The sequence below is a fragment of the Myotis lucifugus genome, unplaced genomic scaffold (genome assembly GCF_000147115.1).
Source record: "Myotis lucifugus unplaced genomic scaffold, Myoluc2.0 scaffold_1195, whole genome shotgun sequence".
Lineage (NCBI taxonomy): Eukaryota > Metazoa > Chordata > Mammalia > Chiroptera > Vespertilionidae > Myotis > Myotis lucifugus.
The window spans coordinates 2,304-74,392 of record NW_005872243.1 but is presented as its reverse complement, the minus strand read 5'-3'; the positions used below and the strand labels follow the sequence as shown (position 1 = coordinate 74,392).

General features: G+C 43.5%; 2 protein-coding genes across 2 annotated transcripts; one reads left to right on the top strand and one right to left on the bottom strand.

Moving 5' to 3' along the window:
- Positions 1-26,337: 26,337 nt before the first annotated feature.
- Positions 26,338-37,116, bottom strand: LOC106695390 (leucine-rich repeat-containing protein 37A-like). The gene is made up of 2 exons (XM_023748206.1): positions 37,069-37,116; positions 26,338-29,147 (listed from the first exon to the last, which is right to left on the bottom strand). The coding sequence occupies exon 2, from the start codon at positions 27,850-27,852 to the stop codon at positions 26,338-26,340; it is 1,515 nt and encodes a 504-aa protein (XP_023603974.1). The 5' UTR covers positions 27,853-29,147; positions 37,069-37,116.
- A 28,849-nt stretch (positions 37,117-65,965) lies between these two features.
- LOC111824333 (endogenous retrovirus group FC1 Env polyprotein-like) lies at positions 65,966-67,469 on the top strand. The gene is made up of 3 exons (XM_023748204.1): positions 65,966-66,017; positions 66,146-66,664; positions 67,271-67,469. The coding sequence occupies exons 1-3, from the start codon at positions 65,966-65,968 to the stop codon at positions 67,396-67,398; spliced, it is 699 nt and encodes a 232-aa protein (XP_023603972.1). The 3' UTR covers positions 67,399-67,469.
- The last annotated feature ends 4,620 nt before the right edge of the window (positions 67,470-72,089 follow it).

Below are 72,089 nucleotides of genomic sequence, written 5' to 3'. Positions count from 1 at the left end.
AATCTCCAGACCCATATTTACCTTGAGCTTCGTCTTTTTTGTAACTTCCTCCGAAAAATCTATTATGGAACAAAACAACATCGTGATTATTCATACAATGACCACTCTTTCTAAAACTTTATTCCTTCTCTTTTAAGTGAGATGGTAACTTTTTGAGGACAGACTCTGCCTAGTCCTTTTACTCTTCCATAGTCCTATCTTAGGACCTTGCATGCAGCTGGCAATGCATTTTCTTGGCTGTTTCAGATAACATTCAGCAGATAATTCCCAATAAAAACTCTTAGAAGTAGCAAAGAAAATGAAAGTATCTACCCGAAACCTACACAGCAGCTGTTTTCTGTTACTATTTATCATTGTCGAGGAGGTCCTAATCAATGTAATAGGAAAAATGAAGTACTGGGAAGAAAGAGACAAAACCTATTTGCACATGAGATGATGCACAACCTAAAAAGCCCAAAAGCATAGATTAAAATTTTTTTGGCAGTAATATGACAACTCAGTAAGAAGGCTAAATCAAGACATGCAAATTTCAATAGCTTTCCTACATACCACAAATAATTAATAAAAAATGAAATAGGGGAGAAACCAAGATGGCGGCATAGGTAAACACCGGAAATTGCTGCCTCCCACAACAACTTCAAAAATACAATGAAAAGACAAAACAGACATCATCCAGAACTACAGGAAGGCTGGGTGAGTGGAAATTCTACAACTACAAGGAGAGAGAGAAGCACACTGAGAGTCAGAGGAGCTGCGGAAGTAAAGTGCAGAGGTACGGAGGCTCTAGCGCACGGGAAGGTGCTGGTACCTGAGGACGTAGCTTTCCTTTTGAATCGGGAGAGAGTCTCCAGCTCCCAACTGCTCTGAACTCCAGTTCGGGGAAGTCTCTGGGGACCCAGGACTCATACCGGGAGAAACTGGACTGTCTGGCTGCGGACAAAACTCGGAAGTTGAGGGCGGCTTTCCCTCAGAGTTGCTTGCAGCAATTACTGGGACACTGAGATTTGGGGCTTCTTAGGGCAGGGCTGAGGATCAGCCATAGCTGCTTGCTCTGCCCTGTTGATTCCCTGATATCCAGCCGCACCCAGGATGAGGCAGAGGATTTGCATATGAATATCCTGGCCCTTTGCAATCTGAAAATTACCCAACAATTTGCAGCTGGGCCAGACAGACCCAGCACTTCCAAGAGAAGGCCCAAGGCCCCACAGCAGCTTGCATTGCTTCACAGCTGGGACTCCTCTGGGCACCTTCAAACCCCAAACAAGGAAGGGGAATCTGCAGATATCTTCATAGCTCCTGTCGGGTAACCTCAGGCAGAGGCTAAATTAGAACCACCTTAGATCCAAGAGCCAGTGTACCCAGTGGTCAGAGTGAGACCATCCAGATTACAACTCCTCAGATCCATAAGGGTCACACTCAGGGGGCAGACTCAGTGATCACCAAAGCCCCAAGGAAGCAAGTCTTGCCCCAGAAGGGTGTCTTCAGCACAGAAGTTCTCCCACTGCAGACACAGCTGATTCTCACAGCCAATTGGCCTGGAAGTCAATTCCTCCCAGTGATAACTACAACAATCAAGGCTTAACTACAACAAGACTGTGCACAAAGCCCACAAGGGGGTGCACCAAGAATGTCCACCTCAGGTAATTGGGGAGACTAAGCCACTGGGCCCTATAGGACATCTAGCACAGAAGGCCACTCTATCAACACAGGGAAGCCGCCAAAATGTGGAGACAAAGAAACATGACAGAAATGGAGGAAAGCAAACTATTGGATTTAGAGTTCAAAACCACACTTTTAAGGTTTTTCAAGAACTTTCTAGAAACCGCCGACAAATTTAGTAAGACAGAAGAGACCACCAATAAATGTAGTGAGGTCCTTAAGAAATCTAGTGAGAACATCGAGGGTATGAAAAAGGACCAACTAGAAATTAAGCATACACTCACTGAAATAAAGGATATTATGCAGAGTTCCAACAGCAGACTAGAGGATCGCAAGAATCAAGCCAATGATTTGAAATACGAAGAAGCAAAAAACACCCAATCAGAAAAGCAAAACTAAAAGAAATCCAAAATTAAGCCTCTGGGACCCCTTCAAGCATACCAACATCGGAATTATAAGGGTGCCAGAAGAAGAGAGAGAGCAAGATATTGAAAACCTATTTGAAGAAATGATGACAGAAAATGTCCCCTATCTGGTGAAAGGAATAGACTTCCAAGTCCAGGAAGTGCAGAGAACCTCAAACAAAAGGAATCCAAAGGGGACCACATCAAGACACATCATAATTAAAATACCAAGAGCAAAAGACAAAGAGAAAATCTTAAAAGCAGCAAGAGAAAAAATGTCAGTTACCTACAAGGGAGTACCCATATGACTTTCAGCTGATATCTCAACAGAAACTATGCAGGCCAGAAGAGAGTGGCAAGAAATATTCAAAGTGATGAATGCCAAGAATCTACAACCATGATTACTTTACCCAGCAAAGCTATCATTCAAAATTGAAGGTCAGATAAAGAGCTTCACAGATAAGGAAAAGCTAAAGGAGTTCATCACCACCAAACCAGTATTATATGAAATGCTGAAAGGTATCCTTTAAGAAGAGGAAGAAAAAGAAAAAGGTAAAGATACAAATTATGAACAACAAATACACATCTATCAACAAGTGAATCTAAAATCAAGTAAATAAATAATCTGATGAACAGAATGAACTGGTGATTATAATAGAATCAGGGGCATAGAAAGGGCGTGGACTAACTTCTTGTGGAGGGAAAAGGAGGGGATGTGAGAAGAAACAGGACAAAAATCATGCACCTATGGATGAGGTCAGTGGGGGTGGGGGGCAAAGGGCAGGGTTGGAACTGGGTGGAGGGGAGCTATGGGGGGAGAAAAGAGAAACAACTGTAATAATCTGAACAATGAAGATTTGAGTATTTAAAAAAATTAAAAATCCCATAAAAAATGAAAGACCATTTACAGTATCAATAAAATCTATAAAGAAACAAACTTAACAAAAAATGTTAAGACCCATTAAAACTCTTCTAAAAGACTTTAGAACGAATACACAAGTGAAGTACTATGTTCCTCCAAGGTAGTAAAGATGCCAATTCTCCTTAAATTAACCTACAAGTGCAATGTAATCCTATTCAAGTTCCAAGATGATTTTTAAACATAAACCGACCAATTGACATTTGGTAGAGAAAATATGCAATGAAATGTATGAAAAAGATCAAAAAGGAGGAGTTTAACTTCCAAAAAGGAGTTTAAAAAGGAACTGGAATTATATAGTGACAATTATATCCTCTAGCCAGTTTTGCTCAGAGGATAGAGCGTTGGCCTGAAAACTGAAGATTCCTGGGTTCCAATCTGGTCAAGGGCACATACCCGGGTGGCAGACTCCATCCCTGGCAGGGATGTGCAAGAGGCAGCTGATCAATGATTCTCTCATCATTGATGTTTCTATCTTTCTCTCCCTCTCCCCTCCTCTCTGAAATCAATCAAAATATATGTATAGTGATACTGCTACTGGTACAAAAAAAGATAACTGGGTCAACAGAATAGAGTCCACAGATTTCAGGTCAGTAAAGAAAGAATGAGATCTTCAATAAAACATTTTAAGACAATTGGATCTTCACATAGGAGAAAAACAGTCAACTACAAGAAAAGCAAATGAAACCAATGATATGTTTTTTTTTTAATTTGAGAAAAAAAACAAATATTGTAAAAAGGACTAGAAGAAAATATCAGACAACTTTCATACTGTGAGGTGACAAAGACCTCGCTAATAAAATCCACACCCCATAAACTATGAGAAGATCAACAGATAGGGTGACAGATGTCTACACACAGCCTACTCTTCATAGCCTTGCCCTCTTCCACCCTGGACTGTCTTCTTCCTGTTGATTTATGGAACTCTTTTTACATCAAATAACTTAATCCTTAGTGGCTTTCATTTAATTTCAATGTTTCAAATATTCCCCAGTGTACTTTTTTGTTGTTAATCCTCACCTAAGGATATTTTTTCCATTGTCTTTCAGAGAGAGTGGGAGGGAGGGGGCAGGAGGGAAAAAAGAGAGAGAAATAGGAATGTGACAGAGGCACATCAACTGGTTGCTTCCTGCATGGCAGGTGCCCTGCAACCCAGGTACCCGCCCTTGACCTGAATCAAACCTGTGACCCTTTGGCACTCAGACTGATGCTCTCACTATTGAGCAACAGCGGCCATGGCCTGTGTTTTTGTCTTTAAGGAGACAGAACAGGGGAGTAGGAAGCACGGACTTCGCAGTCAGGCAGAACAGGGTCCTGCTTTTGCCTTTGCCACTGGGAGCTTAAGTCCATCTCCATCTATGGGAGAAGGTGGTACTATCTTCCTCACAGGATTGTGGGGATTGAATCACTCATGTATATGGAAAAATCTTCATCCTGTGCTTGGCATCAACCAGTGCTAAGTTTGCTAATGGTGTCACAGGCAAGGTGGTCAAATCTATCAAAGGTTCTGCCTGTGGTATCAGGCTCAAAAGCTGTTTCCCACCACCAAATTATAAATATATTGCTTCTGTTTTCTTCTAGTACTTATACAGGTTCTATTTTTTTTTTTACATTTTGTAAATATGTTTGTTTAAGATGAGAATATAAACCTGCTATTATTTTCCCTCTCAAATAATTAGGTGGCTTTTCTATTCCCATTTTTCATTTTCTTCCACAGATTAGAATATTAAAATGTGACATTTCAAAAGTCTTAGGAACATATAGGGTGAAGCCACTTGGTCTTTATACATCTCTTCTCTGCTCCATGATGTGTTCACCTAGGTATTTCTCTCTTGGGGAGGCACATTTTAAAAAATGGTTTACCATATTTTTAAGTTCTCAGGGGAGGGAACTGCCTTACTATTACCTCAAAGAAAAATAGTGACACAGCTCACAAAAAAACTAGGAACAGCATGGCTGGAAGACTCTGGGAAAGCTTCATGAAGAAAAATGAACCTGAGCTGGCTTTTGAGATATTCACTGGACTTCACCAGGGAGAGCACAATAAGGGAATTTTAGATGGGCAAAAGCATTTAAAAAGTGGGAATGGGGCTGGTGTGGCTAGGTTATGGTGTGGGGTGGCTTTGGCTGGAATGGAGGACTGTCATGACTGTTGAAAGGGTAAATAAAATATATTATGTTGGATTTATGGGGTAGAGTCAAGATCATCAGCTTACTAAATCGTTCTTTTAATGTCAGCAATCTGCCTGTAGGGAAAAGTACACCATTATGTAGTTGAACAAAAGGGACACAGACAAGCTCCAGGAATAGCTGACTCCAACATGACATGCTTTAAAGAAGCCTGATGCAGGATTTAGGTTGCAAGATTTTAACTGAACCTACTAACACCATGCCTTACATACTGGAGAAGAAAGCTGCTAAGTATACCTTAAGAATTGACAAGATCACACTTTTATCATTATGCCATGTCCCATCTGCTAGGGTGACATAGCTCCATGAGGTTGGAGATTCTATATCTCTCCTCATTTTATCCAACAAAGAAAGAAATCAGGAAGAGAGTAATTGGTGAGTACATCAACTCAACCTCGTTCATTTTGAGTTGAAGAAATTTTGCTATCATATCAAATCTGGCCTATCAAACTTAAGTTTCAAAATAGTCTAGTGGCTGGTATGGCTCAGTTGATAGACCATTGGCCTGTGGACTGAAAGGTCCCAGGTTCAATTCCAGTAAGGGCACATGCCTGTGTTGCGGGCTTGCTCACAATAAGGGCCTTGCAGGAGGCAGCCCATCATTGATGTTTCTATCTCTCTCTCCCTCTCCCTTCCTCTCTGAAATCAATAAAAATATATATTTTCAAAATGGTCTAATGGCTTGTTATCTTGATTTCATGTTCAGAGATTTCTAGGAGTGGGCTTCCTTTAGACATCCCAAGAATATAATTTGTAATAAAAAAAGAATAAAGCATATCTCAGTGCTCATGACTAAAGAAGAGTATCAAGTAGGAGTAGACAGGACAGTGGCTTTGATTTTCAGGTTGTGGGTTCTGAACCTCCTCAAAGATGGACTATATATTGGAAATCTGAATTAACGGTTGTCTTACCACAAGGAGACAGAAAACTACAAAATAAAACGTTGTTACTGCAATCACAGGTGATGCAATGATGATTTCCTTCTTATATCTTGGCACTTCTTGCCTGAGCTAGAAGGAGGAGGAGGAAGAGGAAGAGGAGGGAGAGGAAGAGGGGAAGGTGGAGAGGAAGGGGAGAAGAGGAGGAGGAGGGTAAGGAGGAGGAGGAGAATGAGGGGGAGGAGAATAAGAAGAACAAGAACAAGAACACCAACAACATTAAAAAAAACCCACAAAGATATGGAAAGCATAAAAACTATTCTGTAGTCTATTCTAATGAATTGCTAGCTATTCTTAACTACTACTCTAAAACCCCACCTTTTCACATGGTTCTTAAGCAATATACCAAATCTTATAGGTTTTTAAAGAACATACCACATCTGATGTTATGTAATCTGATCATTAGCATTTTCTTGTACAATTTGTTTATTTTAGAATTTAGGTCCTCTTCTCATCTACCCTAGGAACTGTGGCACAAATCTCTAAATGAGCAAAGTGGAAGATCACTGTCTAAGCCAAAGTCACATGATCAAGACACGACTGAGAGGAGGTGCTCCTGGTCTTCCTACCTGGGTACTTTCATGGCATGTCCTAAATCAGTGATGGCTACCTTTTGAGCTCGGCGAGTCAGCATTTTGAAAAACCCTACCTTAACTCTGGTGCCATGTCACATATAGAAATTTTTTGATATTTGCAACCATAGAAAAACAAAGATTTATATTTTTGATATGTATTTTATATATTTAAATGCCATTCAACAAAGAAAAATCAACCAAAAAAATGAGTTTGTGTGTCACCTGTGACAGGTGTGTCATAGGTTCTCCATCACTGTCCTAAACTGACTAAAAGTCCAGGTCAGGTGTTTCAGGACCTGTCCTTACCTCATTAGACACCCTCTCTTCCTGCTTCTTGAGGGTTTGCATCCTCTCATCTTTCCATTGTTCCTCATCCCACTCTGAGTTGGATATCTTTACTTCCTGCTCCTCAGTGAGCAGTCTCATCAGAAGGCCTATTCCAGAAAAGAGTTTCCTCGGTTAATTTTTGAAACTTGAATGGTTAAGTTCAGGTTTAAGAGAAGGATTTCATCTGTTGTTTTTCAAATGATTCAGGGACATATCTGCATCATGTACATTTGAAAGAGGCAGTTTAATGAATGGTAATAAAGTTGATTCTATATCTTCTAGATTTCCCTCCAAGAAATGAGGCAATTGGTAATTTAGTGCACTATTAACATCACTTTTATCATTAAAGTCTAGCTGCTCACTCATAATGGATGCGGAAGTGTCCCTATTTTTGACTGAGGATGCCCTCTCTGGCTCAATGGTCAGCTCAGTGCTGGTGTCCTGCCGGGCCTGTAATGTGTGCATTAGCGGTCCTTCTATTATGAGTTCTTCATCTGTCAAAAAAGAAGAAATGGCATTTGATATTGAAAGACTCACGGAACAGCTATTTGTCAGTCCACAGCCATACATCCCAGTCCAATATATAGGGAATCAGCAAGTATCTGAGTGCCATTTGGAGAGGAGAAATATAAACCCCAACTTACATCTATGATTGTCGACAAACAAAAGGAGAAACTGTCTCTTTTTATAAAGTGGTTAATTACTTAGAGCATTCCCTAGCATGACATATGGTGACTATATTTAGGATTATTCCATTGGTCCCCAAGGGCCAACTGCCGGTTACTGGAGGAAAGCCAGGGCTGGAAGACCCACTCAGTTAGACACTCTGCAGATCTACTGTGAACTCCTCACATCCATGCACCCATCCTGTCCTGCTTCAGATGCAGAGGGGGCCTGAGCCTTCCTCTCTCCACTCTTCAGGATGCTTGTGATCTTGCTACCATCACAGATGACCACGATTAACACCCATGGCTAACAGGTCCTCATCTGGACACACCCTTCTCCACTAACCCACCGATTCCTCACTTGGGCCCTGCCTTCACATATGCCAGCCCCATAACAGACGGCTCTATACAGAAAAAACAATATGTGTACCCTCCCTCTGTGCTTAAGATTTAGGCAGGCATCTCGGATGTACATTAAGAGACTTGCCAGGTTGTGTACCACTGTGGAATGTTCAATAAATCTATGGAATAATACTTGGGGTTCTAAAATACATAAGGGAAAAATAACTTTTGTCAGATGCCTACTTTGCTATCATTTCATGTCATTTCTTATATTTTCAGCTGTACTTGGGGAACCATCCAAAGATTCCGACTGTGTGAAGGTCCAGTGTACCATTGAGCAGCTGGTACACAAGAATTTTCAGAAGAATTAAAAGCATTGCTGTTGGTGATAAGGGTGAGAGAAGGAGGTAACGTCCTGGGAAAGAGCATGGGCTTGCGGAGAGCCCCAAACTGGGAGCTGGAGACCTGGGCACGAGGTGACAGCTGTCAGCCCTTTCTGGTCTTGTTTTCACTCTCCTTAAAAGGAGATGAAAATGCCTGTTCTGCCCACTGTTGGGGCAGAAGGGAGTAATATCATTGGTCAAAACATTGTTTTGAAAAATAAGCAACACTGACTCTATATCAGTAGCACAGATCACTGATAGAAACTTGTATTTAAGCTATCTGGGCATGAAAGCACATTGGGAAGTTATCAAGTAGCTGCGAATAAACCTAACGTGTAGAAAAATACTTAAAAGCACACGACTGTTTGGTGGATAGAACACCTTGTGCTTCAGAGCAAGGTCAGAGTTGCACATCTAAAAAGAAAGAGCCCTCCCATGCCTTAGAAGGGCTGGGTAGCAGCTTCTGGTGATGGATCCAAAACTCTCAAGTTCCAAATAAAACTTACATGAAACAGCATCATTTGTACTCTTTTCATAAACTTGCAAAAACAAAATAAAAATGTATCTTTATCTGTCTACACTGCAAAGGGCAATTGAAACCTGATGCATACAAAACAGTTTACAAACTGTGACACACTAATGAACAAGTTCTCATTTGGAAGCAAAGCACCCAGCAGAGAGCACAACACATGATGTGGCCATTAATGGTAATACCCTTCCCTTCATCTGACTTTTAGCAAAGAGAAGTTCTTAAAATTTTAGAGTTGAACTCTGAGTAAATGAATAAAAATAATACAGTTAATTTATTTGCCTAAAAGTGTATTGTCATTGATTACAAATAAAAAATGAAAACAAAATAAAAATTAAAAAGTTTATCATCAGGCAATTGAGACTCACCACAAGGTGTGTCGGTCACACATTCGCTCTCACAATTCAGTTTGACTGTCTTGGCAACAGCCTCAATATTATTTTTAAATTGGCAGAGGCAGCAGGCCAAACGGTTAGGTAAGATACTATAAATGGAAACATACAGAATTATATTAGTGACAAAGGAGTTACTTGGAAAATAGTTGTTTTTTAAAGCTTAAACATGCACCGACTGTATGACATAGCCATTCCAATTTCAGGCACTTATCAAGAGAAATTGAAGTATATTTCCATAAACAGACTTGTACATAAATATTCACAATAGCTTTATTTGTAATAGTCAAAAATGGGAACAAGTCAAAGGCCATCAATGTTGAAAAATACTGATATATCCATTTTTAATGGAATACTATTCAGCAATAAAAAACACATTGATAGGCAAAACAACATAGACTAAACCTATATAATAAAAGACTAATATGCAAATCGACCAAACTGCAGAACGACCAGTTGCTATGATGTGCACTGATCACCAGGGGGTAGACGCTCAATACAGGAGCTTCCCCTTGGTGATCAGTGCACTCCCACAGAGAGAATGCCTCTCAGCCAGAAGCTGGGCTCATGGCTGGTGAGCACAGCGGTGGTGGTGGTGGTGGCGGGAGCCACTCCTGCCTCCAAGGCAATGCTAAGGATGTTCAAGTGTTAGCTTAGGCCCACTACCTATAGGGAGCTGTCACTGGGCATCCACCAAGATCTGGGCTGAGAGACACTACCCCCCCTCCCCCCATTGCACGATTTTCGTGCACTGGGCCTCTAGTCTTAAAATAATCAGCTGAATAAAGGAGGCCAGTTAGAAAAGAGTAGATACTATACGATTTCATTTATATAAAATTCTAGAAAATGCAAACTAACCTATAGTAACACAAAGCAGATCAGTGTTTGCACAGGAATTGGGGAGGGCAAGGAGGAGTGGGAAGGAAGAATTATAAAAGGGACATGATACAGCTTTTTGAGGTTATAGACAGTTTGATTTTAATGATGGCTTTGTGGTGTGCAGAAGGCAACCAATCAACTCTCTCTCTCTCTCTCTCTCTCTCTGTCTCTCTCTCTCTCTCTCTCTTTCTCCCTTTTATCCCACTCTCACCCTCACTAAAAATCAATAGGAAAAATATCTCCTGCTGAATATTAAAAATATAAAAAAAGACAAAAAAAACAAAAAAACAGTCCAGCCTGCCTGTGTAGTTTAGAGATTGAGAATTGACGTATGAACCAAGAGGTCACAGTTGGATTCCAGGTCAGGGCACAGGCCTGGATGCAGGCTCAATCCCCAGTAGGTTACATGCAGAAAGCAGCTGATCAATGATTCTCTCATCATTGAGGTTTCTCTCTCTCTCTCTCTCTCTCTCTCTCCCTCTGCCTCTCCCTCTCTAAAATAAATAAAAATATATATTTTTTAAAAACTTCTGGTCTTCAGTGATAAGTTTAATAGAAGGCACAACCTTGGAAAAGATATTTAGTAAACACATATCTTACAGAAAGGACTTTATATAAAACACTTTAACACTTAATAATAAGATAAATGTCAAATTAAAATGGATTTGAACAGACACTCCATTGAAAAATGTGTTTTCACATAGACATTCCACACATCAGCTATTAGAAAATGCAAGTTAAAATCACGCTGCAATACAGATGCATTCCTACTAGAAAGGCTAATTTAAAAAATCAAACAGAAATATAAAGATCAGGTGAAAATGTGGAGCAATTGCAACTCTCATCTACTGCTGGTGGGAAGGCGAGATGGTACAACCACGTTAGAATACAGTTAGGCAGTTTCTTTACTAGTTAGATATGCACTCAGCATATAATGCAGCAACCCCACCCTTAGGTATCTTACTCCAAAGCAATGAAAACGTATGTTCACACAAAGACCTGCATGTGAGTATTTTTAGCAACATAATTCATAATAGCCAGAAAACTAGAAACAGCTCAAATATCCATTACCCGATTACTACAGAAACAAACTAGTATATACACACAATTGGAATCTATGCAGCAATAAAAAAAGAAATGTACTACTGATAGATGCAACAACTAAGATGGATCTCAAAGGATCATGCTACATGAAAGAAGCCACACACAAAAAGCTACACTACATACAGCATGTCAAACTCACAGCCCACGGCCACATGCCTCATTTATTTGGATCGTGTTCGCTTTTGAGTTTGACACACTTGCTCTACATGATTTCATTTATAAGACACTCTGTAAAAGGCAGGACTATAACAATAAAAAATCAGACCTGTGCTTGACAGGGGCTGGAGGTGGGAGGAGGAACTCACTGCAGAGAAATATGAGGGGACCCTAGCCAGCTTGGCTCAGTGGATAGAGCATCAGCCTGTGGACTGAAGGATCCCAGGTTCGATTCCGGCCAAGGGCACATATTGGGGTTGCGGGCTCATTCCCCAGTAAGGGGAAAGAGGCAGCCAATCAATGATTCTCTCTCATCATTGATGTTTCTATCTCCTCTCCTTCTCCCTTCCTCTCTGAAATCAATAAAGAAATACATTTTTTAAAAAAAGAAGAAATATGAGGGGCCCTGTGGGGATGATAAAAGTGTTCTGGATCTCTAATGTGATGGTGCTACATTTATCAAGACTACACATTTATCAGAACTCACTAAACTGTACGCTTTAAAAGAGAGAATTATATTAAATACAAATTATACTTAAATAAACCCGACTTAAGAAAATAAAAAAGCAAACCATCAGAACCAAGTGAAAATAAATATAAGAAAAATCAACTTGCCGAAACCGGTTTGGCTCAGTGGATGGAGCGTCGGCCTGCGGACTGAAAGGTCCCAGGTTCGATTCCGGTCAAGGGCATGTACCTGAGTTGAGGGCACATCCCCATAGGGGATGTGCAGGAGGCAGCTGATCGATGTTTCTCTCTCATCGATGTTTCTAACTCTCTATCTCTCTCTCCCTTCCTCTCTGTAAAAAATCAATAAAATATATTTTTAAAAAAAGAAAAATCAACTTACAGTTTTTCTAATTCAGGAGCTGTCATGAGAATGTTATCAAGTGTTGTCAATGTCACTTGTGTTCTTCCCATGTCTCTGAAGGAGAAAGACCAAACATGCATGATATGAACCCAAAGACAAAAATTCTATTCTTAAAAAGACACTTAACAACATCTGTTGACCTAAATTCTGGCTTCTCTGTCAAGCCAGCTCCATAATTCAAGGTGCTTTAGTTTACTTTCCATACATAATCATTTTAGAGAGCTCTTCTTGAAGAAATTTAAATGTATTGCATCATCAAATTAATGTATTTTCATCATCAAACTAATGACTTTGGTGAACAGTACAAAGTGTTATTTTGTTTTTGTGTTACCATCATCCTACTTCTCATTCTCTGTTCCAACCACTATTTGATCACTTTTTTTAAAAAGCACAGAATGTACAACTTATTCCTTTTTTCTTTTTGAGATCCATGGTATTTGTCCATGCATCTACATGTTTCATGTCCGAATGTGTTTTTCAACACTGCTCCCTTCCTCTGCTGGCTGTCTTGTACATTTTTTATCACTTTTTTTGTGCCAATAAATCATTTTTGAGAATAACCCAGTTTGGGAGACCACCAAGATGGCGGCATAGGTAAACACCGGAGACTGCTGCCGCAAACAACCACTTCAAAAATACAACTAAAAGACGGAACAGACATCACACAGAACCACAGGAAGGCTGGCTGAGGAGAGGCTCTTCAACTAGAAGGAAAGACAACAGCATAGCGAGGCTCAGAGGAGGCTCAGTGTGGAAAATTTAAAGGTACGGAGGAGCGCGCGCAAAGCGGGCTGGTGGCTGAGGGTGAGGTTGTCTGTTTCAATCTGGAGGGAGCCTCAGACTCTGAGCTCCAGATCCGGGTGAGTCTCTAGGGGCCCAGACTCAAACGGGAGAAGCAGGACTGTCTGGCTACGGTCCCTCCGAGGTTTGCAGCGGTTGCTGGGACAGAGAGGCAGAGCCCCTGGGGATGGACTGAGAGCAGCCATAACTGCTCCCTCCGCCTGCCCGCCCTGTTGATCCCCTGCGACTTACCCCGCCCAAGCCCTGCGCAGAGCCATTTGCAGGATCGCCTCAGGCAAAGGCTAGATTAGCACCTCCCCAGAGGACAGAAGTTTTCCACACAGCTGATTCTCACAGCCAGTCGGCCTGGTGGTCAAATCCCTCTAGTATTAACTACAACGATCAAGGCTTAACTAGAACAAGACTGAGCACAAAGACCACAAGGGGGTGCACCAAGAAAGCATAAAAAATGCGGAGACAAAAAAACATGACAGAAATGGAGGATATAGAGCTAAAAAACGCAATTTTGAGGGCTTGCAATAAACTTGAGGAGAGCCTCACGAAAACTAATGAGACCCTCGATGCTATGATAAAGAAACTAGAAATTAAGCATACACGGACTGAAATAAAGAATATTATACCCAATAGCAGATCAGAGGAGCACAAGAATCAAGCCAAAGATTTGAAATGCGAAGAAGCAAAAAACACCCAACTGGAAAAGCAAAATGAAAAAAGAATCTGAAAATACGAAGATAGTGTAAGGAGCCTCTGGGACAGCTTCAAGCGCACTAATATCAGAATTATAGGAGTGCCAGAAGATGAGAGGCAGCAAGATATTGAAAACCTATTTGAAGAAATAATGGCAGAAAACTTCCCCCACCTGGTGAAAGAAATGGACTTACAGGTCCAAGAAGCGCAGAGAACCCAAAACAAAAGGAATCCAAAGAGGACCACACCAAGACACATCATAAATAAAATGCCAAGAGCAAAAGACAAAGAGAGAATCTTAAAAGCAGCAAGAGAAAGAGACTCAATTACCTACAAGGGAATACCCATACGACTGTCAGCTGATTTCTCAACAGAAACTTTGCAGGTCAGAAGGGAATGGCAAGAAATATTCAAAGTGATGAATACCAAGAACCTACAACCAAGAGTACTTTATCCAGCAAAGCTATCATTCAGAATTGAAGGTCAGATAAAGAGCTTCACAGATAAGGAAAAGCTAAAGGAGTTCATCACCACTAAACCAGTATTATACGAAATGCTGAAAGGTATCCTTTAAGAAGAGGAAGAAGAAAAAGGTAAAGATACAAATTGTGAACAACAAACATGCATCTATCAACAAGTGAATCTAAGAATCAAGTGAATAAATAATCTGATGTACAGAATGAACTGGTGATTATAATGAATCAGGGACATAGAAAGGGAAGGGACTATGTGATCACTCTTTTAAAAAAGCACAGAATGTACAACTTATTCCTTTTTTCTTTCTGCACCTATGGATGAGGACAGTGGGTGGGGAGTGAGGGCGGAGGGTGGGGCGGGAACTGGGAGGTCCTCTGCCGGCTGTCTTGCCCTTGTACATTTTTTATCACTTTTCTGTGCCAATAAAAAAAAAGAGAATAACCCAGTTAAAATTTAAATTATGAGTTTTTTGTCAAAATGCAAAATTGTTCTTCTTTGACAAAAGAACAGAAATCATCTCATGAGCCATGAAATTGTTGCAATACTCACAAATATTTCAATGCTGGCAAATTAAAAAGATATGGATCTTGAATAGTCATCAGAGGATTTTCATGTAGAATTCTGGAAAATGCAATAGAATTAAAATTGTCTGCATTTTTAATAACTGCTATGAAAGTTTATATTCATTTTGTTGGTTCAAAACGTGAAGGTTAAAAAAATCATTTTCGGTCTATTCTAGAGATCACCCTTAGAATCTGTAAAGCATTCTCTTTTGTTGTTGTTAATCTCACGTGAAGATATTTTTCCACTTCTTTTTTTAGAGAGAGTGAGAGAGAGAGAAAAAACAACAACAACACATCAATGTGAGAGAGACACATGGGTTGGTTGCCTCCACCACATGACCCAATGAGGGCCAGAAATAGAACCTACAACTCAGCTATGTGCCCTTGACCAGGTTGAACCCAGAATCTCTTGTTGTACGGGCCAATGCTCCAACCACTGTATAACACAGGCCAGGGCTACAAAGGATTCTTAATTGGGGAACTACCCAAGTCTCTGAATGATAAAGTGCAGAAGAGAAAGTAAAAAAGAAGAAGAAAGAAGTGGATAGCAAAGAAAAATATACTGAAGAACCTTTCAGATTGAAAACCCCATTAGTGACTATGCTGATAGGAAGCTCCTGCTCTACAGAAAATACCATTTCTTTTTTCTTTTTTTCAATATTTCAGAGAGGAAGGGAGAGAGAGAGAGATAGAAACATCAATGATGAGAGAATCATTGATATGCTGCCTCCTGCACACCGCCTACTGGGGATCAAGCCTGCAACCCAGGCATGTGCCCTTGGCCAGTATTTAAACTGGGACCCTTCAGTCCCCAGGCCAATGCTCTATCCACTGAGCAAAGCCGGCCAGGGCAAGGAAATACCATTTCCAATGTCCTCATAATTCAAGGTGCTTTTCTTTCATCTCCAGAAATTTTTTAAAATATATTTTATTGATTTGTTACAGAGAGGAAGGGAGAGGGATAGGAGCCACAAATGGGATAGATGTAACAGGAACTGGTGAAAGCCATGCTCCTATCACATACTCCCATGTGTATTCTTGCATCACAGGCTTTCTTATAGTGTATGTAATCACCTATTTACTTGTCAATTTCTTGGACTATTAGTGCCTGACATTTACTAGGAATTTAATGGATGTTTGTTTAAAAATAAATAATATTTTGATTACATATCAATCAAATAAATAAATTTCTTAATGACACAAACTTTTATTCCCAGTGCTGAAATAAATTTTCCTCTCAATTCAGTATTACCACCCCACCTCAATTCTTGAAAACAAAGAAGCCCATGCCAAAGGTCAGTTCTGGGAAAGCAGAGCATGGCATATGTCAGTTAAACAAGTCTCTTGGACTCTTTGTACCTTAGTTTCCTCATTTAAAAAAGAAAAAAAAAGAATGGCTCTTAAGCCATTCTTCTCGAGTTCAAACTGAGCTTATACCCAGCCAACCAATCACTATATGAAGTTTTTACACATAGCTTATTTCATGTGTTCATCTTCTATTTCACTTACAACTTGTGTAACAGCTGCATTCCATGCCAGGTCTGAAATGTTCCAAAGTTCACTTTGGTGATTAAATTGCAACCAAGATTTCTATTAAAAAAAGACAAGAGCAAAAGAAGAGAAAAAAATTCTTTCAGATCACTTATCCTTTAGCAGAGATTCTAATTTATATATGATAAAACAACCTCAATACTCCCTCTATACACTAAAATTCTTACTATGGGAGATATTTGCTTATGGTTTATGCTTTCATGTGTATACATGTGGTGCATTAGATACAAAAAATGCTTCTATTAAACAGATCTATATTTCTCTGAAATAAGGCTACACAACCTCAACACTATTGACATTTGGGCTAGATAATTCTTTATTATGGGGAACTGTCCTTTGCCTTGAACAATAATTCTGGCCTCTGCCACTAGATGCCAGTAGCAAATCTACAGTTCTGACAACTACAACTCTCTTTGGCTATTGCCAAGTGTCACCTGGTGCAAAATCACCCTGGTTGAGAACCACTGCTATAGAATGGTTCATACTGTTTTTAACTTTTTGAGGAAAGTCCATACTGCCTTCCACAGTGGCTACACCAGTCTGCATTCCCACCAGCAGTGGAGGAGGGTTCCTTTTTCTCCACATTCTCACCAGTACTTATCATTTGTTGATTTGTTGATGATAGCCATTCTGATTGGTCTGAAAAGTTATCTCATTATTGTTTTGATTTGCATCTCCCTATGATTAGTGACTTTGAACATGTTTTCATATGTCTCTGGACGTTCTGTATGTCCTCTTTCAAAAAGTGTCTATTTAGACCCGTTGCCCATTTTTGTTGGATTATTTATATTCCTTTTGTTAAGGTGTATGAGTTCTCTGTAAATTTTGGAGATTATACCCTTATTGGAAAAATCATTGGCAAATATGTTCTCCCATGCACTGGACTTTCTTGTTGTTTTGTTGATGGTTTCTTTTGCTGTGCAGATAGAATGGTTCATTCAGAATGTGACAGAATTCTCACACTAATCTATGCTAGAGACTAATGGGATTTTCTACATAAATTTAGTAGTTTTCTAGTAATAAAATTTTAATCTTACTTCAAAATAAATAACAAAAAGGTTTACAATAATGTTTATGAAATTCCTAAACACAATGAGGTTATATTTATAACTTACATATATTGTAAAAGAGGTAATGAATCAAATGCATTCTTTTCAATAAATTCTATCTTATTGCAGGACAAGTCCCTAGAAAAAGTAAAAGAAAAATAGTGTTTAATTACTTATTAGTATCTAATTAGTAGGAATAACTGGTAGAGGTTACAATAATATTGAATACACAGGTTTAGTCTAAACTGAAAACCTTAAGAATTGTGATTTGAACCATCCAGAACCCATTATACTGCCCTCACCAAAAGTCTCACCATCAGGATCTTCACAAATACAACATACAACTATAGATCTGGATACATTTTGAAGGTATTTATTCCTGAGAGCAGAAGAATTGATTAGAAGACCCTTTGTGGTCTCATCAAATTTAGATTATGAGCTAAAGTTTATATCTTCGTGTACATTTATAAATGTCTAACATTAAAAAAAATAGTCTCACATCTACACACCTTCCTGGTTTACTTCTGTGTTTTAGACAAATTCAATACCAGAAGAAATAAAAGATGCCTTTTCACATAACTTAAAAGAAGTGACTGCTCTAAATAATACAGAACTTTGAACTAATACAGAACGTTGAACTAATGATACTTTCTATTATACTAATAGCAATTCATTTCTTATTATACATTGTTTTAATTCCATGTATTTAATGGCTTCAGTTATACAGTGGTCGGACAACAGAACACAACATGGTGCTGGATTTTTATTTGAAAACACCACCCCTTGTCTATAATTGACTGTCTTATTTCCATTGATTCCACTTTAGTCCCTCACTTTTCTCACTTTTCTCCTCACTTTTCTGTCTTCTGACTGGTGTTTCCATCTATAATCTCCCTTTTGCTAAACCATCCTGCACACAGTCACCAGATTAACACTCCAGAAGTGGTTCTCAAATACTAGTCAGCATCACTTGGGAACTTATTAAAGATTGAAATTCTCAGTCCGACTGTGGATCGACTGAATTAGTAACTGAGGGTACAGCTTGAGTTTTAACAAGCCCTCCAAGTGACTCTGTTGTAGGCTAAAGCTTCTCCTCCAGCAATGGTGTGATAACTAGGTACTTGGCATCAAAACTCCAGAAGATCTGGCTCGAATCTCTGCCGCCGCCTACGTGTACTCTACAGCTACTCAAGGTATATTTTCCCAAGCTCCTTTTGCAAGCTTATTCTACTCAAGATGTCTGTCCATTGATCCCCAAAAGCCCTTCAAGGTCGTGTTCAAACAGCATTGCTCTACTGACATCTTTGCTGATCCAACATAAAGTCTTTTTTCCCTCTGCTGTCACCAAAACCAATTTATATATTCATTTCTTACAAAATATTAATAGAGTTATTTTTGCATCCTATCTCCTCTGAGTATAAACTCCTTAAAGTATGGACTGGGTCTTGCTCATCAGCATTGTCTACTGACATGCAAACAGGTGCAAACTGAAATATTTATCAAATAAACAAATAGCTGGGAAGTAGAGAAAAATGATTTTTAAAAGAAATGTAGTTTTATTATTTCATGGCTCCCTCTTGTGTGCCACTGCAGCACATAGTCTTCCATTTAGTACTTGTGCTCTATGGTTTGAGTTGCTATGTTTATTTTCCCTATGAGAGCATGAATTATCAGAAGGGTAGGAACGCTGACATACCTATCTTGTGCCTATAGTTCTAGGTACAGTGCTTGGCATGTTCTGTTTTAGCTTGCTTATTGATTGGCATTTTTACTGAATGGGAATACTTTATGCTAGCATGAAATAGGTAGCTTACAAAGTATTTCACAGTAGAAGTAATGAATGACCTAACCTATTGAGCAGTTATTTACTTCATTTTATTTCCTCCAAACTGTATGGAAGGTTTGAAAGCGAGATAGCAGAAGACCAATATAAAAGTTGATGTCCCTCTGAAGCTTGAAAGTTAATAATACAAATGACTATTTTTAGTGTCATGTGAGGCTCTTTATACCTACTTGTCTGAAGCCTTCCATATTTGCAGAAAGAATCCATTGCTAAATAGCATCATTCATTAGCCTAATAAGGATTAATGACATACACAGCTCTGGGTGCCATGTACAAAGAATCATAGTTGAGTTTTTATAGTAATGAACATCTCCCTATTTCTAATAAATAGGATACTAGGCAAGCATTTCTTCCTTGACAAGGAGGCTGAAGAGATTTTTATTTTGTAATTAGTGAAGTTAGGGGCATTTCTGATATATTTACTTAGTGGAGACATTTCTAATACCACTCAACCATCATTTTAAACACTTACTTTTAGTATTGGTATACCAATTCTTGCATTGAAATCCTCAACACCAGTCTGCTCTCTTCATAATATAATATGTTCTTAATAATATTTTTTACATAAGTCATCTGCTAAAACATTTAATTGTAAATGTTAATCTCATTTAGAATAAATTATCACAAAATTTTGGGTTAATAGCATTCAAATAATGTAAATGCTTTATAGTTTCTTGTCCTATAGGAGGCAATTTGAGGTTAAGCTAAATTCCTCTCCTTTGACTAAATCAACATTTTAAAACCTTTATGTAAAGGTCAGACAGTAAATATTTTAGGCTTTGCAGGCCTCAAATAGTCTGCCTTGCATATTCTTCTTTGTTTCTTTTCTTTCAAAGCCCTTTAAAAGTGTGAAAATCCTTCTTAACTTATGTGCTGTAAGATCCAAACAATCTGGGGGAGGAAGGAGGTGGCCGGGGAGAGGTAAATGTGGGGGAAAGGATACTTATGTAATACTTTAAAAAATAAAGAATTTAAATTAAAAAAATGTAATGAGCAATCATAGGCCCAATTTGATTCTTGGGCCCTAAACTAAATATAAATATAAGCAGATGGTATATAAACCTTATATAACAAGGCTCATAATGGTGTGTATCATTACTCAGACCTCATCACCACTTTTACTCCATAACTGAAGAGTTTTTCCTATCAATATTTTGTCTAGAGGGCAAAACTGAAACTGAAAATGCATAGGAGATATTAAATGCTAGAGATGAGCTACACAGACATGGAATTGTAGAATTTTATTGCTGGAAGAAATTGTAGAAATTTTTTCATTTAAAACCCTTATTTTATAGATAATATAACTAAAATCTCATAAGTAAATACAATTAACTTACAAATACTGGAGGGAAGCCAGGCCTTCAAATGAATCTTTACGTAATTCTCTCAAATTATTTGCACTGAGATTTCTGAAAAATGAAAAGGTTATATCTGGATCAAAATGCAAAATAACTACAACTATTTCCTGCACAGAAATATATATGGGGAAACCCGGGTAATGGTGCCCGCGAAATACCCTAATTTTTATTTAATTGAAGGAAGATAATCTGTTTTTTTTTCAAACCTTTCTTCTCCCGTCCTCTTTTGCAAACAATATAGCATTCTAAAATGGATTCACTTTCTTTACTCAGCTTTCTTTCTTTCCAAAGAACTTACCAATATTTGAAATGATATGTACCTAGTTAATACGTATATATGTGTGTATATATATACACAATATAGGCCTAGTGCACAAAATTCAGGCATAGGGTAGGGTCCATATACCTGGCTGGTGATCAGGGCTAATTGGGACCTTCCGGCTGCCTGGCCAGGGCCTCCCTTCCCTGGTTGCTGGCTGCTGGCCAGGGCCTTCCTTCATTTGTTTCGCACCACTCCCTGATGGTCAGCACACATCTTAGCAAGCCATCTGCCTCCCAGTCGAATTCCCATGGGGACCATATTAGGCTTTTATATATATAGGTATTCATTTTCATATTATATACTTGTAAACCCCTTGAAAAATGGAGTAATTTGTCTACTTTGTTCTTGAGCATGTAATTCTGGCACATAAAACAGTTCCTGGCACATAGCAGACGTTCCATAAATACTTTTTCCATGATTTCAGAATATGAAAAACATGGTTTTTAGTCTACTACTTTTATTTAAAACAAATCATCCATTTACTATTACTCATGAGAATAAGCACAGCTTTATAGGCAAGGAACTGTCTTTCTTTTCCTCTACATTTGTGACTATTAATCTTTGGAGACAAGAGCCCTGTGAGAATTTCATAAAACTATGGACCCTTTCCCTAGAAAACTACACTTTCTTGAATACATGCCAAAGTGTGCATATAATTTTCATTTGCTGATTACCACTTCAGGCCAGAGTCGGTGAATAGCATTGTATGGGTTGAATTCAGGGGGCCAAACCTGAATGGGAAATAAAATTACATCTCTATTTTCACAAACATCTACCAAAAATTAGCATTGCCCTAATTGTGAATGTAGGCAACAAACCATACTAGATTAACAGTATAGTACTTCATTGGGTCTCCAATAAATTCACAGATGTTTTCATATAATATATTTGTTGCAGATATCTCAAAATAACATTTATTCTCATCACTACATTGAAGTTATAATAGTTATCAGATCAACCACTATAGCTTGTGTTACTTATGAGAGGAGCAGATTTGACATGGCTGGTTTTGCTTAGTGGTTAGAGTGTTGGCCAACAAACCAAAAGGTCATGGGTTCGATTCCCAGTCAAGGGCACATACCTTGGTGGCAGGTTCAATCCCTAGCCCCAAACCAGCAGGAGGCAGTCAATCGATATCTCTTTCTCATGTCTCTCTCTCTCTCTCTCTCTCTCTCCCTCTCTCTCTCCCTCTCTCTCTCTCTATTTCTCTCTTTCTCTCTCTCTCTCTCTCTCCCCCGGATTAAAGAAAAACGTAAAAAAGAGAAGTAGTATCAATAATATTTTTATTGCTTTAATTTAAAAATATACTTTTATTAATTTTACAGAGGAAGGAAGAGGTAGAAAGAGAGAGAGAAACATCAATGATGAGAGAGAATGATTGATCAGCTTCCTCCTGCACAGCCCACTGGGGGTTGAGACTGCAACTGGGCATGTGTCCTCAATGGGAATCCCACAGTGACTTCGATGTTCATAGGCTGACACTCAACCACTGAGCCATGGTGGCTGGCCTTTCAATAATCTATTTTTTAAAAATATTTTAGTCCTAGCTGGTTTGGCTCAGTGGATAGAATGTCTGCCTATTGACCAAAGGTCCCGGGTTTAATTCTGGTCAAGGGCACATACCTTGGGTTGCAGGCTCTTCCCTAGCCCAGGCCTGTTAGGGGCTCGTGAAGGAAGCAACCAATCAATGTGTCTCTCTCACATTGATATTTCTCTCTGTCTTTACCTCTCTCTTACACTCTCTCCAGAAATCAAAGAGAAAATATCCTCAGGGGAGGATTAAAAAATGAATAATCATAGGAAAATAAAAAATGTTTTTAAATACGCATTTTAATAATAGCTTTCCTTTATTTTCATATATATTTTAACTTATACACCTTTTAAAAATATAGTCCTCAAGAATATAGGCTTCTGCAGATAACCAAGAGATATTTGGGAGGAAAAATGGTAAGAAATGGTGCAGTGGGTGGTCCACTGACTCTAAGTTAGGAACCTCTTCTTTCCAAGGTATAAATCTCAAGCTGACTTAGAAATCTTCAAACCTGCCTGGCCAGCATGGCACAATGTTTGAATGTCAACCTATGAAGCAAGAGGTCAGGGTTGATTCCCAAGTAGAGGTATATGCCCAGATTGCGGGCTCAATCCCCGGTGTGGAGTGTGCAGAAGGCAGCCAATCAATGGATTCTCTCTCATCATGGATGTTTCTATCTCTCTCTCTCTCCCTCTTCCTTTCTGGGATCAATAAAAAATAATTTTTAAGAAACAGATGTTCAATAAATAAATAAAAGTATCTGAATTCACAAGTAATCAGAAAAATTCAAACTTAGGTGGGACCGCCTTTATTTACCCATTAGATCAGCCAAAAAATGGAGACTATCTAGTGATGGAAGGATAGAAGACAATAAATACTGTAGTTGCCCACTTAGTGGTGTATCAATTGGCATAATTTCTTTAAGGAAAATTAAATGCTGTATCAATATAGTTTCATCCCAACAATTCCATTTCTAAATATCTATTCTACATAAATACCAGCCCATGGTCCCAAAGATGCATGGACAAGAATGTATGTTGTATCAAATACATGTAACAAGAAAACTGGACATAATCTAAATATCATCAATAGGGGGGTTATTAAACTATGGAATATTTTGAATTTAAATGAATTGGGTAACCCTCTCTCTAACAAGAAGGAAACATGTGTAAGATATATTATGAGGAGAAAGAATCAAGACGTAGGATGTTATCAATTATGTAAAGAAAGATATGAAAATCACATAACATACCTATTTTGCTATCTGTAAATATGTATGTAGGCAAATGCATTGAGAAGGATATGTAAGGAAATATAGTAAACATAGAGAAGCAGTTACCTTCGGGTGGGGATGAGGACACAAGCAGGGTTTTCACTATATCTGCTATCTAATTTTTATATATTAAAAAAATAATCATGTGTTGCTTATTATAATAGAAAATAAGTTTCAATTGACTGTGATTATAAAGAGGGCCTACCAAATTTAATTTTTTAAAATGAACAGAATTGCAATCAATAGACTTGATTTGGGATACAGAGTAGGAAATACCTTTTCTCAGAGCTACTGACCTCAAAATTTTGGATCAAGAAGTTCTTACAATGCAGTTAGTTTTTTTAAATTTACGTATGGAGAGAATATACTCACAGTTTCTCAACCAAATGGTATGACTTCCACGTATCTTTACCAATGTAAGAAATGGCGTTTCCTTGCAAGTTTCTGCAAAGAAACAGTTAATATCATTGAATAAGTAAGAAACAAATGAACAGAATAAGTAAAACAATCATTGCAACCTTGATATTTAAATGCAGGAAACACAAGCTTTCTAATTTCCACATCTATCAGCTTTCCAGTTTGCACAATTAATAAAGATATAATGTGAGCTCCAGTTGGTTTTGCTCAGTGGATAGAGCATCAGCTTGTGGACTCAGGGGTCCCAGGTTCAATTCTGGTCAAAGGCACATGCCTGGGTTGTGGCTCCATCCCCAGTAGGGGGCGTGAAGTAAGCAGCAGATCAATGATTCTCATCATTCATCTCATCATTGATTCTCATCATTGACCTCATCATTCTCTCTCTCCCTCTCCCCTCCTCTCTGAAATCAATAATAATGTATTTTTTTAAAAACCCACAAACAGTGAGAATGTGTCCATGAATTACAAGTGTTTAAAAGAAGCTGTTAAATTCCTGAGGTTCAGTTTCAAACACTAACTCAGTGGATGACTTTGAATCTTTAGCTTTGTCCTCATCCCTCAGCAATAACTTACCTATTCAGTTTACATATTTTTCAGGAAGGTCAGAAAAAGTCAGTTATCTGTCTGCCCCTCTGCCTAGTGGACATCTCCTCTCAAGCAGAAGCCTTCTTGTTGCTTTATGCTCACCAATGAAAGAAGCCCAAACTGAGCTCACCTCCTCAAACTGGCTCTTTCACAACTGCTGTATGCCCACCTGTCATACCACCATCATTCTCCTCATCATCCAGGACAGAAATTTTCCAGGCTCATATTTGATCTTTCTCTTTCCTGTACATCCCATCCTCACTCCAGTCAGTTACTAAAGCTTGTCAGTTCTTCCTTTATAGTGTTCCGAGGATTTTCTTTCTTCTTCTATCACAACACTCTGATTCAGAGATTCAGAGTCTTCTCACTGAACTCCTAGAGTATTCTATTTGGTCTCCCTGAGTCAAGATTTCCTTTCTAGATCACTCTACCTATGGAATCTGAAATAATCCCCCCGCCCCCCCTTTTTTTTTACTCATCTGTCTTTCTCACATGAAAATTTTCAATAGGACTCCTTTTCTCAGTGTAACTTCAAAACCCCTAGATCTGATCGTCAAGAGTTTTCATCATCATATTTTTCACTACTTCCTAAACCAATTCTTTATAACCAGACTGGTCTATTAAGTCATGATCATTCATGTAGCCATGCCTTTGCCCTACTGTATTCACTATTTTACCAAACCATAGCCTCCCTTTAAATCCCAGCTAAACTCCTGGGTTATCCATGCAGCTTTCCCTGACTTCCATACACCAATAACTAAAGATTCTGCTGTATTATAGCACCTCTGGCCTGTATTTCTTTTAGAACTTAATTATATATCACCTACTTTTTTATGTATATTCCCTTTCTTCCCCCCTACCACTGTCATGTTCCATAGACAAAGTCATACTTCTGTGGCTCACACAGTACTTAAACCTGGGCTGGAAACAAAATGGGTCATTTATATAGAAAGCCAGGGGGCAAAGATAAGTTCTAGATATGACTGAGGGATCAAATAATAATAGCGAACACAGACATATGTTAGAAAATTATACATATGTATACACACACACACACACACACACACACAAACACATTAACTCTTCTAAAACTCACAACAATCCTATGTAAAGGTAACTATATAATCTTCATTTTACAGGTGAGGAAATTGAGTCTCAACACTAATAAAGGCGTACTGGGTTCAAACCCAGTCACTCTGGTTGTAGAATCTCTACTCCTAACCACTTTGTTGTATCACCACCAATGAGTCTGGGAGAGGGCCATGTGGCTATAAAGAGAATGAAGCATAAGTGGGAGGACAGTAGAGGTTAAGGAATGAAGTGCTAGGGCTAAAAATTTGGAAAAATAATATGGGCAATTTGCAAGCAAAAGACTGGTTAAGGGGGAACAATAGTATTAAGGAGAATACAAATAAGGAATAGTTGTCAAAGATAAAAACAAAGTCATTCAACATGGTTTGGGGGAGATGAGGAAGGCCCAGGAAGACCTCAAGGAAAAGGCTGCCATGTCAGCCAGGATGCAGAGAGCAAATGAGGAAAGGCAATACTTACAAGATGGTGAAGGTGCCATTATAGGTGCTGGGCTCTGGTACTGGCACTCTGTTGAGCCTCTGCTTTGAGCCAAAACCAATACATGACAGTGTCCCATTACTGCAGGAACAGAGCTCACAGATGTTCATGGTGGCACTCTGTTCAGTCATTGGAGGAACTGTCTCTGATGACTCTGTTGGCTGAAGTTCTGGATGTTCAAGTGTCACCTCAGGGTGCTTTGCAGGAGCTGTAGTCTGCTGCAGGGCTGTAACATCAGCCTCCAAATTCGGTTCTGGAGTGATGGTGATCTCCAGGTCCAAAGGTGGAAAGGTTGGCTGATGCGCCTGAACAGTGTCTGGCGGTGGGAGTGTCACCTCAGGGTGCTTTTCAGGAGCTGTAGTCTGTTGCAGGGCTGTAGCACCAGTCTCCACCGTAGACTCTGGAGTGATGGTGAGCTCCAGGTCCACAGCTAGAAAGGTTGGCTGAGGAGCCTGAACCGGCGCTTCCTGTGGAAATGTCACCTCAGAGGACTTTGGAGGAGCTGCATTCTGCTTCAGGGCTGTAGCCGCAGCCCCCGAAGTGTGTTCAGGAGTGATGGTGAGTCCCAGGTGCACGGGTGAAATGCTTGGCCACTGAGCCTGAACCAGCACTTGGGGGGGAAATGTCACCTCAGAGGGCTTTGGCAGAGCTGCAGTCTGCTGCAGGGCTGTAGCCGCAGCCCCCGAAGTGTGATCAGGAGTGATGGTGAGTCCAAGGTCCATGGGTGGGATGGTTGGCCACTGAGCCTGAACCGGCGCTTCCTGTTGAAATGTCACCTCAGAGGGCGTTGGAGGAGCTGCAGTCTGCTGCAGGGCTGAAGCCGCAGCCCCCGAAGTGTGTTCAGGAGTGATGGTGAGTCCCAGGTCCACGGGTGAAATGCTTGGCCACTGAGCCTGAACCAGCACTTGGGGGGGAAATGTCACCTCAGAGGGCTTTGGCGGAGCTGCAGTCTGCTGCAGGGCTGTAGACGCAGCCCCCGAAGTGTGTTCAGGAGTGATGGTGAGTCCCAGGTCCACGGGTGGAAAGGTTGGCTGCTGAGCCTGATGGATGTGAGAATTTTTTATCTCTTCAAGAGGCACAGAAGGTAGAATTGATCTCTTTGAAGAGTGAACATATTCACCATAGGGTTGCTGTTTATCTTGATCTCCGTGGTGGTCCAACAAAAATTTCAACGGCTCAGAGGACACTGCAGGCTGAGTTGCAGCTTCTTGTTGGCGTGGAAGCTGAACTAAAGCCTCCTGAGGTTTTGGAGAAGGTTCCGTTTCCTCAGGGGCCTCTGCAAGTACAGCTGAGACTTCATGGTTGACAGAAGAAAGTTCAAGGTGTGCAGGATTTTGCTGATCCCAAGACCAGGGCTTGGTGGGCCCCAGGGGCATGGAGGTCAGCAGTATAGAGTCCATGGCCACCTCCGGAATCGGAGCTGCCTGGACCTGCAGCCACAACAGCTGCCATAGGAACAGGAACCGTGGGGCCCACATGTGCAGCCCGGACATGACAGGCAGAGGTCCGGGGCACAGTGAGCCACCAAGGCGAATGGGGCAAGGAGGGTGACCCAGAAGACTGGGGCACAATAGGTAATCCAAAATAATGGAGCACAATTAGCGATCCAGGAGACTGGAGCACAAGGAGCGATCCAAAATACTGGGGCACGTACACGCAACCCAGAGAAGTGGGACCAAGTCCCTGAGCTGAGCAGGAGCCCAATAATTTGCAGCCATGTCACAATTGGCAGCCCTGTCACAATTGGCAGCCTGTCCTGCATGTGCCCCTTAGCAACCAAGCACCCCTCCCCCACCTCAAGTTCTAACCTTTATTTAGGCAACCTTTATTATTCTTGGGCTGAAGTGCCTACAGAAGAGGGATCCTTTTCCCCAAAATCACCAGCGACCAAGTGGTTCCTTTCACCTGCAGAAAAGATAACTATCTCCCTCTGGGTCTCCCCTCCCACTCACAGTGAGGCAGGATTTGGACTGCACACTTGGGGGGCCCCAGAGCCCAGGCATGGTGGGATGTGGGGAGGGGGTGTAAAAGAAGGTGGGAGGAGGGGAGTATTGAAGAGCTTTCCAAGAAAGCCACAGGGCCTGGCATCTTGTTATAATGTACCCCACGAATCACAGAAGGACGCCTCAAGAAGTCGAATTAAAGAGTCACATTTATTGCAATCCGGGGCTCTGAGGGGGCATTTCGCTCTCCCAAATCTCGATTGATAAGATGGCCGCAATACCAGATTTATAGAGGCAAAAATCAGAAAGGTATTGAGTACATCCCAGGGTTTGGGATGAGGAACCTGGTTGGCAAAAAAGCAGTTTGCAGAAGCAGAATTAAGCATGTTAATTATAGTTTTGGGTCTCAGGATCACTGCCTTGACAGAAACACATTATCTAGAGCCCTCGGTTCTTGGGACCACTGAGTCACCAGGAACACATTATGTAGAGCCATCGAGGCAATTTAGAGTAAATGTGCTCTCCTGGTTTTGGGGACTAAAAGAATGTGCTTCCTAAAACCAGTAAGATCACAACCAATGGGATATTCACATTACAATCAATAAGGCATTCAATCGAATGGGATGATTTCTATAATTCAGAAAATCAAAATAACTTTTCTATTGTTAAGCCAAACAGCAGGGTTAGAGTTAAGCAACAGTTTCTACCTAAGATGGTTGCTACCATACTTTATTCCAGGAAATTCAGAAGAGCGAGTCCAGTCTGGCAATCTGAGCTCCTCTTCAAAGCTGAAATCTGAGAGTCTTCCTCCCATGGCCATACTGCTTCCTGGAAAAATAGCTGACCTACAAAATACACCAGAGTGGTGTGGAGTGGGACACACTTTACAGTTCAAAAATGTTGCCATTTTCTTGAAATTCTCAATATCCATGCTTGATTTTTTTTTTAAATTCCCACCCAAAGATATGTTTATTGATTTTAAAGAGAGACAAGGGGGTAGGGAGAGGGGGAGAAAGAGAGAAACATCCATATGAGAGAGAAATATATCGGTTGCCTACAGTACACAACTGATATCACATGGCATCCTCACATGGAGAGTAGACAGAGAGGAAGCAAGCTCTTCATGACCCTTACAAGGACACTATTCCCATTCATGAGGGCTTCACCCTCATGATCTCATCTAACCCTAATTACTTGCCAAATGAAATAATACTATTGCATTGGTCATTGGGTTTCAACATATGAATTTGGGTTGGGGTGACATAAATATTGAACCGTAACATTTCAATTTTGGACTTAACTACGTTTGTGGTTCTTGGTTACGCTAGACCTATCAAACTAATACAGACTCCAACTACCCTTCAGGAATGGTTTTGAACTTCAGTGATTAGTGGGTTGAGAAATCTTCTCAGGTCTCTTGATTAATATAAAGCTAATTGAAAATAGCATATGCATAAATAACTTCCCTTAATCTTTAGAGAATAAAAGAATTATCACCTTTTAAAAATATATTTTTTGTTGATTTAAAAAAAGTAGGGAGAGGGAGAGAGAGATAGACACATCAATGATGAGAGATAATCATTGACTGGCTGCCTCCTGCACACCCCACACTGGGGTTTGAGCCTGCAACCTGGGCATCAGCCCTGACGGGAAATCAAACCATGATCTGATCGTTCATAGGTTGATGCAGCCAGGCTATTTATTACCTTTATAAAGGAACATTTCTCAGCCAGACCCCACAATTAATTCACAGCTTGGGGCTGTCAGGATAAAATCTGTGTATTTCCAACCACCCCAGGGAGTTGATCCATAATCCACCAGAGACGAAGAACTTGAAGAGCCCCAGATAAAGTCAGTTAATTAAAAAATGAAATTATGTTCTAGGACTCTATCTACAAGGAAAAAATGATGAAAGAAAAATCAGAAACTCAAATCAAGCTCCAGATAACTGAAAATTCCAAAATTCTTTCTTGTTGGTTGGCAAAATCTACATCATAGTATAAGTATTATTGTTCTGACTAATTAATGATGTCTATGCCCATGGGAATGCTGGCTAGCCATAAAACAGCAAGAAAGAACACTCCCCTAGAGCAAGCATGTCAAACTCGTGGCTGGCGGGAATGAGGCATGTGCGGCCTGCCGGCTGCAAGTTTGACATGCTTGCACTAACAAAACCATTTAAGGCAGAGACTTAAAAAAATCAACTGAAAACAGCTAACAAATTCAAAGATCAAGTGGCTTGTTTTTCTGGGAAATAAATGAATAAGAAAACATAATTTTTGTTATTTGTTTACTCTTATACTATTTATTAAAGAACCACTGATGTTAAAGTAATAAACCAACGCATAGCCACAAATGCCATTGAAAGCCAGCTCTTGAAATTTGCTGTAATTCCAGTCCATTCAAAGAGCGCATGATTCTCTGCCACCTTATTTTATTTTTGACAAAGTCTGGTTGCATTTTCCAATGAGTTCTGGTAAGCCAGCCAACAACTCTCTGACCTCTCCTATATTTTTTGGAATTTTAAGCATAAAGCCAGCAAGGACTTGCCTGGTGTTAAGGGAACAAAGTTATTTCCGATTAAGACTCTAATTGGATAAAATTCATTAAGAAAATAATTTAGTAATGCCAACTAAATTTACAAAGACTTATATTGATCTTTAAGTTAAAGATTGAGTGTACAATGGCGAGCTAAAATGAAACATTGTTTACAGAGCGGTGCTGGGGCCGTGGTCTTCTTCCCGTGCCTGTGTGGCAGCCTTACTAACTCAGAGACTTAAAATAACCACAAAGGATGATCTGAAATTAAAACTGTTTAAAAATATATATTTTTATTGATTTCAGACAGAGAAGGAGGAGGGGAGAGAGGAACATCAAGGATGAGAGAGAACCATTGATTAGTTGCCTACAATATGGACAGGTGCCCTGACCGGGAATCAAACCCGGACCCTTCAGTCCACAAGTCAGCGCTCTATCCCAGAGCCAAACTGGCTAGGGCTGAATTTAAAACTAAAAGCAGTAGTCACGTTCTAGGCTAGAATCTTACCTGACTAAGTTCAATTTTCACCTTACTAAGCCTGTATGTTGTCTTTTTGCATCTACCATAACATTCCTTTGGAATCTCAAAATCATTTCCTTTTTCTAGACCCCTCAAAGCACAGGTACCACATTAGAAGGGAGACCACAAATGCCCTCACTGTTATTGAATTAGTTGCTGACTATTAACTATCTTGTACCCACCTATGTAAAAGAAATATGTGCCTCTCTAACAGGTTTGGCTCAGTGAATGGAGTGTCGGCCTGCGGACTGAAAGGTCCCAGGTTTGATTCTGGTCAAGGGCCTGTACCTGGGTTGCGGGCACATCCCCAGTGGGAGATATGCAGGAGGCAGTTGATCGATGTTTCTCTCTCATCGATGTTTCTAACTCTCTATCCCTCTCCCTTCCTCTCTGTAAAAAATTAATAAAATATGCCAAAACCGGTTTGGCTCAGTGAATGGAGCGTCGGCCTGCGGACTGAAAGGTCCCAGGTTTGATTCTGGTCAAGGGCCTGTACCTGGGTTGCGGGCACATCCCCAGTGGGAGATATGCAGGAGGCAGTTGATCGATGTTTCTCTCGCATCAATGTTTCTAACTCTCTATCTCTCTCCCTTCCTCTGTAAAAAATCAATTAAAAATATATATAAAAAATTAATAAAATATATTTTTAAAAAAGAAGTATGTGTCTATCATTTTACTTTTTATTCTATCACCAATGGATTTAATACATGTAAGTCTTATTTGGATTGTAATGTATCAAATAAGGTGCGAAACTGCCATTCTCTGGAGCATTTTCTCAATCCTTTGAGATTCTGCTTCCCAGCAATTGTCAGTTTGGCTCAAATAAACTCACAAAAATTCTTACAGGTTTGAATATTTCTTAGGTTGACATAACCCAAACTGATCCATTTCCTCAACATAATTTTAAAACCACACAGCTAGGCGTGCAAAGGGGAGTGTGTGTGTGTGTGTGTGTAAGAAAGAGGAGAGAGGGAGAGGGAGAGAGTGAGGGAGAGGGAGAGAGAAAAAGAGGGAACAGGGAGGGAGACAACCTCTCTAAATCCTTAAGTCCCTTTTAAAGAACAGATACATAATAAAAACCTAAAGGAAACCACATTAGAAACACAGAGAGGTTTGCAAAACAAGAGGCTTCTTTCATCCCAAAAATACCAAACCAACACAAGGGGAGAAAAAATGAATGCAATGGATCCATGTGCCAAAGTTTTGGTCCTGCCTCATGGAGACACTGCAAGCAAAGCCAAAACAAATGTGATAATTCACCTGATTCATTCCCAGGCTGTGCCTTAAACACACTATGTATTTATGTATTTGCCGGTCAACACAGAGAAAAACACTTGTTTTCATTCTCAGTAAGGAACTTTGGGAGGTAACTTGGGCAGGCACCAAGAGAACAGCATTAAAGAGGAAAATGGGAGGGCTGGGGGCAGAGAAAGAGCGAGCCAGTATGTGGCCTGCAAACTACAACAATGCAACCTCCATGAACAATGCGCCTCTGTCCTCTGGTAGATGTAGGTGTGCTGTTCTGTTGTGCTTTGTTTTTGTTGTGTGTGAGTGTCACTCGATGTGCCCTGGCATTTCCCCTCAGTCAGGGGAGGGAGGTTGGGGTTCGGGTTTGGGAGAGCTCGGGTGAGGGCAGAGGAGGTGGGCAAGAGACCGCAGCCATGGGCTGGGTGGGTACCTGTAGGCGCTGTGCCTCCTGAAGCTGCTTTCCCTGCAGTCACTGGCTGAGTCGGCTTCTTCCTCGTCCTCCCCTCCTCTTCCTCACCATCTTCCCCTCTTCTCCATCTGTGGTCAACGTACACCACACACTATTTGGATCTGTGCCACGGAGCCCCTTATGGCAGTGAGGCGCACCTATGACACAAGAACTCATTTTTCTTTGTTAAATGGCATTTAAATATATAAAATAAATATCAAAAATATAAATCTTTGTTTTACTATGGTTGAAAATATCAAAAAATTTCTATATGTGACATGGCACCAGAGTTATTTAGGGTTTAGGGTTTAGGGTTTTTCCAAATGCTGACACACCGAGCTCAAAAGGTTCGCCTAATGGCCCCAGGAGCTCAGGGTCTGGTGTGGGGGGGGGGAGAATGTAGGGGAGGAGCTGGCAGCAGCTACCTCCTGTGACTGCTGTCCCTTCCGCCCTGCACCATCTAGGTCCCCACCTCAGCCACCTCCCGGTGCTTCCATAGAAGAGGATTAGGCCAGACTTAGTCGGACCATGTGTCCCATGGCTACAGGTCCTGTGGAGAGGGAGCCTGCATGGAATGCATCACGCTTATAGGGAAGGTGAGGCAGGGACATCTATACCACCACCATGCAAGCTGTTGGATGAAAGAAATTATCTCATTGGAAAAGGCGACTATTTTTCCATTACTTGCTGGTACCTGCTGAGCTAGCGATCTGGTGAGCTACTGAAAGGGGACAGGAAATGAGTCTCCAGGACGGTCCCATTTATTTCTCCTCACCTTCTGGATCCCCACACTCACTGATCCCCATTCCCAGGCTGTGCCTTAAGCACACTATGTATTTGCTGGCTCACTGGTCAACACAGAGAAAAACACGTGCTTTCATTCTCAGTAAGGAACGTTGGGAGGTAACTTGGGCAGGCACCAAGAGAACAGCATCTGCAAACCAATTAACCACATAGGAACTGGAGGCCCTTGCACTCTGCCTAGAACCCCACCTAACCATTTCAGATAAGAATTCCAAATTGTCCCCATTGATTCTTATAGAAAATCTCATCGTCATTACACAATCCTTGTCATGTAGCGTCTGTGCCATGTTTTGCTTGTATGTGGCATTGAGAGGTTTAAATGTATCCCTTAGCCAAGGCTGCTGCTTTCTCCAAAAAACGCCCTCCTAGAAAACAGATAAATATGAATTCTGCATTTCCCTTGTTTCTCCTGCCACAAAACATGCTGGCCTGTTTCCCAGTCCCACTGCTTGACTGGGGGACGCTGTGCTATTGTCCTGTGTGTGGTTGGCACCATTCTGCATCTCATATTGTTAAGCCACCAGCATTTATCTGTGGTCATTTAGGTCAATTATTAAATCTTATTCACTCAGAATTTTTCACTCACGCAGGCATTTAACTCTCACTGACTTAATGTGATGTAGTAATGACTCTCCTCTCTTTGCAGGAGTAGAGGAACCAGTACATTCACTTGGAATCATGCGTCAAAGGATCTGTGTTGGACACAGAAGTAAGTAGGTAGGTTTGGTGCTGGGCTGAGCTGGAGGGAGCGGAGGAGCACACACATGACCCACAGTGGGGTCCACAGAGGCTGAGGCAGGACAAGTGAATGGAGCAGTGGCCCCACCAGTACGTTTCCAGAAATAAAGTCCTGAGGAGGGAAGTCGTAGGCAGTTACTGCTCACACACTCTTCTTTATCTCCAGCAACTCCTTGATAGCTGGCCAACAGTTAGGAAGGGTTTTTGTTGTGTTTTTAATAAAAATGCTTGATTATTTATTTTAGTTCTGGATTTCAGAGAGAGGAAGGAAAAGGGAGAGAGAGAGAGAGAGAGAGAGAGAGAGAGAGAGAGAGAGAGAGAGAGAGACTAGCTGCCTACCGCCTGCCCTCCTACTAGAATTGAATTTGAAACTGGGCATTTGCCCTCACCTCCTGATGCATGGGACAAAGTTCAACAAACTAAGCCACGCTGACTTGAAGTAACCACAAAGAATGGTTTGAAATTAAAACTTTTTAACTAAAAGTAGGTTATGGTAGGTAACCAGCTGGCCCCACCCCCTGGTTGAACTTCTGGTCAAGGACACAATTTGCATATTAGATTTTTATTATATAGGATATATATATATATATATATATATATATATAGAGAGAGAGAGAGAGAGAGAGAGAGAGAGAGAGAGAGAGAGGAAATATGCAAATTAGGCCAGGACACCATAACAGGTCATGACCATACACCAGGAGGTTGTGCGCACAGGTGAGGCCTGAGCTAATATGGAGACAGAGACAGGAGGGCTGGCAAGCCGTCGTGCTGGACTTGGGCCGGCCCCCTGGAGCCAGAGTGGACACAGACAAGGACGGGAGGTTGGGGGAGCTGGCTGGCAGCCTCCGCAATGGAGCACAAGCCTGAAGAGAAGACGGTGGGCCCGCATCCCGTGGAAGCAGCACGGCTCCCTTTGGCCTCCCGCAGAATTGGCGCGGGTCCCTCCCGGCTCCTGTGAGCGCTGGTGGCTTGATTCAGCCTCCTGTGGAAGCTTCGCAGCTCCCCCCCCCACCCCCACCCCCACCGGCGCCCGCAGAAGCAGCAGGTGGACTACTGCACACGATATCGCAGGATGGGCTACTAGTATCAGAATAACTTCCCCTGACAGTACATCAGGACAAATCCACTTATCACATTTCCTTATGTGCTTTTGGAATATGTTAAACCACCCCTAGAAAGTTTTTACTTCCAAAGCATATCCACATATACACATTTACCTGATGGGGGCTGGGGATGGGGGTGAGGGTGGGGGGCTTCCTCTGGCTACTACCCTTGGGCAAGCTTAGCCCCATCTTGGGCACCACCTCAGCCTGGGCAACAGCCCACTTGCCCGGGCTGTTGCCTAGGTGCCTGGAGCAGAGCAACTCTCCCCGTGGATCCAGCACATGGGCATCTACCATGTGGGGCACAGAGCTGGAGCTGGGGCTGCTTGAGTGGTCTGCCCCTGCTGGCCCCTCCGATGGGAGTGCAGGCAAGGAAAAAGGGAGTGCTGAGTGGGGAGGTGCTGGGGCCAGGCAGGAGGTGCAGGCCTGCAGAAATTTGTGCAGGTAGAAGGCCCATCGGAATTGCTGAGGTCCCTCTGGATCATCTTCAGACTTTTCTTCCTCTGGCTATTTGACCAGAACTAACAATGGGTGGAGCATGGTCAGTCAAGGGAGCTATGTCTCCAAGGAGCCTAGAAGAGATTGAGCCCATGAAGGGACCACTATAGGGCATGCAGTGAGGTTGGGATAGGATGGGGTGTGGGGGTACTATAGGTAACCCAGGCGGCTCTGTACTGTGGCATATATCTCATCAGGGCCTCCCTCTTTGTCTCCCTTTCCAGCTTGGAGGGGAAGGCAGGGGAGGCCCCAAAGGTGTCCCCCTCCTGACCCTTTGATGCCAAGAGATCTTGAGGGTATTGCAGGGGATGGGGGAGGGCGGGGGGAGGAACTTATGCAACCCATGCAGGCCAGGGCAGCAGTTAATCCACTCCATCCACAAACAGCCCTCCCTCTGACTTAAAACCTAAGCCAAAGTGCTACAGATTTTAGGAAACAACTCAGTACTAATCAGATATCCTATTTACATTTGATTCTTTCTTCTAAAGCCCTTCTATAAGAGGCAAAGGTTGAATATTTTCATGAGAGTTTATTTAAATCTTTGGTAGATAATTTTAATGGAAGGCTACATGCGATCAGTATTTGAAGCAAAATCTTAACCAAAATTTCCCTCCTCCAAGCATCCTAGCAAGAAGTCATCTCTAAAATTTTAAAGTAAAGGTTCTGTCAGGTATTGCCTAAAATGAAAAAACAAAAACAAACAAGCAAAAAGCCTGTGTTGTAAGGCAGAAAAATTCTGCTCAGACTTAGTGGTTTAACAAGGGGAGAGCTTGATGATGTATCCGAAAAGATGAGTTTTAAATGAAAGAAAAAAGGAGAGGTCCCCACTACTCCAACACATTCCAGAAACAGACCCTCCTCCAGCTTACCCAAAGGCTCCTCGGCCATGCCAACTCCGAGACTCCTGCACTCAGGATGACCCACCTGTAAAGCACAGAACTTTGGCTTTGCTTCTGAAGTGATGCAACCACAATACCTTCATTTTCCCTTTCTTCAAGGTCAGAAAGATCCTGAAGCTGTAAGTATTTGAAGTAAAGGTCCTTCCCAGAGTCTCAATGTAGACTTCAAATGTTTTGTTATTAGAAATAAAAACTAAATTCCAACAATCCCAGCTATCAGTTGAGGTGTTCTGCAGCTTCAAAATCAAGTAAGACTTGCAGATGGATTACTAGATATAAACAATTGTTTTTATAAGTACCATACAAATACTGGAGAAAATTATGGACACCATCACCCAAGTCTATGAAATTATTATTAATTCTAACTGGCAGTCCAATACTCAGATACTTCCACTTACAGGCCTCTCACATCTCCTCCCCACATCCCAGGTCTATTCTTGTCTCTAAAGTCTAGAATTTCAATGTTGAAAGGAGTCTAGTTAGTTCAGTGGTCGGCAAACTAATTAGTCAACAGAACCAAATATCAACAGTACTTCTTCAAAATAGACTCGCCCAGGCCCAAAACCGACTTTTGCGCATGGGCCACAAAGTTTCAATCGCACTGTAAATGCACACCCACACGTGGTATTTTGTGGAAGAGCCACACTCAAGGGGCCAAAGAGCCGCATGTGGCTCCTGAGCTGCAGTTTGCCAACCACGGAGTTAGCCAAAGAAAATCCACAAAGTTTACCTTGATGATTCCTTTTGAACAATCACTGAAAACAATGTAGTAAATTGCCAGTTCTTAGTTAGCACTGGGAGCTGTTTAGGGCAAGGGCCTCATGTTGAACTGCCCTATGTCTGATGCCAAGATGAACCATAGGACAAAAGACATAGACATAAGAATATCACAAATCTGGAGAAACCAAGATGCCGGCATAAACACTGGAAATTGCTGCTCCCACAACAAATTCAAAAAACAACTAAAAGACAAAAAGGACATCATCCAGAACCACAGGAAGGCTGGCTGAGTGGAAATACTACAACTTGAAAAAAAGAGAAAAGCACACTGAGACTCAGGAGGTACTGAGGTAAAGTGCAGAGGTACAGAGGCACACGGCAAGGGCTGGCGGGAGGGAGTCACAAGCCCCCGACTGCTTTGAACTCCAGTTCCAGGTGAGTCTCTGGGAACCTAGACTCATACAGGGAGAACCTGGACTGTCTGGCAGCAGGCAGAACTCAGAACTCGAGGGCGGCTTTCTCTCAGGGGTGCCTGCAGCAATTACCAGGACACTGAGACTCAGTGCTGGGGGGGCCCTTAGGGCAGGGCTGAGGATCAGCCATAGCTGCTTGCTCCACCCTGTTGATTCCCTGAGACCCCGCCCCACCCAAGCTGCTGCAGAGGCTTTTGCATATGAATGCCCGGCCCTTTGCAATCTGAAAAGTACCTAATAAACTGCAGTTGGGCGAGACAGACCCAGAACTTCCAAGAGAAAGCCCAAGGCCCCACAGCAGCTTGCATTGCTTCACATCTGGGACTCATCTGGGCACCTCCAAACTCCAATCAAGAAAGGGGAATCTGCAGATATCTTCATAGCTCCTGCTGGGTAGCCTCAGGCAGAGGCTAAATTAGCACCTCCTTAGATCCAAGAGCCAGTGTACCCAGTGGTCAGAGTGGGACCATCCAGATTACAACTCCTCAGATCCATAAGGGACACACTCAGGGGGCAGACTCAGTGAGCACCAAAGCCCCACTGAAGCAAGTCTTGCCCTAGAAGGGTGTCTTCAGCACAGAAGTTCTCCCACCGTAGACACAGCTGATTCTCACAGCCAATTGGTCTGGAGGTCAGTTCCTCCCAGTGATACCTACAACAATCAAGGCTTAACTAAAACAAGACTGTGCACAAAGCCCACAAGGGGGTGCACCAAGAGTGTCCACCTCAGGTAATTGGGGAGGCTGAGGCACTGGGCCCTATAGGACACCTAGCACACAAAGCCACTCTACCAACACAGGGAAGCATAAAAAATACGGAGACAAAGAAACAGGTCACAAATGACAGAAATGAAGGAAAGCAAACGACTGGATATAGAGTTCAAAACCACGGTTATAAGGTTTTTCAAGAATTTTCTAGAAATCACCTATAAATTTAGTGAGAGGATATGAAAAAAGACCAACAGAAATTAAGCATACACTGACTGAAATAAAGAATAATATACAGGGATCCAACAACAGACAAGAGGATCCCCAGAATCAAGTCAAAGATTTGAAATACGAAGAAGCAAAAAACACCCAACTGGAAAAGCAAAAAGAATCCAAAAATACGAAGATAGTATAAGGAGCCTCTGGGACAGCTTCAAGCGTACCAACATCCGAATTATAGGGGTGCAAGAAGAAGAGAGAGGGCAAGATATTGAAAACCTATTTGAAGACATAATGACAGAAAAATTTCCCTTCCTGGTGAAAGAAATAGATTAACAAGTCCAAGATGCACAGAGAACCCCAAACAAAAGTAATCCAACAAGGACCCACCAAGATACATCATAATTAAAATGCCAAGGGCAAAAGACAAAGAGGGAATCTTAAAAGCAGCAAGAGAAAAACAGTCAGTCACCTACAAGGGAATACCCATACGATTGTCAGCTGATTTCTCAACAGAAACTATGCAGGCCAGAAGGGAGTGGCAAGAAATATTCAAAGTGATGAATGCCAAGAACCTACAATCAAGATTACTTTATCCAGCAAAGTTATCATTCAGAATTGAAGGTCAGATAAAGAGCTTCATAGATAAGAAAAAGCTAAAGGAGTTCATCACCACCAAACCAGTATTATATGAAATGCTGAAAGGTATTCTTTAAGAAGAGGAAGAAGAAAAAGGTAAAGATAAAAATTATGAACAGAAAATACATATCTATCAATAAGTGGATCTAAAAATCAAGTGAATAAAATATCTGATGAACAGAGTAAACTGGTGAATATAATAGAACCAGGGCATAGAAAGAGAGTGGACTGACAAATCTTGGGGAGAAAAGGGTGTGGGGGTACAGGAAGGGGCGGAGGGTGGGGTGGGAACTGGGTGGAGGAGAGCTATGGGGGGAAAAAGAGGAACAACTGTAATAATCTGAACAATAAAGATTTCATCTAAAAAAAAGAATATCACAAATCTGACACAGAGACTTATTTTTAATACACCTGAAATTTATGAATTTCACAGTGATTGTGAATATTAAATAGGATACATTTTAAGCAATAAACTGTAAGTATTATTTTTTAAGCCACAGTACTTTGTGGCACCATTTCTAGGGGCCCTGGCTAACTGAAAAGTTGCACTGAACTCTGGTGGTGAAAATGATGATGGAACAACTTAGAAAGCCATGCATATGCCAATATAGGGTTATGGGTACCCAAAGGCAGTAAATTGTTTTAGTCATCCCATCCTGTAGCTCCTATTTCAGACTATAACATGAAGAACAGAAAAAATGGACCTGCCACCAAGGTAGGATCTTAATTTGCAGCACTCCCCTCCCCAAGTTACTGACCCCTGTTAGAAGATACCTCTGCATAAATTTTATAAGCAACTAAAGCAAAGTTCATCTGCATCTAAGGTTCAAAGCTGCTTTCAGAATGCAAATCTTCAGTGTTAACTCTCTAAATAACTTAAACATTCATGTGGATTTCTCATATCCCTAGACCTTCCTTAAAGGTGAATTTCAATTTTTAATGTACCACAGGTCCTCAAATTCAACATCATTTTGTTGTGTCCTAATGTCCACAGGAACTTAACTCTTATCTTATTAATTAATCTATATGGTAAAATTGTTTTTGTTTTACATCATTTCACTTAAAAGTTGCAGAACATACCAGCATGGTTATGTGAGCACTTCGTGTATATGAATGGAATTATAAAATTCCAATAATACAAATAAAGTCAAAGCATTATTTTTATTGAGTTATTGGTACATCTTCCTCTATCACTAGTTTGTAAGCTCTTCAAGTGCTAGAAGGAACCATTATCTTATTTTTTCATCTCCAGAACCAAACACAGTTCTTGGTATATGATAGGAGATTGATGGTCTGTTGATTGAGTGAATGAATGAAATGAGCAAATATGAAAATGAAATTACTTTTTCCAACTGAAGCTGACTGCTGACAAGCAGGGCTGAAGACAAACTTTTTTTTTTAATTAAATCTTTATTGCCAGCCTGTACAGTGAATCAGTGAAGCAGCTCTGGACAACAAGGAAGCTTCCGAAGCTGGTCCCTGGGGAGCAGAGACAGTTGTCTCCTTGGATAACCTGGCCATACTGCTTGCTGGCAACCATTTTCCTTCATGATACTGAAAAAAACAATCTCTCTGATGCCTTAGGGCTTTCCTTGATTTTAAGACATTATTCATTTTCTGAATTTATAAAGAGTTTAATCATGTGTACTTGCCAAAAATATAAAGGTACAAATAATCACTAATAATTAAGGCCCTGAATTAAAAAAAATAAATCTACAATGCCCTCTTTTCTCAACTATATATTAACATGTGGAACATTTCCTTCATTACTCTGTCAGTGATGGGCTTTATGTTGTGAAAATCTCAAAACCTAAAGCTTATGCAATGAATAGGTCTTAATGTCCAATTGAGAGGGGAAGAAATGTATTACAACGGATACCAAGTAACTGTGTCCTGATCTTTCGAGTACCTGTAACATATGAGTGGCTGTGTGAAATGGCTACAGGCTTGAACGAGGTAGATCGGAGTCTGCAAATTAATGTCTGCTGATCATCTTTTCAGCGACAGGATTGAAGAAGGTGGTGAGCAGGGTACAAAAGTGAAGGTGGTCTACCTGAGTACATCTGAGGAGAGTTCTCAGATTCAGTAGAGGTGAAGTCAATGAGGAAAGGAACATGGGTAAGAATAGGCAGCAAGGTCAGTAAAAAGCCAGATTATGAAGTCAATCAGAGAGGCTTATGAAGACATAATTATAACATGAAAAGTTTGGGAAATCTAAGCCTCACTCATTCATTCAGAGGAATTAAAATGGTCCATGAGAGGTTGGGTAGGTGGGAAGACATCAACCAAAGAACTTGCATGTATATATGCATAACCCATGGACAGAGACAATAGTGTGGTAAAGGCCTGGGGTGGGGGGCGTGGGAGGACTGAAAGGGGTCAATGGGGGGGAAAGGAGGATATACTTTTAACAAAGATTTTTTTAAAAAGTCATGGCTAATAATAATAAAATGGTCCATGAAAAAAGAATGATGGTTGAATTGAGGCACAGTGAAAGTAAAATTGGACAGCACTTAAATGGAATAATGTTTCTACAATGCATTAAAGAATGTTTCAACAGCCAAAACCGGTTTGGCTCAGTGGATAGAGCGTTGGCCTGCGGACTGAAAGGTCCCAGGTTCGATTCCGGTCAAGGGCATGTGCCTGGGTTGGGGTGACATCCCCAGTGGGGGGACATCCCCAGTGGGGGATGTGCAGGAGGCAGCTGATCGATGTTTCTCTCTGTGAAAAATCAATAAAATATATTTTTAAAAAATAAAAATAAAGAATGTTTAAACATTTTTTCTGGGAACTGAAGGGAGTTCTGAATAGGCAGTTTGGGAATGATGATAAAGCATCCTTTGGGTTATAATGCATGAGAAATTTTGTCAAGCACACATATCTTAAAACCACATAATAGTAAATGCAAGCAAGATTCTTCCTGTGAACATTTCTTAAATTAAGGGGCAGCATAAAATGACATGGGGCTTTAACATCATTAAATTTGCGTTTGACCTCGAGCTTCCACCATATTGTCATGAACCTTAAGTAAGTCCCTTCACCCTCCCGAGTTTACGTTTCTTTATCTAATAACAAGAATAATCACAATAAAATGGGGCCCAGCGGAAGGGTGTAGCGAGGCATCCGTAGGCGTTCTGTAAGCCCTGCAAATGCCAGCCTGTTCCCCTGAGTTCAGTGCTTCCTGCGGTGGAGCTGGGAGTGTGCACCTGGGCCCCTTCACTGGAGATTTCGGGGAAAGCTGCTCTGGTCTCAGGCCTTGGGCTCCGTGGGCATCCCTAGCTGAAGAGCATGAGCCTCCATGATGGCACGGGAACCGGGCGGCCCTGCAGCCGGGAAGGCCAGCTGGGAGCACCCCAAGGACCCTGTGGGTGGTCCCCGGCCATTTAAGTGAAATGTCAGCCCGGAAAACAAAGCCGCCCCTTCCCGCCTCTTCCCCAAGGCACCTGCCGAGGGGTCATTTCATGAACCAGTTTTGTCTGGAATCCTAACATTTGACAAGCACGAGGAGGCCACCTGTGCTGCTGTGGAGAGTTCTCTCTCAAAAATCAGTGCCTGGGAGCAAGGGCCCCGCTCAGAGGACCTGAGGCGGCTGAGGTGCCGAGGCTGGACTCAGGGGCGCCCTGTCGCCCAGAAGCCGTGTCTCCGTACTCCCTCCACCCTGGGCTCAGCTCCCAAACGCCATGGTTTTGTTACTGTCGGTGGGATTTGCAAAAGGCACCACTCCTCCATTCCACCTCCAACTGTCAAAGGCTCCCACAAAGGGCACCAACTCCTCCACCTGCTCCACGCTGTGCGAGGGGCGGGGCCAGCTCGGCACCTGACCTCTCCTTGGCCCCGCCCACTCCGGGATTCTTTGCCTGCAGATTCATTCTTCCCAAAACAGACTATGGAGTGCTACATAGTTAGCACTAACTGCTGAATTTTTAGAAATGTTTCCACTTCCTGATTCTGAGAAATGACCACCAAAGATGTAATCCTTTGGCCGTGCTGGTCCGCGCGGGGTCATCCTGGCGCGGGTCCCCTCAGCGCTCCCACCACCCGCCTACTCCCACCCCAGCCCCACCCCCGCTGCAGAGCAGAGCCATACAGAAGTCGGGTGATACACACCGACAAGGTAACCCTGGGTTATAAATTAGGTGAAAGTCATGACAGGCAGAGTGAGCTGAGGCGGGCGGGTGGTGACTGGAGTGACTGGAGGGCTTACTGGACGTGTGGGAGGGAAGGGTCTCCAAGAAGATGACATCTGAGAGGCACCAGCCACGGAGAGCAGGACAGGCCTAGTGCCCAGCAAGTGCAAAGGTGCTGCGGTGGGGGAGTGCCTGGGGCAGTAGAGGAGCCGAAGGCGCTTCTCCTAGCTGGAGAACTGAAATGTTCAATGGGGTGAGGTGCAGAGTGGAGCGGACCAGGTACAAGAGGAAGCCAGCAGCCAGATTATGAAAGGCGCATAGACACTTGGATAAAGTCTGCAGTGAGATGCATTGAAAGGTTTTTAGAAGGTGACCTGATGCATTGTGATAGATGTTATAACAAGACCCCTGGGTAAAGGGGGAATATCTATCTGCCTTGACTTATGTGGGAGATAAAACTGTCAGAACCAATTGTGGGAAGCCTTGGTTTCTGTTCTAAACCTCTTTCCCTCCAACGCTGGGGCTGTTTGGAGCAGAGGAAGCAAAGGAGTTTCTAAATCAGAAAACCAGCAGCTGCAGGACTCCAGGGCAAGGCCGGGCATTCCCAGGTTGCCTGGGCCTTAAGTCATGGCAGTGCAGCAGGCAGCGCACAGGAATGTGTCCAGGCCAATGGTCTGGCAGGGGGGTGGGCAGCAGGCAGGCAAGGACAATGCAGCACTGGACCCTCAGTGCAGGCCCCTTAGGGTCCCCAGCTGTTACCCTACAGGGGTGGAGGGAGGGAGACACACCCTTTTTGTACTTCCAGGCTCCACCCTGACCCCCAAGTAAAATGATCCTTGGGAGGCTCAAGGGCTGCCTAGAGGCTTCTGAAGAGGATGTGGGAGAAAAAAGTACAACTTTCATTCCTATTGATTTGTATTTTACTCTTTGGATTTTTAATTTATTATGGGGTTTTTCTCAAATAAGCAGCACATTCATATGCTTTAAAAATGTAAAGATACAAGGATCTTGAAGAAATATTTGTACCCCCATATTCATAGCAACATTCTTCACAATAGCAAAAAGGTAGAAGCAAAGGGCACAAGGGAGGACAGAATAAACAAAATATGGTCTATACACTGGAATATTATTCAGTGCCCCCACTTGCTACAATATGAACTTGGAGGACACTGCTATGTGAAGAAAGTCAAAGACAAAACGGCAAATACCGTATGATCCCATTTGTATAAGGTGTCAGAGTGGTCAAATTCACAGGATAGAAAGTAGAGTGGGGGTTGCCAGGAGTTGCAGAGCAGGCATGGGTAGAGTTTCAGTTTCGCAAGATGAAAATGTTCTGGAGATGGATGGTGGTGATCATTGCACAACACTGTGAATGTACTTAATAGTGTGGTAAAGGCCTGGTGTGGGGGCCAGGAAGGACTGGAAGGGATCAATGGGGGGAAAAGGAGGATATATGTAATACTTTCAACAATAAAGATTTTTTTAAAAAGTCATGGCTAATAATAATAATAATGAAATGGTCCATGAAAAAAGAATGATGGTTGAATTGAGGCACATACCTGGTAATTTACTATACTTCTGGGGCTCTGTGAAAGTAAAATTGGACAGCACTTAAACGGAATAATGTTTCGACAATGCATTAAAGAATGTTTAGACATTTTTCTGGGAACTGAAGGGAGTTCTGAATAGGCAGTTTGGGAGTGATGATAAAGCATCCCTTAGGTTATAACGCATGAGAAATTTTGTCAAGCACACATATCTTAAAACCACATAATAGTAAATGCAAGCAAGATTCTTCCTGTGAACATTTCTTAAGTTAAGGGGCAGCATAAAATGACATGGGGCTTTAACATCATTAAATTTGCGTTTGACCTCGAGCTTCCACCATATTGTCATGAACCTTAAGTAAGTCCCTTCACCCTCCCGAGTTTACCTTTCTTTATCTAATAACAAGAATAATCACAATAAAATGGGGCCCAGCGGAAGGGTGTAGCGAGTCATCCGTAGGCGTTCTGTAAGCCCTGCAAATGCCAGCCTGTTACCCTGAGTTCAGTGCTTCCTGCGGTGGAGCTGGGAGTGTGCACCTGGGCCCCTTCACTGGAGATTTCGGGGAAAGCTGCTCTGGTCTCAGGCCTTGGGCTCCGTGGGCATCCCTGGCTGAAGAGCATGACCCTCCATGAAGGCACGGGAGCCGGGCGGCCCTGCAGCGGGAAGGCCAGGCTGGGAGCACCCCGAGGACGCTGAGGGTGGTCCCCGGACATTTAAGTGAAATGTCAGCCCGGAAAACAAAACCGCCTGTTCCACTAGGCACCTGCGGAGGGGTCATTTCATGAACCAGTTTTGTCTGAAATCCTAACATTCGAGAAGCCTGAGGAGGCCACCTGTGCTGCTGTGGAGAGTTCTCTCTCAAAAATCAGTGCCTGCGAGCAAGGGCCCGCTCAGAGGACCTGAGGCGGCTGAGGTGCCGAGGCTGGACTTCGGGGCGCCCTGTCGCCCGGAAGCCGTGTCTCCGTACTCCCTCCACCCTGGGCTCAGCTCCCAAACCGCCATGGTTTTGTTACTGTCGGTGGGATTTGCAAAAGGCACCACTCCTCCATTCCACCTCCAACTGTCAAGGCTGCTGCGCACTAACTCCCGCATTTCATCCACCTCCAACTGTCAACGGCTCCCTCAAAGGGCACCAACTCCTCCATGTGTCCAGGCCAATGGTCTGGCAGGGGCTGGACAGCAGGCGGGCAAGGACAATGCTGCACTTGACCCTCCCTGCAGGCCCCTGAGAGTCCCCAGCTGTTACCCTACAGGGGTGTGGTGTGGGGGAGACAGACCCTTTTTGTCCTTCCAGACTCCATCCTCACCCTCAAGTAAAATGATCCTTGGAGGCTCAAGGGCTGCCTAGGGGCTTCTGAATAGGATGTGGGAGAAAAAAGAACAACTTTCATTCCTATTGATTTGTATTTTACTTTCCATTTTTAATTTATTGTGGGGGTTTTTCAAATAAGCAGCACATTCATATGCTTTAAAAAGGTAAAGTTAAAAGGATCTCTAAGAGATATTTGTACCCCAATATTCATAGCAACATTCTTCACAATAGCAAAAAGGTAGAAGCAAAGGTAACAAGGGAGGACAGAATAAACAAAATATGGTCTATACACTGGAATATTATTCAGTGCCCCACTTGCTACAATATGAACTTGGAGGACACTATGCTATGTGAAGAAAGTCAAAGACAGAAAGGCAAATACCATATGATCCCATTTGTATAAGGTGTCAGAGTGGTCAAATTCACAGGATAGAAAGTAGAGTGGGGGTTGCCAGGGGTTGCAGAGCAGGCATGGGTAGTTTCGGTTTTGCAAGATGAAAATGTTCTGGGGATGGATGGTGGTGATCATTGCACAACACTGTGAATGTACTTAATGTCACAGACGTGTACACTAAAAAATTAAGATGGGCCTGGTCAGTGGGGCTCAGTGGTTGAAAGTCTATGAATCAGGAGGTCTCAGTTAAATGCCCAGTGAAGGCACATGCCTGGGTTGTGGGCTCAATCCGCACTAGGGTGTGTGCAGGAGGCAGCTGATCACCGATTCTCTCTTCATTGATGTTTCTATCTCTCCCTCTCCATTGCTCTCTGAAATCAATAAAAAATATAGTTTTTAAAAGGGTTAAGATGGTCACTATTATAGTATGGGCATTTTACCACAATTTTTAAATAAGAAAAATGGAAAGAGTACAGAAGTCACTCTTCCACTTCTGTCCAACAGCCATCCAATTTCTTCACCCAAAACACCTAACATCACCAGTCTTTGTGTGTCTTTCCAGAGTCTATGTATATACACGCAAATCCATAAGAAGATATAGACAGGTTCATATGAGGAGGGATTAACGCCCAATACACTGTGATACAGGGGTTCAGTGAGACAGACTTGAGACCCTTTGAGCTCGTATATTAACGAATGATGCCCTTATAATGATTGCAACTTGACTCCATGCTCCGAGTCGCGCTCCGTATAATATCAGCCACGCTAACAACCTATAGATTTTTGTGGGCATAAAAGTCCTTGAACCCAGCATGTAAGAGGACAAAAGTGTGAATATAGTGTTGGTTATTGGGGGTGGAGGGACTTCCAATCAAAATAACAGAGCCCTGGCCAGAGTGGCTCTGAGGCTTGTATGTTCTTCTGTACTCAAAAGGTTGTATGTTGGACTCCTGGACATGGCAAACGCCAGGGTTGAAGGCTCAATCTCTGGCAGGGGCCATGCAATCAATGTTTTGGTCTCATGTGGATGTTTCTTTCTCCCTCTTTTTCCCTTCTCTCTCACATTTTTCACATATCTTTTAAGCAATTTAAAATAACAAAACAGAATTTACTCAATCCCTATGTTTCCACAGAAGGGGATTAGGCCAGACTTAGTTGGACCATGTGTCCCATGGCTACAGGTCCTGTGGAGATGGAGCCTGCATAGAATGCATCACGCTTATAGGAATGTGAGGCAGGGACATTTATACCACCACCATGAAAGCTGTTGGATGAAAGAAATTATCTCATTAGAAAAGGGGACTATTTTTCTATTACTTGCTGGTACCTGCTGAGCTAGCGATCTGGTGAGCTACTGAAAGGGGACAGGAAATGAGTCTCCAGGACGATCCCATTTGTAGCTCCTCACCTCCTGGATTCCCCACACTCACTGATCCCCATTCCCAGGCTGTGCCTTAAACACACTATGTATTTGCTGGCTCACTGGTCAACACAGAGAAAAACACTTGCTTTCATTCTCAGTAAGGAACTTTGGGAGGTAACTTAGGCAGGCACCAAGAGAACAACATCAGCAAACTAATTAACCACATAGGAACTGGAGGCCCTTACACTCTGCCTAGAACCCCACCTAACCACTTCAGATAAGAATTCCAAATTGTCCCTATTCATTTACCCTTTATTCTTATTGAAAATGTCATCCTCATTAGACAATCCTTGTTGTATAGCTTCTGTGCCATGTTTTGATATATGTGGCGTTGAGAGGTCTAAATGTATCCCTTAGCCAAGGCGGCCGCTTTCTCCAGGAAAAGCCCTTTTAGAAATAGACACGTAAATATGAATTCTGTGTTTCCCTTGTTTCTCCTGCCACAAAACATGCTGGGCTGTTTCCCATTCCCACTGCTCCACTGGGGGACGCTGTGCTATTGTCCTGTGTGTGGTTGGTACCATTCTTCATCTCATATTGTTAAGCCACCAGCAGTTATCTGTGGTCATTTAGGTCAATTATTAAATCTTGTTCACTCAGAATTTCTTTTACTTACACAGGCATTTAAATATCATGACTTAATGTGATTTAGTAATGACTGTCCTCTCTTTGCAAGAGTGGAGGAACCATTATCACTTGGTGTCATGCAGCCAAGGATCTGTGTTGGATACAGAAGGAAGTTGGACAGTTACTGCTCACACATTTTTCTTTACCCTATATCTTCAGCAATTCCCTGGAAGCTATCCAACAGGTTAGAGGGGTTTCTGTTGTGGTTTGTTTTTCAAAAGACTTTTGATTCTTTATTATTTTTATTGATTTCAGAGAGAAGAAGGGAAAGAGAGATGCTCCCCTACTACCCTGCCATGTGCCCTGACCAGTAATCCAACCATAGACTCCTGGTAAACGATACAACATTGAATCAACTGAGCCACACCAGCTGGGCTGGGAGTTTAATTTTTAAAAAATACTAAAACCTACTGAGAATTTTACACTAGCTTTAAGGGTGAAGATCCTGCTACACCAGGACAGGGCACACATTTGTGCATGATTAAAAGCTTGGGAAACCAATAGGCTCAGGGACCCAAATATTCTGACAAACCCAAGATCTGTTGAGAGGGGCGAAAGTGAATGATCCTGTACAGATAGGTTAAATATGTTATAAATAACTGGTGAGCCAGGGGGACAGAGCACCCGAATAGCCTATACCCCTGGGGGAGGAGGTGTCTGCCAGTTCTCAGGGACTGAGTGTATTGGGGAAATAAGGGAGAGAAGACCTCTTCACCTGGTTGGACCACACTGCTGCTTGAGGAAGTATTGGCTTCCCCAGGGATTCCAGCTTCAGCCCTGTTTGTCTTGCCTATGGCCCTTGTTATTTGCATATAAATACTTGACTATTTACACTATAATTCCTTACCTCAAGGCTAGAGTTAGCAATGAATTGATACATTTCAAATACATGCTTTATTAACTATACTAATAAAAGCCTAGGTCAAGGGTGGGCAGCCTTTTTGTGACTTCTGCGTGCCAACCCTAATTTTTTGAGAACATGTTACACCTACTTGATATCTCTTAAGGTGTATGTATGTGAAGAAACTTGATATCTCTTAAGGTGTACGTATGTGAAGAAACTTGAAGAGACCTGACCGATTTGGCTCAGTGGATAGCGATGGCCTGTGGACCAAAGGGTCCCGGGTTCGATTCCCGTCAAGGGCCTAGGTTGTGGGGAGGTTTCTCACTCATCGATGTTTCTAACTTTCTATCCCTCTCCCTTCATCCCTGTCAAAAATCAATATATTAAAAAAAAAGAAATTTGAAGAAATAATAAAATTCATTTGAGCAACAAAAACACAGTATATGATGAAAAATACATTTATTTTTTAATGTATACAGGTACACTGCTAGTCCAACAGAAAACTTTATGACTCCGTTTGATATTATCAGTGGGACTTTTGCTGCTGCATCACTGATGACAGAGATTTTACATCAGGTTTATATTTCGTGACCTTCAGAGATGTGCGCCAGCTACTACTTTCATCCGTCAGGCTACTCCTATTATGAGACTTAACAAAATTCATCACTGAGAACAAAGATTCACAAGTGTATGTGGGTGAAACCAAAACACTAGTCGGATCTAGGAAGGCAGAGAAAGTTAAGACAGAGGCATAGAAATTGCTCTTCCCCTCTCTCGTCAATCCATGTCTATGGTCTTTATGATAACTTGTTATGTAAAGTTATTTATTTATCTAAGATGTACCTACACTGAATTTATCTGAAAAATAAAAAAGTCGATATTAAGAAAAAAATTGTAAATGGAAGATTATAAGAGAGGGTCTCACGTGCCAGCAAAAGTTACTCATTATTATAACTCATTATAACTATTCATTATTTCCTCATTTTAGATAAGAACTCTAAGTGTTCCCAATTACTTACGTTTTTAGGAACAATTCCTGCTCCTGAGACTCCACTCCCCCTTCTTGCTTTTCTTGCTGCCAAACATATGGTTCAGCCAAACATGGCATCCGTGTCAGGGGTTGCCCAACCCTGGCCTAGGTGGTCCTCACGTCCTTGCATGCGACATCATCACAAGATGGCCACATGCACAGTGGAGTCGGTGCCCAGTGGCCGCGGTGCCCAGTGGCCGCTCCATGTGGTGAGGCCTAGGGGTCCCATTGCTCCACATGGCTCTCCACCACCTCACGTAAAGTAGGCGGATCCCAGTGGAGGAGGGTCGCTGTAGCAGAGGGCAGCTGGGGGCGATTGGGCCGGCAGGGGAGGGCAGCTGGTGGCGATCAGGCTGGCAGGGCAGCAGTTAGACATCAATTGGGCTGGCAGGGGAGCGGTTAGGGTGCCATCAGGCGGGCAGGCAGAAGCAGTTAGAGGCAATCAGGCAGGCAGGCAGGTGAGTGGTTAGGAGCCAGCGGTCCCGGATTGTGAGAGGTATGTCCGACATCCCCCGAGGTGTCCCAGATTGGAGAGGATGCATGCCAGGCTGAGGGACAACCCCTCCCCCCACACACACACGAATTTCATGCACTGAGCCACTAGTGCTTTATTAATATGCCTGAGGATGGGGTTCACTCTGGAGATTCATTCAGGAATTTATTAAAGTCTAGCAGCTCACTCATAAGGGATGAGGAAGTGTCGCTATTTTTGATAGAGGATGCACTCTCTGGCTCAATGGTCAGCTCAGTGCTGGTGTTCTGTCGGCCTTGTAATGCTTTCATGAGAGTTCCTTCTAATAGGAGTTCTTCATCTGTCAAAAAAGAAGAAATCACATCTGATATTGAAAGACTCCTGGGACAGTCATTTGTCAGTCCAGAGCCTACATCCCAGTCCAATATATAGGGACTCAGCAAATATTTGAGTGCCATTTGGAGAGGAGAAAAATAAACCCCAACTTACATCTATGATTGTCGACAAAACAAAAGGAGAAACTGTCTCTTTTTTTAAAGTGGTTACATAGAACATTCCATAGCATGACATATGGTGACTATATTTAGGACTATACCATTGGTCCCCAAGGGCCAACAGCCAGTTACTGGAGGAAAGCCAGGGCTGGAAGACCCACTCAGTTAGACGCTCTGCAGATCTACTGTGAACTCACATTCACGCACCCATCCTGTCCTGCTTCAGATGCAGAGGGGGCCTGAGCCTTCCTCTCCCACTCTTCAGGATGCTTGTGTTCTTGCTACCATCACAGATGACCACGATTAACACCCACGGCTAACACGTCCTCATCTGGACACACCCTTCTGCACTAACTCACTGATTCCTCACTTGGGCCCTGCCTTCACATATGCCAGCCCCATAACAGACGGCTCTATACAGAAAAAACAGTATGTCTACCCTCACTCTGTGCTTAAGATTTAGGCAGGTACTCGGGAAGTACGTTAAGAGACTTGCCAGGTTGTGTACCACTGTAGAATCTTCTATATATATAAAAGCCTAAGCAACCATCGCAACTGAACAGGCGACCAAACAGGCTGTGTGAGGCAACTAGGCTGGCAGGGGGATTAGTGGGGGGCAACCAAATGATCGAGCAGCAGGCTGCATGCGGTGACCAGGACCACAGGGAGTTAGTGAGGGGTGACCAAACAACCAAGCAGCATGGTGCATGGGGCAACCAGACACACAGTGGGGGGGAGGGCAGTTGTGGGCGACCAGCCAGGCCGGCACAGGGGGGGGGCAGTAAGTGGTGACCAGGCCAGCACAGCGGCAGTTAAGGGCGACCAGGCTGGCAGGGGAAGAGCAGTTGGGGGCAACTAGGCTGGCAGGAGGGGCAGTTGGGGGTGACTTGGCCAGCAGGGGGGCAGTTAGGGCTGATCAGGCAGGCAGGCAGGCAGATGAGCAGTTAGGAGCCAGTGGTCCCATATTGTGAGTCAGATCCTCCAAGTGGTCCCGGATTGGAGAGGGTGCAGGCTGGGCTGAGGGGATCCCTCATGTGCAAATTTCATGCACTGAACCTCTAGTGTTCAATAGATCTATGAAATAATTTTTGGGGTCCTAAAATACAGAAAGGGAGAAACAACTTTTGTCAGTTGCCTACTTTGCTATCATTTCATGTAATTTCTTATATTTTCAGCTTTACTTAGGGAACCATCTAAAGATTCTGTGTGAAGGTCAAGTGTACCATTGAGCAGCTGGGTTTATTTTCCAGAAGAATTGAAAGTATTGCTGGTGATGATAAGGGCCAGAGAAGGGGGTAACGTTTGGGGAAAGAGGAGCATGGATGGTCTTGGGAAAGTCCAAAACTGGGAGCTGGAGACCTGGGCTCTAGGTGACAGCTCTTAGCCCTTTCTGATCTTGTTTTTACTCACCTTAAAAGGAGATTAAAATGCATATTCTGCCCACTGTTGGGGCAGAAGGGAGTAATATAATTGGTCAAAACATTGTTTTGAAAAATAAGCTAAACTGACTTCATGTAAGTAGCACAGCAGTATTATTTATGATGTGCCCCAGGTCACGATGGAAACCTGTATTTAAGCTATCTGGGCATGAAAGCACATTTGGGAAGTTATCAAGTAGCTGCCAATAAACCTAATGTATAGAAAAATACTTAAAAGCACACAAATGTTTGGTGGATAGAAAACCTTGTGCTTCAGAGCAAGTTCAGAGTTGCACAGTCTAAAAAGAAAGAGCCCTCCCATGCCTTAGAAGGGCTGGGTAGCAGCTTCTGGTGATGGATCCAAAAACTCTCAGGTTCCAAATAAAACTTACATAAAACAGCATCATTTGTACTCTTGTCATAAACTTGCAAAAACAAAATAAAAATGTATCTTTATCTGTCTACACTGCAAAGGGCAATTGAAACCTAATGCATACAAAAGAGTTTACAAACTGTGACACACTAATGAACAATTTCTCTTTTGGAAGTAAAGCACCCGGCAGAGAGCACAACACACAGATGTGCCCATTAATAGAAATACCCTTCCCTTCATCAGACTCTTAGCAAGGAGTAGTTCTTAAAATTTTAGAGTTGAACTCTGATTAAATGAATAGAAATAATACGGTTACTTTATTTGCTTAAAATGTATCGTCATTGATTACAAATAAAGAAATTATACTAATAAAAGGGTAATATGCTAATCAGACCGGACATCTTCCAGACAAAGCCAGGGTGGCAGGGGATGAGGCAGAGGCAGTTAGGAGTAATCAGGCCAGCAGGGGAGGGCACTTAGGGGTGATCAGGATGGCAGGTAGAATGGGTAGGAGCAATCGGGCTGGCAGGCACTTGATCAGTTAGGAGCCAGGGGTCCCGGATTGCGAGAGGGATGTCCCGGATTGGAGAGGGTGCAGGCCAAGCTGAGGGACTCCCTGCCCGTGCACAATTTTGTGCACAGGGCCTCTAGTGAAAACATAAAATAAAATAAAAAGTCTATCATCGGGCATTTCAGACTCATCACAAGGTGTGTTGGTCACACATTCAGTCTCACAATGCAGTTTGACTGTCTTGGCAACAGCCTCAATATTATTTTTAAATTGGCAGAGGCAGCAGGCCAAATGGTTAGGTAAGATACTATAAATGGAAACATACAGAATTATATTAGTGACAAAGGAGTTACTTGGAAAATAGTTTTTTAAGGTTAAACATACACCTACTGTATGACCCAGCCATTCCACTTTCAGGTATTTAGCAAGAGAAATAGAAGTATATTTCCATAAACAGACTTGTACATAAATATTCATAATAGCTTTCTTTGTAAGTCAAAAATTGGAACAACTCAAATAGCCATCAGTGTTGAAATATACTGATATATCCATTATTAATGGAATACTATTCAGCAATAAAAATGAATTATTGATATGCAAAACAACATGGACTAATCCTGCATAATAAAAGGCTAATATGCAAAACGACTGAATGACGAAATGACTGGTCACTATGATGCACACTGACCACCAGAGGGTAGACGCTAAACACGGGAACTGGCCCCTGGTGGTCAGTGCACTGGCACAGGGGGAGCACCTCTCAGCCAGAAGCTGGGCTCATGGCTGGTGAGTGCAATGGTGGTGGCTGCAGCCTCTCCTGCATCCACGGCAGTGCTAAGGATGTCTGAGTGCTGGCTTAGGCCCGCTTCCTACAGGGAGCCATCAGTTGGGCTTCCCCCGAGAGCTGGACTGAGAGACCCCACTCCAGTGCACGAATTTCGTGCATGAGGCCTCTAGTCTTAAAATAATCATCTGAGTAAAGGAAGCCAGTAAGAGAGAGTAGATGTAGGTGTGCTGTTCTGTTGTGCTGTGTGTGTTTCTGTTGTGTGTGTGTCACTCAATGTGCCCTGGCATTTCCCCTCAGTCGGGGGAGTAGAGGTTGGGGTTCGGGTTTGGGAGAGCTCGGGTGAGGGCAGAGGAGGTGGGCAGGAGCCCCCAGCCATGGGCTGGGTGGGTACCTGTAGGCGCTGTGCCTCCTGAAGCCGCTTTCCCTGCAGCCACTGGCTGCGTCGTCCTCTTCCTCGCCCTCCCCTCCTCTTCCTCGGCGTCCTCGGAATCCAGGGCCTCCTCTGCTTCACCGCCTCGTCATCCTCCTCTCCTTCGTGGTCAACGTACACCACACAGCATTGGGGGTCCACGGAGCCCCTTATGGCCCCCGGCGCTGGGGGTCAGGCCGGGGGAGGTGGGGGAGGAGCTGGCGGCTGCTACCTGGGGTGACTGCTGCCCCCGCCGCCCCCCGCCCCGCATCATCTAGGTCCCCACCTCAGCCACCTGGTCCTGCCTGGGAAGTGCCGCCAGGGGAGCGGAAGTGCCACCAGGAGAGCAGAACCCTTGATGGGTCCTCACGTGGGTGGGGGCGGGGCCAGGGCTGCCTGGGTGGACTGGCACGTGGGCGGAGGCGGGGCCAGCGCTGCCTGGGTGGCCTGCCCCAGTGGCCATTCAAGTTGAAGCTGGCCGGCTGGGCGGGAGTGGCCGCCTGGTGCGGGCAGGAATGAGGCCCTAGGGAATTGCTGGGGCCTCACACTGGACCGCCTTGAAGCCCTAAGTCCTATCCTCCATTTTGCCAGGTGACTGCTGGAACCAATGGTTGACAAGCAACAGGTACCACAGGCCTGGAGCAGCGTGGTCACCTGAGCTGCACCTCCCAGGAGCCTAGAACTGAATGAGCCTCACTGATGCACTAAAGCAGCGGTTCTCAAACTGGGGGTTGAAGGACCCTTTCACAGGGGTCACCTAAGACCATCGGAAGAAACATATGTAATTACATCTTGTTTTGTGATTGATCACTATGCAATGAAAATACATCCTGCATATCAGATATTTACATTATGATTCATAACCTTAGCAAAAATACAGTTAGGAAGTAGCAACGAAAATAATTTTATGATTGGGGGTCACCACAACATGAGGAACTGTATTAAAGGGTTTCGGCATTAGGAAGGTTGAGAATCACTGCTCTAGAGGGAAATGTACATGCTGTCCAGACTGATGCCTCCCTGTTGCTGTTATGAGTATTTGCCTTTTAATATTAATTTGGAGACATACTTTTTATTTATTTATACTAGAGGCCCAGTACATGAAATTCGTGCATGGGTAGGCTGCCTAGCAGCTGCTGCGGGGGGAAGGGGGAGGAGGGAAGAAGGGGGGGAGAGTTGCAGTGGGTTGGGGTGGGTGGGGAGGGCCTCCCTTCCCTGGCTGCCAGGCGGGACCTTCCTTCCTTCCATGCTGCCCCCTGGTTGTAGGGCACATCATACTGAGCCATGGAACTTATGGTCTCCCAGTCGAACTCCGGAGGAGACAGTTTGCATATTAGCCTAGAAAAACCCCATACAGTTTTATATATTTACATTCCATACCCTGCTAAATTTGCAGAAATGAAAGATTTTGCAACATAGCAACACAAGCAACTAAAGAATCTATGTTAGATACTTTTGTTTCTGAAGTCTTTAGGCCATTTTCCCAGAATGTGCTCCAGCTTTGTAGCAAATACCTTTTGTTACAGTCAGAGCACATACCTAGGTTCAATCCCCAGTAGGAGGTGTTCAGGAGGCAGCCGATCAGGATTCTTTCTCACTGATGCCTCCTCTCTCTCTCTCTCTCTTCCTCTCCACTCCTCTCTGAAATCAATAAAAATATATTTTTAAAAGGTTAAGATGGTAAATTTTAGGGTATGTGCATTTTACCACAATTTTCATGCATTGGGCCTCTAGTAAAAACATAAAAAGTACAGAAGTCACCCTTCCACTTCTGTCTTAACATCCATCCAATTCCTTCACCCAAAACACCTAACATCACCAGTCGTTGTGTATCTTTCCAGAATCTATGCCTATACAAGCAAATCCATACATACATGTAGACAGGTGCATATGAGGAGGAACTGAGGCCTAATACACTGTGATACAGGGGTTCAGTGAGACGGACTTCAGACTCTGAGCTCAAATATTAACTATTGATGCCCTTGTAATGGTTGGGGACTTGAGTCCAGGCTCCAAGTCTTCCTCTGTATAATATTAGCCCCACTAACTACCTATAGATGTTTGTGGGCACGAAATTCCTTGAACCCAGCATGTAAAGAAGACAAATGTGTCAATATACTGTTTTGTTGTTTTTTGGGGGGAAATAACCATCAGAATAAGAACGGAGCCCAGGCTGGTGTAGCTCTGTGACTTGGGTGTCCTCCCATGCACCAGAAGGCGGTTGGTTTGATTTCTGGTCAGGGGACATACCTGGGTTGCAAGCTTGATCCCCGGTAGTGGCCATGCGATCCATGTTCTCCTCTCACATCTATGTTTCTCTCCCTCTCCTTCTCCTTTCCCCTCTCTCTCAAATTAAAAAAAAAGTATATTCATAGCAACATTCTTCACAATAGCAAAAAGGTACAAGCAAAGGTAACAAGGGAGGACAGAATAAACAAAATATGGTCTATACACTGGAATATTATTCAGTGCTCCCACTTGTTACAATATGAACTTGGAGGACACTATGCTATGTGAAGAAAGTCAACGACAAAAAGGCAAATACCGTATGATCCCATTTGTATAAGGTGTCAGAGTGGTCGAATTCACAGGACTAGAAAGGAGAGTGGTGGTTGCCAGGGGCTGGAGAGCAAGCATGGGTAGAGTTTCAGTTTTGCAAGATGAAAATGTTCTGGGAATGGATGGTGGTGATCATTGCACAACACTGTGAATGTACTTAATGTCACAGACGTGTACACTAAAAAATTGTTAAGATGGGCTGGGTCAGTGTGGCTCAGTAGTTGAAAGTCAATCTATGAATCAGAAGGTTACAGTTCAATGTTCAGTCAGGACACATGCCTGGGTTGTGGGCTCAATCCCCACTAGGGGGTGTGCAGGAGGCAGCCAATCACTGATTCTCACTTCATTGATGTTTCTATCTCTCCCTCTCCATTCCTCACTGAAATCAATAAAAATATAGTTTTTAGCCAGAACCGGTTTCTTCGGCCTGCGGACATAAGGGTCCCGGGTTCGATTCCGGTCAGGGGCATGTACCTTGGTTGCGGGCACATCCCCAGTGGGGGGCATGCAGGATGGGTTGTGGGCTCAATCCCCACTAGGGGGTGTGCAGGAGGCAGCCAATCACTGCCTTCTCTGTAAAAAAATCAATAAAATATTTTAAAAAATAAATAAATAAATAAATAAAAATTTAGTTTTTAAAAGAGTTAAGATGGGCAATTTTATGGTATGGGCATTTTACCACAATTTTTAAATAAGAAAAATGCAAAGAGTACAGAAGTCACTCTTCCACTTCTGTCCAACAGCCAACCAATTTCTTCACTGAAAACACCTAACATCACCAGTCTTTGTATATCTTTCCGAGTTTATGTATATACACGCAAATCCATATTAATCCATAGACAGGTTCATATGTGGAGAAATTAACGCCCAATACACTGTGATACAGGCGTTCAGTGAGACAGACTTGAGACCCTTTGAGCTTGTTCATATATTAACAAATGATGCCCTTGTAATGGTTGCGGACTTGACTCCAGGCTCCAAGTCTTCCTCTGTATATCAGCCATGCTAACAACCTATAGATTATTGTGGGCATAAAATTTCTTGAACCCAGCATGTAAAGAGGACACATGTGTCAATATAGTGTTTGGTTGTTTTGGGGGGACACTTCCAATCAGAATAACAGAGCCCTGGCCAGAGTGGCTCTGTGGCTTGTATGTTCTCTCGTACTCAAAAGGTTGTATGTTGGACTCCTGGACATGGCAAACGCCAGGGTTGAAGGCTCAATCTCTGGCAGGGGACATGCAAGGGATGTTTTGGTCTCATATTGATGTTCCTCTCCCCTTCTTTCCGTTCTCTCTCACATTTAAAGAAAATCTTTTAAAAAATTTAAAAGAATGTAACAGAATTTACTCAATCCCCAAGCTTCCATAGAAGGGGATTAGGCCAGACTTAGTCGGACCATGTGTCCCATGGCTACAGGTCCTGTGAAGAGGGAGCCTGCATGGAATGCATCACGCTTATAGGGAAGATGAGGCAGGGACATCTATACCACCACCATGAAAGCTCTTGGATGAAAGAAATTATCTCATTGGAAAAGGGGACTATTTTTCCATTACTTTCTGGTACTTGCTGGCTAGCGATCTGGTGAGCTACTGAAAGGGGACAGGAAATGAGTCTCCAGGACGGTCCCATTTGTTTCTCCTCACCTCCTGGATTCCCCACACTCACTGATCCCCATTCCCAGGCTGTGCCTTAAACACACTATGTATTTGCTGGCTCACTGGTCAACCCAGAGAAAAATACTTGTTTTCATTCTCAGTAAGGAACTTTGGGAGGTCACTTGGGCAGGCACCAAGAGAACATCATCAGCAAACTAATGAACCACATAGGAACTGGAGGCCCTTGCACTCTGCCTAGAACCCCACCTAACCATTTCAGATAAGAATTCCAAATTGTCCCCATTGATTCTTATTGAAAATCTCATCCTCATTAGACAATCCTTGTTGTTGTTATGTAGCGTCTGTGCCATGTTTTGCTTGTATGTGGCATTGAGAGGTTTAAATGTATCCCTTAGCCAAGGCTGCTGCTTTCTCCAAAAAACGCCCTCCTAGAAAACAGATAAATATGAATTCTGCATTTCCCTTGTTTCTCCTGCCACAAAACATGCTGGCCTGTTTCCCAGTCCCACTGCTTGACTGGGGGATGCTGTGCTATTGTCCTGTGTGTGGTTGGCACTATTCTGCATCTCATATTGCTAAGCCACCAGCAGTTATCTGTGGTCATTGAGGTCAGTCTTGTTCACTCAGAATTTCTTTTACTCACTCAGGCATTTAAGTCTCACTTACAATGTGATTTAGTAATGACTCTCCTCTCTTTGCAGGAGTAGAGGAACCAGGACATTCACTTGGAATCACGCATCGAAGGATCTGTGTTGGACACAGCATTAAGTAGGTAGGTTTGGTGCTGGGCTGAGCTGGAGGGAGTGGAGGAGCACACACATGACCTGCAGTGGGGTCCACAGAGGCTGAGGCAGGACAAGTGAATGGAGCAGTGGCCCCACCAGTATGTTTCCTGAAATAAAGTCCTGAGGAGGAAAGAATTGGTCAGTTACTGCTCACACATTCTTCTTTATCTCCAGCAACTCCTTGATAGCTGTCCAACAGTTAGGAAGGGTTTTTTGTTGTGGTTTGTTTTTCAAAAGACTTTTGATTCTTTATTATTTTTATTGATTTCAGAAAGAGGAAGGGAAAGAAACATGCTCCCCTACTACCCTGACATGTGCCCTGACCAGTAATCCAACATGGACCTCCTGGGAGGTGAGACGACATTGAATCAACTGAGCAGCACTGGCCGGGCTGGGAGTTTTTTTAATTTAAAAAAAATACCAAAAACCTACTGTGAATTTTACACTAGCTTTTAAGAGTGAAGAACCTGCTATTCCAGGATAGGGCACACATTTATGCATGATCTTAAAGGCTTGTGTGTGGGGGATGGGGGGAGTGGGTGGAAATAGGCTCAGGGACCCAAATATTCTGAGAACCCCAAGGCCTGTTGAGCGGGGAGAAAGTGAATGATCCTCTATGGATAGGAGGTCAAATGTACTATAAATAACTGGTGAGCTAGGGGGACAGAGCACCAGAATAACCTATACCAAGGGTGGGCTCCTTTTTGTGAGTGGGTGCCAAAACCAGCAAAATCTCTGACTCAAAATTCTTCTGTGTGCCAACCCTAATTTTTTGAGAACATGTTACACCTACTTGATATCTCTTAAGGTTACGTATGTGAAGAACCTTGAAGAAATCATAAAATTCATTTGAGCGACAAAAACACAGTATATGATGATGAAAAATACATTTATTTTTTAATGTTTAATGTACACTGATTGTCCGACAGAAAACTTTATGACTTCGTTTGATATTTTCAGTGGGACTTTTGCTGCTGCATCATTGATGACAGAGATTTTACATCAGGTTTATATTTCGTGACCTTCAGAAATATGCACAAGCTACTACTTTCATCCATCAGGCTACTCCTACTATGAGACTTAACAAAATTCATCACTGAGAACAAAGATTCACAAGTGCATGTGGATGAGAACATGGAGAGTAACGCTGTTGCAGCTTTTTAAACAGAAAAAATTTTCTGCAATGGCATTCCAAGTCCTCAATAGATCGTTTTCGACAGTATTGACATTGCTCTTCCCCTCTCTTGTCAATCCATGTCTATGGTCTTTAAGATAACTTTTTATGTAAAATTATTTAACTAAGATGCACCTACACTGAACTTACCTGAAAAATAAAAAAGTCGATATTAAGAAAAAAATTGTAAATGGAAGTGTTAGGTCAGAGAGAGCCCAGGATCAGATACATGAAGACATGTGATGAGACAATGGACTTCCCCTGGAATTTCTCACAGATCAGCGTGCCAGACAGATAGTGGCTTCTCCCTGACGGCCCCCACACAGATACTGACTCCTTCCTGAATACCTTGCTGACCCCCTGCAGCTGAAACTTCCTCAGCTAGATACCTCCTCACCCAACCGCAGTATAAAAAAAGCGCCCCCCTCCCTGTTGGCGTGAATCCACGTGCCCTGTCTTTGGAGTACGTGGGTCTCCCGGGGATGCAGAAATAAACCTTTCCTTTTCTTTTCTTTTCTTTTCTGATTCACTCGACTCTTTATTTCTTATGCTGCCTCCTGAGCCACCTAACCTAACATTTGGTGCCTTGAAACCTGGGTGGCATGAGCACCTCATTTGGCCGTCCCTCTGCAGCTTGGGGTGCCTGCCTCTTCCTCCTTGTGGCTCTGGACCCATCAGGACCTCATCTCTTCAGCTCAGCAACTTTTCCCAGTTTGGCAACATCAGCAGTGAGTCCCGTTCCACCCCTGTGCCGGTCCCAGGTGGCCACCTTCCCGCCGGCATCTCTGTCCATAAAACGTGGCCGAGTCAGAGATTGCCTATTTCCGGACCCTTCCAGGAAGGCTCCTCTGGACCTGGGAAATAGTGGAGACGTCCCTACATTCCCTGGCCCAATCGTCCTTCCGTAGCGTGGGTTAAACTGCTGGGACGCCAGCCTTTGGCCCCTCTACAGGCCACGGGATCAAGCACTGGGCGAATCCAAATTCCAAACCTGACCTGAGCACACCTCTAGGGTGCCGGCTCACCGATCTGGCTAAACACTATGCCTGCCCCAGAACTGCGTCCTATTTCTGTAATGTAGCATGGCCTCAGTCTGAAAACGGGACCTTGACTTTACCATCCGCACCGATCTCAGTAATTTCTGCCAGCGAACTGGGAAATGTGCCCAAGTCTCTCTCTCTCAGTCTCTCTCTCCACCCAGTCTGCGTCCCCATCCCTTCCCCCCACAGTTCCTTCTGTGGTCTCTCCTTGCCTGGTCCTTCCTCCTCCCTCTGGGCTGTCCCTGCACTGCCGCGCGGCCTTGCGTACCTCTGAGCCCGCGGTGTCTGTGGTGCGTGTGGGGGTGGGTTCATGTGGCGACGGCACTGCCATCGTCTCCGCGTCCTCCAACCCCCACCCTCCACCGGAGACCCCCCGGAACATCCCCTGGCAAAAGCCGCCTGTTCTCCCACCAGCCTCTGTGCCCCTGTCCATCCACACTCTCCCCTCCTCCCTGCCAGACCCTCCTCCAGCCTCACCTTCTCGGCAGCCTCCTGACCCCGCCTCCCTTCTTCCACCCGCCCTACGGAAGCCAAAAACTCAAAAGGCCTGGACAACAACCCCACGCCCATGCACTCAAAAGGCCTGGACAACAACCCCACGCCCATGCACGCTGCCGCTGTGTGCACTGCACCCTCGTCCTCAGGCTTGGACACACACACACGGGTCTGTAGTCTCCACATTACTTCTGTCTGTCCTCCCCTTTTCCCCGCCCCCGGGAGGTTGTGACTTTTAACTACAATTGAGAAGCAGCTGGTGTCTTTCTCTGCCAACCCCACTGCGTTCAACAAAGAATTCCGGTAACTCTCCCACGCCCACCCAGGCCACCTCTCCCGCTCTCTCCCCTCCCCTTACAGGCCTGCATAGTAACCTGTACCCCATGCAGTACCCTCTATAAATTCTAATTGCCTGCCTTCCTCTGTGCGCTCCACCGAATCTCCTCCCTCATGACTGCCAACAATTTAATTCACAGGTGGCCGGCCAGTTCCCTTGGCGAGAGGTTGCAGCTGGGCTCTCTTCAGACCCTCTTAACCAGCAGCTTCTTTCTCCCCTATCCCTGAAAGCCCAAATCCTGAGAACGTTAGCTCCAAAACAGCCTCTTCCCTCATACCCCGGTCCGAGATCAAGTGAAAAATGGCCTTGAAGGTTCTTAATGCCCGTGAGGAGCAGGCACAGTCAGAATGGCAGGCCTGCCTTCCACAGAAGGTAGATCTGCAGACACGCCTTGGTTTTGGCCCTGAGGTCAATGGCAGCCACGCATGGCCCTAAGGGGGCTGTGCCCAGTGGGGTGCAACAAAAGGAACGCCACCAGAGAATGCTTCAAATGCAGAGATGAAGGCCACTGGGCAATGCAGTGCCCCCAGCCCCGGGCTCCAACCAAGCCCTGCCCAGCGTGTGGTCAAAGCTGCCACTAGAAAAGTGACTTTCCCTGGAAAGGTGGCGGGCCCTCTGCACCCCAGTGTGGAGGGGCCACCCTTCCAGGTCATGACCCACCGCTGGCCATGCTGGGACTGGCTGAAGACTGAAGATGCCCAGCCCCGACGGCCCCCACCACTATCGCCGAGCCCAGGGCTGCACTGAAGGCAACAGGTCACCTTCCTGGTCGACATGGGGGCTACCTACTCTGTCCTGCCCTCCTTTTTAGGGCCCCTTTATCCTTCCAAGATCTCGGTCATGGGTATTGATGGCAAATCCACCTGCCCGCTGGCGACCGGACCCCTTCCCTGCCTCCTTGATGATAGCATGCCCCGTGCCCCTTTTAGGACGAGATATTCTCACCATCCTAGTGGCCACTCTGCCCTTCAGCCTCCCTGCTCCTGGCCCCCTTTACAGGGATGACGATCATCCACTGCCATGAGGCCCCTTATGGGGCCCTGTTGTCCCAGACCTCAGTCTCACCTACCTCAGTGGCCTACCTCAGTCTCGCTGTGAACACCTTATCTCCTTATCTCCTCCACGACTGTCCCCTTTTCTTAACTGAGAACTACTCTGACCTCAGCACCTTCTCGCCCCATCCCGCTCCACCCTTCCCAAAGGAAAAAATGCAGCAGTTTTATAATCCAAGCTGCTAGAGGCCTGGAAACAGGCTGCACGACCTGCTCCCTCCCTCCCCGCCTTTTCTCCAACCTCCAGATCCCTGGCTTCCACTGCTCTGTCCCTTTCTCTTTTCCCTTGCATAACAGCACATTCTAACATGTCCTCTCACTTTCACTGCAATACCTACCTCTCTCAGGCTCACCAAATGCCTCCCACCATCCCTGAAGAAGATTTGGCGACACCAGCCAGGACCTGATGGATGACCCATCATTCCTCACAGGCTCTTACCTGGCAAGGGGCCCTCCACTTTTGCTCAGTTTTTTTATATTTTCAGGTGAAACGGACATGGTATGATGAGCGAGTCATCAATTCTACTGTCTGGGATGGGAAATCCTCTAGTGTCACTCTCTATTTACGAACCCTGGACCTACTCCTATGCCCACCCTCAATAACACAACTTTCCATCTACTCTCCAACATCAATCCCTCCTCTTCTACATCCTGCTGGATTTGTCTGCCACTGGCTCGAACCCTCATCATAGCCATTCAACTCCAACGAATTGGACCATCTAACTAAACTCTCTCTAGAAATTCACAGCTCCTGGCCAGACCTCCTGCCCATGGCCCTGACCAAACTCTGCTACACCAAGGAGCCCCGCCTTCTTAAGTCCTTTTGAACTCCTATATGGGAGACCCTTCTTGCTCAACCACCGTCTCCTTACTGATCCCGCTCCCCTGGGAACCTACATCCACAAGCCTTGGAGCCTAGGTGGACGGGACCTCACATCGTGATCCTTACAACACCCACCGCAGCCAAGCTGCTCGGTGACCCATCGTGGCACCACCTCTCCAGGCTCAAGAGGACTCCGGAGAAGCATGACTTCTGTAAATGTGAGGTGTTGGGCCCCACTAAAGTCCGCCTTAGCCGCCCACCCCCTCCTCCTCCTCCTCCTCCTGGCCCTGAGCAACCTACACCAACCCCTACGTGCTTATGTGTGGAGGTTCAAGGTCCATGAAACCTACCACCAGAACGGCAAACAAGTCACCCAGCAGGTAGGATCTCAGGATTGCCCCCTGGTCAGAGGCCAGACAGGGATCAGGGTGACTGTCGACATCCGGTCAGTATACAATGGTGGCTGACCCTATGCCTGTTTTGCTTATGACCAAGAGGACCCAGATAGGTGTAATCAAGATGTTGACACCTATGGGGGTTGCCGCTGGAGAGACTGTGTTGTCAATGATGCCTACAGGGGTGGCTCCTTTATCGGGGAGAAGGGGGCCTTCCACATCATAATCCGAGATCCCTGAGACCAGCAATGGGTTACAGGTGTTGTTGGAAAGCTACACTTAAGTAGTTGGAGCTCAACCCCTTCAGGGACCATTTACATCTCCCGGGAATATGACCTGGCCCAAGAGGCCCAAGTCCAGGTCTCCAACAGCATCCTACAGGCCGAGCAGTCCCTTAAAGGGAAGCTGCCTGACTCCCCCCAAGTAGAAGTCCTGTCTTCTTGGCTCCAACTTATTCAACGCACCCTACTATTCCTCAATGAGACCCACACCCTGCCCAACGTCTCCCACTGCTTTCTATGCACCTCTCTCCAAAGGTCTTTGCTGGCTGCCGTCCCACTCACGACTTCTCCAAGAACCCAAGGGAAAGGTGAATGTCAGCCTCCTGTGGCTGGCATTCCCCTTTGTGAACCTGAAACTCCAGAGCCCACCCTGCCCCCACGGATATGTTACCAGACCAGTAATCCAGTAATCGGAGGGCGAGTCACTTGGAACTGCACCCAGAACTACATCGCATCCAGTCACACCAAGGCCAGCCTGGGTAACTTCTTTTGGTACAACGGCATCTTAAGCAACTGCATAAACTCCTCTGACCCCAGTCCTTGCTTCGTGGTCATGGTAGTTCCCCAACCTAACCTTGTATGGAGAGTCGGAGCTCACCTGGCTGCTCCCTCCATCCAGCCCCCAGGCCCGCTAGGCCGCCTTCCTCCCTGTCACTGGAGTATAGCTACCTCCATAGGCCTTGCGGGAGGTGGAGGGGGGTTCCTCAGGATTAGTCTGGTCATGGCTCAGGACTTTAATGACAAGCTCCAGTTAGCCCTGGAGTCCACTACTGCTTCTTTAGCATCCCTACTGCGACACATAACATCAATAGCCCAAGTAGCCCTACAGAACCAGAGCACCTTAGACCTTCTGAGTGCAGAAAGAGGAGGAACCTGCATATTCCTTCAGGAAGAATGCTGCTACTACATCAACGAGACCAGAGTAGTGGAGTAAAACGTACAGACCCGGACTAAGCTGAGTGAAGAACTACATGCAGGACACTTCCAGGACAACTCTCCTTTCAGCTGGTTCCAAAGCCCCTTAGCTACCTGGGTCCTACCCAGGGTAGGGCCCCTGATTCTCATCTGTGTCTTTTTCCTCCTAGCCCCCTGCCTCCTCAAGTTCATCCACTCCCGGATTGCGGAGATGTCACGGGTGACTGTGAATCAGCTCCTGCTTCATCCCTACACTCGGCTCCCCTCCGACCTGCCTCTACCTAACCCTGGCCTTTAAACGACCCCCCCCCAACGTCCCTGTTCAACTGGAAGTAGCCAGAATGAGTCGGCGTCCCCTATCACCAAAGGCCAGGATGTTAGGAATTTCTCACAGATCAGCATGCCAGACACAGATACTGGCTTCTCCCTGACCACCCCCACACAGATACTGACTCCTTCCTGAACACAGATACTGGCTTCTCCCTGACCACCCCCACACAGATACTGACTCCTTCCTGAATACCTTGCTGACCCTCTGCAGTATAAAAAAAGCCCCCCACCCCCTTAGTGTGAATCCAAGTGCCCTGTCTTTTGGGTACGTGGGTCTCCCGGGGATGCAGATATAACCCTTTTCTTTTCTGATTCACTCGCCTCTTTATTTCTTACGCCGCCTCCTGAGCCACCTAACCTAACAGGAAGATTATAAGAGAGGGTTTCAAGTGCCAGCAAAAGTTACTGGTGTGCTCTCTTTGGCACGCGAGCCAGGGGTTGCCCACCACTGCCCTATACCCCTGGGAGAGGAGGTGTCTGCCAGTTCTCAGGGACTGAATGTATTGGGGAAACAAGGGAGAGAAGACCTCTTCACCTGGTTGGACCACACTGCTGCTTGAGGAAGTATTGGCTTCCCCAGGGATTCCAGCTTCAGCCCTGCTTTTCTTGCCTATGGCCCTTCTTATTTGCATATAAATACTTGACTATTTACACTTTCATTCCTTACACCAATTCTAGAGGTAGCTATGAACTGACACATTTGCAATACATGTTTAATTAGGCAGAAGATGGCCTTGCTCTGTGAAGGTATCAGGCGCTAGTATCCCCACCTGTGTCAGAAGCAGACTCGGAAGTGTCCATCCTTAAGGAATCAGCAGATTTACTCCGCTCCCTGGAGTAAGACGAAGACAAAGGTCAAGGCTTTGACTCTTGAAAGATACAATTAAACTATTCATTATTTCCTCGTTTTAGATAAGAATTCTAAGTGTTCCCAATTATTTACGTCTTCAAGAACGGTTCCTGCTCCTGTGCCTTCTGCTCCCCCTCCTTGCTATTCTTCCTGCCAAATACATGCTTCAGCGTAAACAACCTGTTGCTAGAAAACAGATGGGGAGACATGAACTCTACGTTTCCCCTGCTTTTTCCCGCCACAGTACTTTGTCCTCCTCAAATTTACCTCTATATCAATGTCAGACGAAGATGTGAATCTGGAGAAAAGGCTGCTTGGAGGAAAATACATACCAATAGTTAGTGATTCATGCCATTCTCCATGTCTCTCACACATATAGTTCTGGTCTTATTCGGACTAATTGGGTACTTGGGTCTATATTCCTGAGCAAAATCACCACACACCTGGGACCTTGAAAATGATTCCTTGCATGCTGGGCTTCCAATTCTCTGTGACAGTTTAAAATGGCCCTGCAATGTCTCTGGGAGACCTATGTATGTAGCTTCGCATAGGATATAGGCAGGGTTTTCAGTGTGTTACTGCATTTTTAAGCATGTGCAGTGTGGACAAAAGGGATCACACCTAACCAGACAAGCTCAGGGGAGGTCTGCATGGCAGTCTTGCAGACTCAGAGACCTAAGGTAACCACAAAAGATGGTCTGAAAATTAAGTATTTAACTACACACAGGTTATAGTGGGTTCTCATGTCCTAGGCCAGTGTTTTCCCTGACAAAGATCAACTTAGCTCTTTACTGAGCCCATTTGTCTTCTTGCCTCTAAGATAACATATCTGTGAAATGTCTGGGTAACTTGTAAATTCCTCTTTTTTCTGGACCTTTCAGGGTGCAACAAATAGCACCAAGACATTCCCTCATTGTTATGTTATCAAGTTAATCGTCAACTGTTAATTATGTTGAACTGTCCTGTATCCATCTATGTAAAAGCAGCACATGTCCATCATTTCACTTTTTCTCCTATCCCAGAGGTTTTCCTGCTTTGCTTTATCCCACCTCCTTAATCTATCACCGGTGGATTTCATGTAATCCACCTACATCCCTTTCCTTTGATTGCAATGTATAAATACAGATGTAACCCGCCATTCTTTGGAGCATTACCTCAATTCCTAGAGGTTCTACTTCCCAGCATATGTTGACAGTTTGGCTCAAATAAACTCAAAAAAATTCTTTACAATGGTTTATTTACGTTAACAGCAGCAAAAATTCAGCACTCTTTGGGGTCACCAACCTGCACCCAATCCTGCACCCAGCCCCTCCATTGGAGCACGCCTACCAACTCCACCACTGTAATGACAGAATGGCACACATTGCTCCTATAAGGTGACATCCTTCAGATGCTTGGTGGTTTTCAGATATGCATACCCTTGATGACCTGTGTAGTTTTCACCAGTGTCCTTAAAGTGAACACAAAGGTTTAAATCTCTTGACTTTCGTGATTTTGTGGGGTTTTCTGACTCAAGTGAATAATTAGCCATTTTCTAAGGTCACCTCTGGCCTCTTACAGAAAGAGGAAGTTCCTCTCCTTAAAAAATTCTACTTTAAAAATCACCAGACCCATATTTACCTTGAGCTTCCCTTTTTCTGTAGCTTCCTTCGAAAAATCTATTTTGGAAGAAAACATCATGATTATTCATCAAAATGACCTCTAAAGCTTTATTCCTTCTCTTTTAAGTGAGATGATTAATTTTTTGAGGACAGAAACTCTGTCTAGTCCTTTGACTCTCCCATAGTCCTCACTTAGGACCTTGCATGCAGTTGGCAATGCATTTTATTGGCTGTTTCAGATAACATTCAGCAGATAATTCCCAATAAAAACTCTTAGAAGTAGCAAAGAAAATGAAAGTGCCTACCAGAAACCTACACAGCAGGTTTGTTTTAGGTCAAGAACAAGAGTAGGATGCCTGTTATTACTGATACTATTCATCATTGTTGAGGAGGTCCTAATTAATTTAATAGGAAAAATGAAATACTGGAAGGAAAGAGACAAAACATATTTGCACGTGAGATAATGCACAACCTAAAAAGCCCAAGAGCATAGATTAAAATTTTATTCAGTCAGATGGCTAAATCAAGACGTGCAAATCTCAACAGCTTTCCTACATACCACAAATAACTAATAAAAAAATGAAAGTGTCCATTTACAATATCAATAAAATGTATAATGGAATAAACTTAACAAAAAATGTGCAAGACCCATTAAAACTCTTCTGAAGGACTTTAGAAAGAATACACAAAGTGAGGTACCATGTTCCTAGAAGGTAGTAAAGATGCCAATTCTCCTTAAATTAATCTACAAATGCACTGTAATCCTATTCAAATTCCAAGATAAGTTTTAAACATAAACTGACCAACTGACATTTGGTAGAGAAAATATGCAATGAAATGTATGAAAAAGATAAAAAAGGAGGAGTTTAACTTCCAAAAAGGAGTTTAAAATGGAACTGGAATTATATAGTGACACAGGCCCTAGCCAGTTTGGCTCAGTGGATAGGGCATTGGCCTGCAGACTGAAGCATCCTGGGTTCCATCCTGGTCAAGGGCACATTCCCGGGTTGCAGGCTTGATCCCTAGCAGGGGATGTGCATGAGGCAGATGATCAATTGTTCTCTCATCATTGATGTTTCTATCTTTCCTTCCCTCTCCCCTCCTCCCTGAAAGCAATATACATAGATAGATAGATAGATAGATAGATAGATAGATAGATAGATAGATATAGATATATAAATATATATATATATATACTGTCTATATCATTATATATATATTGATACTGCTACTGATAGTTCTACTGGTACAAAACAAAGATAACTGGGTCAACAGAATACAGTCCACAGAAAGGTAAATTTCAGATCAGTGAAGAAAGAATGAGATCTTCAATAAAATATGTTAAGACAATTGGATCTTCATGTAGGGGAATAATAGTCAACCACAAGAAAAGCAAATAAAACCAATGATAGTTTTTTTTAATTTGAGAAAAAAAACCAAAATATTACAAAAAGGACTAGAAGAAAATATCAGACTACTTTCATACTGTGAGGTGACAAAGATCTCGCTAATAAAATCCACACCCTATAAACCAAGAGAATATCGACAGATATGGTGACAGTCTACACACAGCCTACTCTTCACAGCCCTTGCCCTCTTCCACCCTAGATTGTCTTCTTCCTGTTTAATTATGGAACTCTTTTTACATTAATTAACTTAATCCTTAGTGGCTTTCATTGAATTTCAATGTTTCAAATATTCCCCAGTGTTTCTTTTGTTGTTGTTAATCCTCACCTAAGGATATTTTTTCCATTGTTTTTCAGAGAGTGTGGGAGGGAGGGGGCAGGAGGGAAAAAAGAGAGAGAGAAATAGGAATGTGACAGAGGCACATCAGCTGGTTGCTTCCTGCATGGCAGGTGCCCTGCTACCCAGGTACCTGCCCTTGTCCTGGAATCAACCTGGGACCCTTCGGTGCTTGGACTGATGCTCTGCCTACTGAGAAACTGCGGTTATGGCCCCAGTGCTTTTGTCTTTAAGGAGACAGAACAGTGGAGTAGGAAGCACGGACTTCGCAGTCAGGCAGAACAGGGTCCTGCTTTTGCCTTTGCCACTGGGAGCTTAAGTCCATCTCCATCTATGGGAGAAGGTGGTACTATCTTCCTCACAGGATTGTGGGGATTGAATCACTCATGTATATGGAAAAATCTTCATCCTGTGCTTGGCATCAACCAGTGCTAAGTTTGCTAATGGTGTCACAGGCAAGGTGGT

Bases quoted from the DNA above. Each gene is read 5' to 3' on its own strand.
- LOC106695390 (XM_023748206.1), bottom strand. From the start codon at position 27,852: ATGTCCGGGCTGCACATGTGGGCCCCACGGTTCCTGTTCCTATGGCAG.
- LOC111824333 (XM_023748204.1), top strand. From the start codon at position 65,966: ATGGTGGCTGACCCTATGCCTGTTTTGCTTATGACCAAGAGGACCCAG. The intron at 66,018-66,145 runs GTGTAATCAAGA...GAGATCCCTGAG, and splicing joins GACCAAGAGGACCCAGATAG to ACCAGCAATGGGTTACAGGT. The intron at 66,665-67,270 runs GTAACTTCTTTT...TTTTCCTCCTAG, and splicing joins TCACACCAAGGCCAGCCTGG to CCCCCTGCCTCCTCAAGTTC.